The following is a 55,845-nucleotide window of genomic DNA, read 5'->3' as shown; positions in this document are numbered from 1 at the left end:
ATTATGTTAAATTCTTACTTTTGCATTTTATCAGATGGCACATGATTTTGATTTGTCCTGTTACTGGTGACATTCTTTACTCAAGAAAGTTGGTGTCTGCTAGTCTTCTCTACTGTAAGGTTACACTTCCCTCACCTACTCCTCACCCATCATAGTTAATAAGAACTTTTTGGAAAGGTTTCTAAGGAATCTTGTTTCTCAAAAAATTTGCCATATCTGTATTTCTGTCAGTATAGCTTTCTATTTTCTTTTATTTATTACTATCATTTATTACTATCAATTTGAATGCACAAATTGGCCCATATTTGGCCTAGGGGAGCAACCTAAAGCTGACTTTTGTGTACTTTTTACATGTACACATCACTCTTGGAGCATTTCTTTACTTTGTGGCACATGACGACATTCAGGCTCATCTTACACTTTCCTTGTGCCGTCCTGGAATCAGTCATTTCCCCATGGAGCCTTGTTTCATTTTAATGGTGAATGGTGTTTATGATATTACAGTCTTTATTCTAGCGGTATTATTTACGCTACGTGTGCTCCATGCCATTGGTCCTGCTACTCTCACATGCTCTCTCAGTGCACAGATCTAAAGAATGTATAAAAGTTGCATTTGTATCTACTATCTATTATTTATACACGTATTTATGTTATTGAAAATCATGAATTCACCATGGTATCTCCAGTTTCAATCTAACACCATAGGGTTCTATCTCATTCTCTTCTTTTCCATATTTATCATTCCCTTTCACAACACTGAGAATCCTGACTCCTGTTATTCTAAATATGTTTACTTAATTGATCCATATCCCCTATATATAACCAGACTTCCACCACATTCCTCCTGTACACATACCTTCTTTGTCCTTCTTGAGCTCTGACATTCTTCAGGTCACTTCATCAATAATGCATAAATAAATAAAATTTACATAAATAATACAGCCAACTATTCAAGTGTTATATCAGTCAATACAACAAATAAACCTTGAACAGTGAAAAAAAAATTGTGGCAGGATGGGTCATTGTAACCTATAGAATATGTGACAAGTGACAGTATGTCATCTCCAAGGCTAGATCATTAAAAAAAACAAACCAAGTTCCCAGCTTCTGCCTCTTGGATCATTTGCTGGTGGGGAGGCTGGTGCCACACCATGCATGAAAAAAAGTCCATGTAGTGAGGAACCGAGTTCTCCAGCCAGCAGTCATAGTGGTGAGCCATCTTGAGAGTAAATCCTTCATGCCAGTCAAGCTTTCAGAGACTGCAGGGCTGGCCCTCAACTCAACAATTGCATCATGAGAAATCTGGACCCAGACCAACCCAGGAAAGCTGCCCCTGAATTCCTAACCCTTAGAAACAGAGAGATAAATAAATATCCATTTTTGTTTATTTGTTTGTTTGTCTTTTTGGCTACACTCCTGCATGTGGAAGTTCCCAGGCCAGGGGTCAAACCTAAGTCACAGCAGTAACCATACCAAATCCTTAACCACTAGGCCACCAGGGAACTCAATTATCCATTGTTTTAAGTCACTAAGTTTTGGGATAACTTGTTATAGAGCAGTTGGTAATAAATACAACATGTTAGTAGGGTGACTAAATCATCCTGTTTTGCCCTTAATGTTCCTGACTTTAGCACTGCAAGTCCCATGTCTTGAGAAATCCATCAGACCTGAGCAAACCAGGGAAGTCATTCATTCCACATGTTTGCCATAATATAAAGCACAAGCACACCATAATAATTGTCATGACATATAGTCATGAGTTAGTGTGGATAACAGGTAGCAACAGCTTAATCACCAAGGTAGTTAATATCATCTTTAAGATGAAATAATTAAAGCAGATGTATCCTAAATTCTTTCCTAGCCCCAAATGAATCCTATGACTTAAGTTTTTGGGTAGTGGCTGTAAAAATGATTCCAAAAACTGGTAAGCTGAGGCTAGTTATTAAACTTTAATACCAAAGCTGCATCACTGCAATGAGGGGAGTGTCTTACATCAATTCATGGCTCGCAAAAGAGTCTCTGAAGCCATGGTATTTTTAATCTAATTGTTCCCGCTGAAAAAGATTGAGGTCCTCACCTTAGTGTTTGATTCTTTTTTTTCTTTCTAGTCTATATGGGATTTTCCAAAATTATAAATTAACAGTCTCAACCACCTGTCATTTAAACAAAAGAAGATTTATTATTTTAATCCAAAGAACAAATTATTACTCGCCTCAGCAGAAGTTTTGTCTAAAACTACCTTGTGTGTGTGTGTGTGTGTGTGTGTGTGTGTGTGTGTGTGTGACAGAGAGAGAGAGAGAGACTCCCTACACACTTTAATATTGAGAGAATCTTATTTTCCCTTAGAAATCTTAGGAACCTCAAAAATAGAGAGTGGCTGAGGGTTCCATAGGAGAGAAGAGGACACTTGTACAATCTGAAGCATCACAGCCACAGTGGGCCTTCCTGGAAGAGAAATACTTTATGAGGGATAAAGATAATGAGGAAAGTTATGAGAAGCTCCTTGAGTCATAATGAGCCCAAAGAGTGGAGATGTAGTGGTCAGTTTCTCTGAAGGTTGCTACGTGGTGACCTGAGACAATGAGACGGTACCGTGCATGGTCCTGTGCTTCCAGCCTAACGTTTAGCAGAAGTTTTGCCAAGATTTAGGGAGCAGAGAAAACCACCACACTAACCAGGGAGAAGCCAGGGTTCTTTTCAGTTTGTGCTAGACCTTTACTGGCTTTCATGTCTGTATTGTGTCTCTTTGGGATATCATGTGGTACAGAGGACAAGGGCAGGCACAAAAGAATAAAATGGATCTTCTGATGTGTAGTTTTTAAAAGAAGTCAATCAATTCTCTAACACTACTCCATGCAAAAGGTGGAACCTAATTCCTCTCACCTTGGATGTGGGCTGTCCTTAGGATTTGCTTCTCATGAATAGCATATGGTGGAGGTGAAGATGTGTGACTTTTGAGATTATATTATAATAGTCATTGTGTCCTTCTTCTTGCACTCTCTTGGAGTGCTAGTTCTTTGAGTCAGGAGGACCCTCAAGCAACCCTACAGAGAAGTCCACATGGCAAGGAATTGATCCCGCCTGCCAAAAGCAGCAAGAAACTAGACTGAGCATCCTGTCAACAGCCATGCAGATAAGCCACCTTGCAACAGATCCTTCAGATGATTATAGCTCTGATCCCCCTCTTGACTGCAAACTCATGAGATGCCCTGAGGGAGAGTCATGCAGCTGAGCAACTCACAAATTGCTAACCAAGAGAAAATGTGAAATAACACATTTTCATAGTTTTAAAAAAATCATGAAATTTTAGAGGAATTAGTTATGCATTAATAGTTAACTAGTATACCTGCCAACCCAGAGATGGACTCTTAGGCTTGTTTTCATAAAATTTGGTGAAATAATGAAATATGGCTCTACTTGCCCTCTGAGTAGAATATCATGTGGGCACAGTACAACAGGGACACTAAACATAACGGGAGATGATAATAACATACACACCAATTATAGGCCCCCAGGACCTTTCTAAGCATTTCCTCTTCTGCCCTGCTCATGGTTGATGGGAGGCTGGCCTCTGGAGATAGATATTCTAAATGACGGTAAATCCTGGAATTGTCATGTAGTTTTAGGCCCTGTTACATTCAGAAATGTCAAGCCAACAGGAAAAATTATCTACATGAAGAAGTTTTCAAGAAGGCCCACTATATTTTCTCCATTTCAGTTTTATGACATTCTATTGTATCCTTCCAATTTCTCTACTTATATTTGAGCTAACTTGAATAGTTCCATCTTCCTTGTAACCGAATGATCCCTGCAGGAGAGCATCTCAGGGCCTCATTGCTGATCCCTTTTCTACAATGGCTTCTGGAGAACAGAAATTGCCTTTGGGGTTACCCTTTCAGCTAGGCTAGTTCTTACAACACAAACTGGACAACGTACATGGAACTATTCTTTTTTTGTTTGTTTGTTCATTTTTTCCTTTTTTTTTTAGGGCTTCACTCACAGCATATAGAGGTCCCCAGGCTACGGGTGCAATCAGAGCTGTAGCTGCTGGCCTACACCACAGCCACAGCAATGCCAGATCTGAGCCGGGTTTGCAACCTACACCACAGCTCACAGCAACACTGGATCCTTAACCCACTGAGCGAGGCCAGGGATCGAACTTGCAACCTCATGGTTCCTAGCTGGATTAATTTCCTCTGTGCCATGATGGGAAGTCCTGGAACTATTCTTATAGAAAGAAATATTTTAATAGCAATCTAACCCCAAATGAGCCATTCTTGGAGGGCTGCAGTGTCCCATAAGTCCAAGGCAAAGAACAGAATTTTCATAGCTGAGTTTAAAGTAAAATAGAAATATGCTCCTTTCCTGAGTAATGTCTTCTAAACAATCTTAAATTCTGGCAAAAATGAATTATTTCAACCAAAAATCATGGAAGATTTTTTTCTGAATAATCAAAATGTCTCTGGGGTTTCTCATCTAAACTTCAACAAATATTTGAGAAATGATAATATGCAGTACTCATAACAATTTCAAGAACGAATTATAATAAAAAATAAAGTGAAAGAAAATACAATAAAAGAATATCAACTGCTTTAGCTCCAGAATAAAAAGCCTGTGTACAGTTTCCCTAGGAACTGAAAGCCATCTGAATTATGTCACATTGATTCCTCATTGTTAGGTGAGCAAATGTCATTTTGCAGATGCAAAGTGCATTAGACATACATTTACTGGCCATCTTCCAAAAAGAAGTACCCCTTATGTGGTAGAAATTCAACATAGCTAAGCTTACTGTTCAAAAGTGAAGAGTCATTTGCAGGGTGTAAAGACTTGCCTATACCACCCACATTCCAATACATGCTGTTAATTTCTTGAAAGTTTGGTTTTCTGGTTAAATCATGACCTGATTCAGGCCCTTGGGAATTCCCTGTTGGCAGCTATGATTGCAAATTTAATTTTAGTTCAGAGATGATGTAAATAAAAACCATTTAGGTTGTCAGCACTATGAACAAACATATAGAGAACGAAACACATGCACACACACACACACACAATTCTAATAGGAAGATAGGAAGATATTGTTGCACTTCTAGAGAAGTTTAGCTAAAAGTAATTTTTCTGTTCAAAATTTCTTTTGCTAAAGACACAAAATAATTTCACAGTATACTTACTGGAAATTTTTTTTTTTAACCTGAGATAGAGATCCTAGAGATCAGAGCAGGATGAGAAGTGAAAGATCGTTTAATCAAATTATTTCTTTCTAAAAGTGTTAAGAAATCTCATTGGAGGCTCTAAATGAAACAGTTAGCTTTCTTACCAAGACGCCCACACTCATTTAGAATGCTGGGTAGATGTATTAGCTTTGCATTTTTAGAGATCTGGGTGGGATCTAAGAACACAGTGGCATTTGGGGTTTGGCAAAACCTCTCAAATTATTTTTCAAACACTTCAGGTTTGGCAAAGGCAGACTGCATTTTGCCAAATGCCTTTTTCCTTCCTTTGGAACTCAAGTGTACTTCAAGGAAAATTTAATCCATATGATTCTGATTTACTTATTTTTAAGTCATCAAATTATTGTCTTGAAACAATGGATTAATGCTTAAGAAAGTCTTTTGAACAATATCCTGAAATTGTTGTAGATCCTCCCTGCACTTCATTCCAATTCCTTTGCCCTGAATGTCGGCACAAGTAATGCCAACCTTAAATCAGGCCACAATTTTGGAAACTTTACATTTGTTTCCTAGTTAGACTCTGTGAGCATGAGGTGGGTTGACCTAAACTTGAAAGACTGCAAGTTATTTCTCCAGCCAAAAATGGGTTTATTTGGGATCAGCAAAGAATTGCAGTTTGGGGTTTGCAACCATGGCAAGCCATGTCCAAGCCCTTGCAAGGCAAGGGAAAGAGAATGCTTTTATACAGGTGAAAAGGAAGTTGGGGAGGGCTATAGTAAACAGAGTCCATGGCTTTTCATCGGCTGAGTCCTTGTCAGGAAAGAGGACTCATTTTTCTTCCTCTTGGGCTCTGGGAGAACTCCCCCTTCTGATCTCCCAACTTTTTTTTTTTTCCTTTTTATGGTTGCACTTGTAGGATATGGAAGTTTCTGGGTTCTAGGGGTTCAATCGGAACTGCAGCTGAGGCTTACACCAAAGCCACAGCAACACTACATCTGACATCTGAGCTGTGTCTGTGACCTAAGCTGCAGCTTGCAACAACACCATATCTTTAACCCACTGAGTGAGGCCAGGGATTGAACCCACATCCTCACAGATACTATTTTGGGTTCTTAACCCACTGAGCCATAATGGGAACTCCTCTCCCAACTGTTTTTAATTGAGGGTTCTGTTTGTTTATTTATTTTTTTTGTCTTTTTGCCTTTTCTAGGGCTGCTCCTGTGGCATATGAAGATTCCCAGGCTAGAGGTCCAATCGGAGCTGTAGCCACTGGCCTACGCAGAGCCACAGCAACTCGGGATCCGAGCCATGTCTGCAACCTATTCCACAGCTCACGGCAACACCAGATCCTTAACCCACTGAGCAAGGCCAGGGATCGAACCCAACAACCTCATGGTTCCTAGTGGGATTCATTAACCACTGAGCTACAATGGGAACTCCTGTTTATTTATTTTTTAAGGTGGTTTTAAGATTAGCCAAAAAATACAGCCTATTATTCCTGGATAATATGATTACAAGGTTATGCAATTTTTTAGTTCAATCTTTTCTTCAGTGCAAAATTCCTTTTCTATCCTTTGGAGTTGACAATCCCCCCACCCTCCATAGCAACACACAGCAAGAAATGGTCCCTTCCAGAATTGCCTAACTTTAAATGTAGGTTTTTTTCTTACTTTGTGATTAAAGTTCATAGTAGGTGAAGTGGTTATTATCCAAGGAGATTATGCAATGGTGACCTGGGAAATGTCAGCTGTCCTTGGCGTCACTTCTCTAGGCTCAGGCTAGACTGCTTGTGTGGGAGTTCTAAATGCACTGCAACTCCCAAATATTGTGAACTGATCTCATGTCTACATCCCAAACTACTTTTTATTCCTATCTTTTCTAGATCGAAGAATGTTACCAGGCTTTTTCTTCGGAGACTTCTTCAGGCAAAGTCTATCCCCACCTCTTTGTACAGGAACTCTCTCAATCAATAAGAATTTATTGATTGTTCCTCTGGTTAGCAAATGAAAAGGGCTGGAGCCAAAAGAGAAAGGTGCAAATCAAATGCATATTAAAAGCATACACCAAGTTCTGTTGTATCCTGAGTTTAAATGGCGAAGTAAGATTGGTGAAAGCTCTGAGGTACAAGTACTTTCTGGTAATGTCTGACCAAGCAGAGACAGGGGATGGTCATTGTTAGAAGCCATCTGATAAGATCTCTGTCAAGATTATGATGACTGCATGTCCTCAACTGGCCCAGAGGCATCTCAGGACCTTAAACTCTTTGGGTTATCTGACAATGACCTTGCTCATAGGAAAGTGACTTTTGTGTAGGAGAAGAACCAAAAATTGTAGGTGGATTAACTTGGATGAGGAAAATATCCTAATTTAGGGGCTGGCAGAGGTGGGAATGAATTGGCTCTCTGGGTAAAGAGTACCAGCACATGAGGCTGGTTCATCTCCAGGCTATGCAGGGCCTTGCAATGAGCATACAACATGCAGTTCTCAAATATACCTGTTCTCATGTTTGTAGTCAAGAGACTCCTATCATTCTCTATAGTGCTCAGCTGTATAGGTCAACACTATGCTATGGGGTATCTCAGTGGTAGGAACTATGTGCTAAGTATGTATATCTATTTTTTTTTTTTTTTTTGCTTTTTTTTAAGGGCCGCACCTGCGGCACATGGAGTTTCCAAGGCTAGGGGTTGAAATGGAGCTATAGCCACCAGCCTATGCCACAGCCACGGCCATGCCAGATCTGAGCCACATACACTGTAGCTCATGGCAGTGCTGAATGGCTGACCCACTGAGCAAAGCCAGGGATTGAACCCACACCTTCATGGATGCTAGTTGGATTCGTTTCTGCTGCACCTAGACAGGAACTCCTGGGTGTGTATATCTTGATAATTTTCTTTAGAACATTCAAGAAAGAAAATGGTATATTAATCATTCCTATAGTATGGCAGAGCATAATGGGTGCTTCTAACAGGGACAACTGAGTTTAGAATGAAGAGGAAAGGTTTCCCAGAGGAGGCAGGTGATTTGAGTCTGAAAAGACAGCTAGGAGTCATCCTAGTAAAGACATGGAGAGGGAGTTCCCGTCGTGGCGCAGTGGTTAACGAATCCGACTAGGAACCATGAGGTTGCGGGTTCAGTCCCTGCCCTTGCTCAGTGACTCACGGCATTGCCGTGAGCTGTGGTGTAGGTTGCAGACGCGGCTCGTGGTTCTGGCGTAGGCTGGTGGCTGATTCGACCCCTAGCCTGGGAACCTCCATATGCCGCGGGAGCGGCCCAAGAAATGGCAAAAAGACAAAAAAAAAAAAAAAAAAAAGATATGGAGAGGAACAATCAGAATAGTATTCCTGGCGGAGGTGTCACCCTGGACCACGGCATGGAAATAAGATAGTCTGGATTGCTCAAGAAACCAGAAATAGTTCACTGTAGAATATGAAGGCATGGTGAAAGATGAGGGAGGACAGATGATTTCTGGGCCAGCAAAAGTGGTTTTGTATTTCACGCTAAGGGACTTGGGCTTTATCACATAGGCAGTGGAGGATCATTAAAGATGCCAAACTGGGATATGATTAGATTTGTACATTAGATAGATAACTATAGTAGCTGTCTGGAGGGACAGGCTAAAGACAACAGGATCAGTTTGTAGGGTATTTCTGTGAACCAGTACAGACATTTTGAGAAGCTGAAGAGTAAAGAGTATAAATTTGAGAGAAAAATGACAAGACTTGATGACTGACCAGATAGAGATGGTAAGGGACAGGGCAGGTCCAAAAGTGACTTCTGAGTTTCTGTAACAGAGGCATTGATGGTGCCATTTGCTGAAAGGAGGAATTCAGTAAAAATGTAGATTTCTGGATCATTAAGTTCAATTGTAGACATTCTAGGTCTATGGAACATCCAACTGGAAACATCCAGAATTATGTCTATAGTTCAGAAGACAGACATACAGTTCAAAGAACTGTCACCATATGGGTTGCTTTTGCAGAAATGAAAGCAAATGACCTTCTTCTGGATGACTGTATATGGTGGAAAAAGGGCTAAAGACAGAATCCAGTGGTAGTTTTCTGCCTCATGTAATATGGCACTGGTTTTCCATGAGATCCTGATCCTTGCAAATCTAGGGAAGCTGATTAGGATTAGAAGTATTCTGGGCCCCTGGACAGATTGTCTCCAGGTGCACAGCCATTTCCAGAGATCCTCAATGGGCTGCTTGAACACAGGATTCTAATAACATGTTACAGTCCCAAGGTTGTCTAGCATGATGAGTGTCTCCTGTAACTGTCACTGCTGCAAAACTCAGAATATAATCAACGATATAATCTACCACCTCAATATTCAGATTTTTTTTTTTTTTTTTGTCTTTTTGCCATTTCTTGGGCCGCTCTCGCGGCATATGGGAGGTTCCCAGGCTAGGGGTCTAATTGGAGCTGTAGCCACCGGCCTACGCCAGAGCCACAGCAACGTGGGATCCGAGCCGCGTCTGCAACCTACACCACAGCTCACGGCAACGCCGGATCGTTAACCCACTGAGCAAGGGCAGGGACCGAACCTGTAACCTCATGGTTCCTAGTCGGATTCGTTAACCACTGCGCCACGATGGGAACTCCCCTACCACCTCAATATTGATCTTAGAGTGAAAAAGCCAACCATGGCATTTCTGGAGAGACTGATGGTTTAGGTACCCAAGAAACCCTAAGTATGGCCAGTTGAGTGAGACAGAAGGTGGGAGGGTGATAGGAAGGCCAAACAAGGGATAGGTGCAGCTCCAGGAGGTTTTCCTAAATCTCTGACTTCACATACAATGGATAGATCTGTTAGTTTGTGGCCAGGGTGGTACCCAAACTATCTGTAATACCATAAATTACTTCAGATGAGGATGTTACCTTTTTGAAATCCTTGATGTATAAAAGTTCAGTCAATCAGATTAGAAATTCATCATATTTTCAAGAAATTTCAACATTTTTCTATGTAAGAAGAGGCGGAGTTACTAGATTCTGGAAATATGTCAACTGTTGTCAACATTTGAATGATCGTCAAAAGTAAGAATATATATACATACTTTTTTGTCTTTTTAGGACCGTACTCATGGCAAAAGTTCCCTGGCTAGGGGTCAAATTGGACCTATAGCTGCCAGCCTATACCACAGCCACAGCACTGTGGAATCTGAGACGTGTCTGCAACCTACACCATGGCTCACGCCAACGCCGGATCCTTAACCTGCTGAACGAGGCCAGGGATCGAACCCGCATCCTCGTGGACACTAGTTGGGTTCATTACTGCTGAGCCACAACAGGAACTCCAAGAAAATATTTTTATTACCTATTTGCATGAACCAAGTTTCTTGTTGGTGGTGACTATCAAAAGTATGAAGAAATTAACCACCATAAAGTCATGACAAGAAATTGTGAATAGCCATTTCAAGAGCAAAAAATTTAAAAAATATTTTGCGATTTCAAACACATTTAGTATTTGTTATCTTTTCTAGGTTTTAGAAATTTTTTCTTATTACAAAAGAGAAGACAATTACTTTTTTCACCAATATCATTTAGACATTTCCAAATAGTGTCCAGTTTACCCCAGCATGTCTTACAAATAGTTTCAAAACCCATGTGTGTTATGAGGTAACAAAGTTTGGAAGGTACTGACTTGAGAATACCAACATTTAAGGGGTGAATAAAACAGGATAGGCCATGAAGAAAGTTGAAGAAGACTAGCCAGTGAGTGGGTATCAAATGAGAGAGTGACATCAAGAAAGTAAGAGTGTGGTTAATGCTGTCCTAGTGCATGGAGAGGTTGAATGAGATGAGAAAACCCTTCTCTATTTATCAATGAGGAGATAACTGATCATCTCAATGATGACAAGGTCAGTGTGGCTCCAGGGCAGGATGTGGTTTGTAACAGGTTAAGGTGTGAAGGAAAGTTAGGATACGGCGATGATACAATAAATGTAAATTGCTCTTTTGGGAAGATATACTTTGGTTTTTGTTTGTTTTTTGGCATACTGAAGTTCCCCGTGCCAGAGATCAAACTCATGCCGCAGCAGAGACCCAAGCCACAGCAGTGACAACGCTGGATCCTTAGTCTGCTGAACCACCAGGGACCTCCTGAGGAAGCTCTATGAAGAAATTGAAAGGATGGAACTAGAAGGAGAGCCATATAGAACCAATAAGAAGTATGAGGTTTTCCTCACAGAACTGGAAAAGAGAATATATTCATGAGTTGACATAAAAGCCAGTTGAGAGAGTGCTTGTTGTAGTTATAGGAAGGGGTGGAGTCGGGACAAGGAATGGAATAGTCTCTGAGGAAGTAGGAGGAGAGAAGATCAGAGTACAGGGAAGTGGGTTAGCCTTAAACACAAGGGACACTCCTCTCTTGGAGCTTGTAGGGGTGGAGATGAATGTGATGTTCCCTTGCAATGTGGCAGCAAATAGTTGGTGGCACATGAAACACATGGTTTTGATTTTTCTTAGTGTATTAAGGGGTTAAATTAATCCAGGAGAAGGGAGCTTGAGAAGAGTGGTTAAGTTTGAAGTTTGAAGAAACTGTGGATAGATACTTGCTTTTTTTGTTCTGTCTTTTTAGGGCCACACCCATGGCACATGGAGGTTCCCAGGCTAGGGATCAAATCAGAGCTGTAGCTGCTGGCCTATGCCACAGCCACAACAACTCAGGATCCAAGTTGTGTCTTCAGCCTACACCACAGTTCACAGCAGCCCTGTATCCTTAACCCACTGAGCAAGGCCAGGGATCGAAACTGTGTCCTCATGGATATTGGTCAGGTTTGTTACCACTGAGCCACAATAGGAACTCCACTGCTGTGGTGCAGTGGAATGGGTGGTGTATTGGGATTGCTGGGATGCTGGTTCGATCCCCGGCCATGCTCAGTGAGTTAAGTATCCAGCGTTGCACAGCTGTGGCTTAGGTGGCAACTGCAGATTGGATTTGATCCCTGGTCTGGGAACTCCATATGCTGTAGGTAGGCCAAAAAAGGATAAGCGAAAAAACAAACAAACAAAAAAGCAAAGACTTGCTTTTATAATGGTGCTGATCTGAACAGTTGAATGATTTTCTCCAGCCACATTCAGCAGGTGTAAGAGCAGAGAAGACAGATGGGTGGGCTGATCCAAGACCAAGAGGTTACAGAGTTGCCACAGTGCAGAAGCAAGGTGGCTGGAATGATAAAAGTGCTGGAAGAATGGTTGAAGAGACAAACCACAGGGTTTGGACAACAAAGAGAGGAAATGAAGCAACTTTATTATCTCCAAGGCAGTAAGAACTAGGGACTGGGAGGAAACCAGGTTTCAGAATAATCACAGAATGAAGGGGAAAAGATTGCATATTGCGCCGTGTTTGAGGGGGTTTGGAGGATTTTATTTCCAATGCAATGAAGATTCTGCAGACACAGAGAAGGGCTTGGGGTAGGGGATAAAGAGCAATGGAAGGAAAAGTCAAGATTGAGGAAGCACAAGGCAGTCAGAAGAGAGAAGAGAGGATCTCAGAGGTTCATACTTTAGATGGAGTTGTAGGAGTTCTAGGATAGCAGGCACAGGAGGAGTTGGTGTGGTCCACAGGTCTTGATGTCTAGGAGGAGAGATGGTTGCAGATGAAGGGGCCCCAGGAGGCTGGCTGTGGCGTTCCGTCAGGGTCCTAAACAGAATAAGGTGAGGAAATGTTCGGTCCTCCAAGAGATGGAACTGGAGATGGCTAAGGTGATGAGAATTCTGCTTAAGAGGCCACCTGCTCAGAGGGTTACACATCCTTCAAACCTCAGCTCAAAGCTTGATTCCTCCCGGATGCTTGCTCTCCCTCCCCTTCAGGTAGGGAGCCAAAGTGTCTTCAGGAAGGACACCAGGCAATGAAATAGAAGGTAGCAACTGGGTGGAGCAGGAAGTGGTTCTACCTTTGTGTCAGTTTCACCTTTCAGGAAGTGTCCTGGACAGAAGGATCTTGAATCACAGTCAGCAGGTCAGCTAGAGAGCCATGTGACACCAAGAACACTGCTGCAAGCAATCCCAGTGAAACTCCCAGAGTCCAGCCTCCTGCCTCCAGGCGAGTCCAACTAAAACACAATCTTGGCTCGAAAGAAAAAGGCATGTTACCATCCAACTTTGCCACTTGAAATGAAACTAGAAAAACATCCTGAGAACAGAGGTAGGTCTTGATTCATCTTTTTTTCCCAAAAGAATGAGTGTTTTCGTTACTATATTATTTCTGTCCTAAACCTCATCTAATAACAAAGTGATCTGTTTTTTGATTATTTACAAGTTTGATGCTACATGTAGTATTCATTTTGCCACAATAGCGTGAAGTGATTGGATGAAGAGGAAGTGTTCATTTGCTGGGAAATGCTGTTTGGAACATCGTTTTTAGAAATAGGATAACCCATAATGGTATTACGAAACATGTTTAAAAGCTGCCAGACATAAGTACAACACATGTTTTTAATTATATGGCTTTAAAATATTTTTTATATAAAAATGGAATTTTGTTCTCATTAAATGCTTTTCTTAATTTTTTTTAAATTGAGAAAATGATGGAGAGAGGAAGGGGAAAGTAAGCCGATTACCTATTAGTAATTTGAGATTATGGATTTAAGTAAGAACTCTGCTGTACACTTCATTCCATCTCTTGACCCTGCCCAGTCTCCTACTCATCACTATCCTGGTTCCCTTCCTTATACTTCAGAGGGCAGGGAGCATGGTATTTTGTGGTGATCTTTTCCTGTAAAAGAGAGGCCCTCCACTCAGAAGTAGGCACTCCTGGATGCACACAACACACACACACACACACACACACACACACACACACACATACTTTGAGGAAATTCATAGCTTCTATCTCTACTCTACCCCTTCCAATCCCATCCTGAAGCTTCCAAATTAAGTCCCCCTTCTCTATAAAAGGGGCATTCAGTACAGAACATTAGTCGATGCCAGAGGCTGCCTTTATTTTCTCTGTGTCCCTGTAGGCCTGATACCTTGCCTGGTATGGAGAAAGTGCTCCATCATGTTTGATGAGTGACACTACAAAAAAGACATGCAATTTCAACTAAGGGTGTGTAGGGAGCAAAGGTAGGGAGGGTCAATTGAAGTTTAGCACTTGTCTTCTCTTGGGTCTGAGCCAGCCAATTGGATAGACTGAGAAAGACGCATTCATTGTTTCCAGAAAGAAATCCTAAATTTCTGAAGCTGGGTTCTCGTGATGGTAGGAAAATGTTGGCTAATCTCAAAAACCCAAGGATGAAGTGGGTAAAAGAAATATGTAAAGGAGCGTTGAGACCGAGATGCCAGCACAGTGACTCCTACCATCAGCATTTCCTAGGTGAGGCTTGGCCCCCTTGCTTTTTCAGAGCAAGGCAAGGTTCCCGAAGCACTGGACCCAGGACCCAGTTTCTTGCCTGTATTGTTCCCTCCTAGACAGTGGCACAAGGTGGCTCATCCCCTGGTCCTCCGCTGTATCCCCTGGAGGAACAGAAATCACGCTGCATTTGTGTGGCATTTCCACACAGTGTGCTTCAGTTAATCACTGTCACAGTCAGAGAAAGCTCTGGCCTGCCTTCTCTGCAGCCAGTCTCAACTGGAGCTGGTGGGCTCAAGTCTTGCCAGAAATGAATTCCTGACGTAGAGGACTAAAATAAAACTGTCTGTGAAAAGCTAGTTTATACATTGAGACAGAGACATAGCTTTTGCTGCAATTGTATTTACAGGGAAAAAAATAAACAACAGAATAAATCATCAAATAACACTTTTTCCTTCTTTCTTCCTGGCCCAGACTTCCTTCTCTTTGGTGCTCAACCCAGGATCTCTTGTAGGTAGTTTATTTTACCAAAGAAGTTGTTTGATCAACTTGGAATATGTCAGCTGAAAACAAATTTATTTGATCTGCACAGGAGTGTCAAGAACCCTTTGTCTTTAATCTGAAAAAAAAATGGCTGCTGAGGTGATGGTTACTATGGGGACAGAGGAAAGACATCATAATTTTGATGTTTTCCAATCACTTTTCTCTTGGCTTCCATTTAAAACAGGGTCAGCCCCTTATCTGTACACCAGTTGAGGGTCAAAAATCATTCATGTTTGTTTTTGGGCTGCTTCCCAAATACATCTCTGATGTATCAGTTTGGGATAAAAGAAGGTGAGATCTTCTGATAGAGTCTTTCCGTCTAGAAGCCTCTGAGAGAGGAACCCGTTTTGTGACTATGTTGGCGGGCCTGGTACACATGATATTAAAGTGGACAATTTTACAGCTGGGAGAAAAAAAGCCATAAAATCTTTACCTCAGTTTCCGGGATTATTTCATGTTCTGTCATGATACAAATATCTATGATGTTAGAGAGAGACGCCTGGTCTAAGATATTATTCTTTTATCAAAATATGTGCTCCTTATTGCTGAATCACAGATTGATAAAATATGACCTAAATAGTTGTTAATAATCAGGATTTGGTTTTCCTCTGGCTTAGTTTTTCCCATCTGGTTTTGGTTTTGTGGTTGCCTTTCCAGTTCTAAGCAAATGTAATAAAAAAGATTATGAAGGTAAAAACACACTATGATTTGTGAATCTCATCCAGTTCAGCCCTCTAAATGAATGGATTTTTAAGGAAATCGAGACAGAATATATTATGCTAGAGACTCAGGTATTGTACCCAAACCAGTACACAGACAAATGAATATATTTCATGCTTGAATGCCACATTCCACAAAGAAAAATGATTACTCCATGTCACCCCAATACTCTGTAACAATGAAAATAATTCAAAGAAAGAAAGGAAGAAAGAAACAAGAAAAAAAACTATGGAAGGAAGGAAGGAAGGAAAGGAAGGGAAAGGCATAAAAATATATTGGATAGAGTGGCCAAGAGGCTGGAGCCAAGTTCTTGTGGGTAGCCATCAATCCTCCTTTGTCCCAGAGGAGAAATTCTCCACTTGAATTCTCCACCAGATCTCATCTATCATGACACAGAGAGCATTTGTGTCATCTTGGTCACCCTCTGCTCTAAGTCCATTGGTCATAACATAAGATTAGTAATAATAATAGTTCACGAAAATTGTGAGCCAACTGTTGCATCAAGTAGATTATAGGTGTTCTTTGGTCCTCCCAGCAGTCCTCTATGGTAGGCCATGTCATTGTTACTGCTATTACTTTACTGAGGGAAAAATCAGAGATGGAGAGGCTAAAAGACTTGCCTTGAGCCAAAGAGTTAGTGAGAGTGTGGAACAGGATTTGAAACCACATGTGCATGTCAGCTCTTATCCTTTAGATCCCTAGTGTGAGATAGGCACAGCCAGGGAAAGAAAACACCCCGGAAGGGTGAGAGCTCTCCCTCCTTGTTCTGATTCCTGGGTGTTCCCCATGTCCCATCAGCGCACTGATTATTCCCGTCCATCTCCTCACCCGTCTACTGTCTACTTGTCTCTCTTCTGCTAGACTGCAGCTCCTTCACAGTGAATCCAAAACACTGACAATGCCTGACCCACATTAGGTACTTAAAGCATTACTGGTGAAATATGCTAAAAATGATTACATGCCTTGGGAGGGATTTATAATAATAATCGAGACCAGTCTTGCCTAGCTAATTCTGCATTCTTTTCCAGATAGTCAATAGTTTGTTTGTAATTGTATACAAACTTCTAAAATGTAAGCAGGTGCAGTTGAAAATACAATTTGATGCATTATTGCCATTATTCTACTTGGCATTTGCAAATTGAATTCTAATTACAGAATTAACTGTTGCATTGTACTGAAAAGAAAAGGAAGTGTTTTAATTTAACATTTTAATAGGAAGTGTATGCATATTTACTAACTTCATTATAAAAATATCATTGAGAAGTTTTTGAATATCTATCCCACAAAACACAATTAGCTTTTTTGATGGAAAATGTAGTCTTATTTTACCCACAGCACTGCTTTGTACGTAGCTCAGTTCTCAGATGCCCTCTAGTGGTGATAAATTGTAAGTAAATAATAGAGTAGGTGAAAAGAAAATGAATTTACCTGGTAGTGGCCATTTTACAATCAGTAACCATGTCTGTTCTGACTTATTATTTAGATAAAACAGAATTAAAAATACAGAATATTTCTTTGTCATCCCAGGTTAAAGTAATAGCTTTAAAAAATATCTCATAATATTAAAAAGTACTAGTAAAACACACACACATACACAGGGAATAAATGAAGTATAGATAATAGTGAAACAAATGTGTGTGTACCCAGGGCCTGATCTAAGAAATACAAAATATAAAAAATAGAAATATAAAACAAAAACACTCAGTGTTTGTTTGATTTAAGATTTGCTGTCTTTCCTTGATAACATACTGCAGTCAGCCCTTCATATCTGCACAGTCCCCATCCTGTTTTGAACTGCAGCTGGTTGGACCTGCCCCTACAGAGGACTTAATTGTCCCATGTCATTTTATATGAGGGACTTAAGCATCCATGGATTTTGTTATCTGTGGAGGAAGGGGTGTGTGTGTCCTGGAATCAATCCTTCTCAGATGCTGAGTGTCGACTTTATTTCCCAAGAAGCAAAACAAGCAAACTCATCCCCACTTGAATAAAATCCACCCTTAGCCTCATTAACAAATGTGCTCTAGCAGCTGAACAAAGCAGTAGTTTTAGAAAAATGAAAGGAAGCTTTCATTATACCTTGCACATAGTGAGCACTCAATAAATAATTCTTTATTCGTTTTGTACTTAGTAAACAATCTGCTAATAAGTCTTGGTTTTTTGAATCTTTTAAAAGCTATCTTGAGGGAATAAGAATTCTATCACGGAGAACATATAAGATTCTCCATCTTCTTTTAAATTAAAATGCTTAAAATCATTCCTAGAGGAAATTGTTTCATTTATATCCTAAAAACAGAAACACAATCATTTAAAAATGTCTACTGATTTAAACTCAGGCAGGATCACCTCTCCATCAGTTTAGACCACTTATGATTCAGAAATAGTTTATTATTTTTCAACATACTGGAAATGGATAGGAGACTCTGTTATCTTAAATTTGTATAGGACCAAACTATATTTTGACGGTCAACATCTCAAACCGAGTCTGATGACAATTTCCACTTTGTAAAGAGAAAAAGTAGTTTTGAAATATTTGGAAACATACAGATGCAACTCAGCATACTTTTCCCACAAGGTGTCACTATGGTACCTATGAAGTATAATCATAGATGTATTTATCTGTCTGTGACTTTATTTTTAAGCATAAACAATCGGAAAAGATCTATCCATAGGCATATGTTCTTAAAACTGAGGAAATAAATGAATCCATAGATCTCCATTTTCTACTATGCATATGTATATGAAAGCAAACATACTGGCTTGAATACATATTGAAATCTTAAGTATATGCATCCAAGGAGCAGTGTAAAACACATATATAAAAAAATGTAAGCTTGTATTCATTCTTTGACACATAATCTAAAAAGTACCTGGTGTGGCACTCACACTGTGCCTTTTCTCACCAAGTATGTGATACACTTTTGGCTGCTTAGATTGAGTTTACATATTTAATGTGCATGTGTGATGGTTAAAGGATGACTACTGAGTGATTTCTGAGTGACGAACAACTGGCAAATTCATGTTTGTCCTTTGCTTCTGCTTGAAGTGAGACAAAGGTTAAGAGCCAAGAAGTTAAATAAAACAGAGTTCAAAACCTAGCTCAGCCACCCATATCACCTCTGCCCAGTTAATTAACCTCCTGAGTCTGCTTTCTTATTTATAAAACGGGTATAGTAATATCTAGCTCATCGCAGTTGCTATGGCAGTAAATTGAGACAATGCATGGAAAGCACCTAGCACAGAAGAGATTACTTAATAAATAATAGTAGTTATTATTAACTTAAAGAGGGAAATGTTAATTAGAATCACATTTTAGGAGTTCCCATCATAGCTCAGTGGTTAATGAACCCGACTAGTATCCATGAGGATGCAGGTACAATCCCTGGCCTTGCTCGGTGGGTTAAGGATCCTGCATTGCCGTGAGCTGTGGTGTAGGTCACAGATGCAGCTTGGATCTGGTGATGCTGTGGTTGTGGAGTAAGCCGGCAGCTACAGCTCCAATTCGACCCCTAGCCTGGGAACCTATGTATGCTGTTGTGTGGCCCTAAAAAGACCAAAAAAAAAAAAAAAATAGAATCACATTTTAGGCTTTGATCATAGGCCTTTGCATATGAGAGGCCTGAGTTTTACTCATATATGTGGAATGCTTATGCAATAAAATTCAAGCAGATCTATGAAAATTTAAACACTTGCAATAACCGGCATTCCATAATGGCCTCTAATCAAAGTTTTGTTTGCTAAACTCAACTATTTGTTTGAAGAGTAAACAGAGGTCTGGCCCTGCTTTGTTGAATGTCTCTCTTCTGTGGTAACAGTAACTGAAATTTGCCGTAAGTTTGGCAGCTGCACGTAGTTAAACATTGCTTGGCCATTATTCAGCAAACTGGGGGTTTCTTCTTATCCTTTGTGTTAGGCCCGCTACATAGCATTGTACGCTATTTTCTTATTTGTAAGCCTTCAGTGGCTCCCCAAGGATCTAAGGACAAAGTACAAACATGTCATCTGTTGCTTACCCAAGTTTTTGTTTTGAGTCGGCTTCAGATGTCCTATCCCAGAGAGTCTCACCAGCAGCTCCTCAGACACACTTTGCAAATAAGGAATCCAAATGCCAGAAGGTGGAAATGACTTGCCCAAAGGAGTCCCACTCCTAAACGTCTGAGCTAAGACTAGAAACCAACTGTTACAGTGGCACCTTCTCTGGCTGAGGATGGCTCCTAATCCTAGAAAAAGGAGGGTTATCCTCTTTAACTGCTGTTAAAGACCTACACCAGGCTGGGACCAAGGAGAACAGCAAGGCACTTGCTTTTCCAAAGCAGCCAACTTTTACCAAGTGGTGAGAAGATGTTTGAAGGTGCACTAAGAAATCCCTCTCCCTTTTTTCTGATATCTTATTTATTTTTGCTTTTTAATTTTTTTCTCTAAATGTTAAGACTTAAGTAAATAAAATACATAATACAATATTGCTAATCATTTCTACCAGGCTAATTGGCTTGTGGGACACTCTGAGGTTCAGAGTCTTACCCTGCCAGCTGGGGATTCTGAGCTGCATTAGAAGCAGCAGTGCTTATAGCACACCTTTTACTCAAAAGCATGGTCTGCTGGTCAGCAGCATCCATATCACTTGGGAGCTTGTTTGAAATGCAGAATCACAGACCCCACCCAGCACTTTTGAATTTCACTCTGCATTTTAACCAGGTTCCAAAATGACTGGGGTAGACACTTAAGCTTGAGGACCACTGCCTTTAGCACTACATAAAAGAACCTCATGGAGGCAGTATTCCGTGTAGAGTACTGGCTTGGTTGCCCATGGGAGAAATTTATGAAATCTTTGGCATAGTTATTGACACTTTGAAACTCCACAAATAATAGTTTCCTTCTTCCTTCTTTTCTTTTTTCTTTTTATGGCTGCACCTGTGGCATATGGAAGTTCCCAGGATCAGAGGCACATCTGTGAACTTCATCACAGCTCACCCACTGAACGATGCCAGGGATCAAATCCGCATCCTCATGGATATTAATCGGGTTTGTTAACTACTGAGCCATGATAGGAACTTGGAAATCTGCAAATTTGACACATCATAAGTGGGAGTTCACTTACTCCGCAAATGTTTCCAGAGACTGCACTGCTATAGGTCAGTCCAACTAGCATCTAACTCTTTAGATCCCTCACTCATGAGTAAAGATACCAATACCATGTTTACCAAGCTCATAGCACACATATTTACTTCCAGAAGCCATTCTTCACTGGGCTACAGCGGAAGGAGTACCCTGCTCATCCCTCCCTGGGTAAGAAAATTCTCACAAAATCTTTTTTTACCTCCTACTCCAACTCTTGATAGGCTGAAGGTGCGTGGTTGGCTGAGGTCTATAAAACTGATGACTTGTTTTGCAGTTCATAGTTTGGTGGTCTTGCACTAACACTTTTATATGTAGTGTGATTAAAATACAGTTAGCTTTTACTCATTTTAAATAATTGATAGGCACACGCATATGTAATTAGTTCATGTTCAAATTCACATCAGTTTTAGAATTGTTTTGAAATATCTAAGATAATGAGAAACTTGTGTGATATGTCATTCTAGGAACAATACAGCCTAGAAAGGTCTTGAATTTTCTTGAACTTCATTTTTCTGTCTAAGGGGTTGAGTATTCTTGAAGATTTAAACTTTCAGGTTAGAAGTGTATTTTATTTTCCAGAGGAAAAAGTCCATACTCTTCTCTAGAGGAACAAGGAAATGAAATGCCGCAAGTAAGGAAACCATTTAGATTGGGGATCGTGTATGTATTTGCCAGTTGCTGGATGTCTATGAGATAAATCTGAGTGGGAAAATGTCATTTTGGGATTGTAGTTTTCTGTTGTGGGAAGGAGAGAGATGAATAATTGACCCTTGCCACTTTCAGTTTCCACTGATTTCTCCTGTAAGGAGAGAAAATACTTAAGTACTAAATGCACACATAAAACTGCTCCTTGGCAGATGTGGAGTGTATTCTAAAGGGACACATTGAAAGAGCATCACCCAAATCACTTATTTATTCTGAATGCCCTAAGCATGTCTCAGGGCAACTCTACAATAGTGTCATGAACAGGTTTACATAGCTCTCTGGAATTACTCTTTTGCTGTTTTAACCCTGGGTGAACCTCACTTTGAGCAAATCTCAGCTTGAGCAAATTTGTAAATTGGGATTGGTTGGAATATTATCTTTTTAACTTTAAATAACTTTTCAGGTTACAAAAGTGTCACAATAAATTTTCTGTAATATTAAATCTTTTTCAGTGCAATTTTAAAATTTAAATTTAGGAGCTCCCTTGTGACCCAGTGGGTTAAGGATCTGGCATTGTCACTGCTGTGGCTACTGCTGTGGCGTGGGTTCCATTCCCGGCCTGGGGAATTTCTGCATGGTCAAAAATAAATAAATAAATGAATAAAAGTTAAATTGACACAAAATTGGTCCAAGAAACATTTTTTAATTAAAAAATTATTTATTTTTAACTTTTTTCTTTTTAAGATTTTTATTATAGTATAGTGGATTACAATGTTCCTTTAATTTCTGCTGTACAGTAAAGTGATCCAGCCATACATATACACCCGCTTTTCTCATTTTACATCAGGTATTTACCCAAGAGATTGGATATAGTTCCCTGCTCTGTGTAGCAAGACTCCATCACCCATCTGTTCTAAATGTCTGCATCTAACAACCCCAAACTCCCTTTTAGTTCCCCTGTCTCCCCACTCCCCCATGGCAAACACAAATCTGCCTTCCAGGTCCATGATCTGTTTCTGTTTTGTAGATAGATCATATTTTGGACTCCACATGTAAGTGATAGCATGTGGTGTTTGTCTTTCTCTTTCTGACTTACTTCATTTATTATGAGAGTCTCTAGTTCCAGCCATGTTGATGCAAATGGCATTGTTTTGTCCTTTTTAATAGTTGAATAATATCCTATTGTATATATGTACCACATCTTCTTAATCCATTCATCTGTTGATGGACATTTAGGTTGTTTCCATGTCTTGGCTATTGTGAATAGTGCTTTGATGAACATATAGGTACATGTATCTTTTTCAATGAAAGTTTTGACTGGATATATGCCCAGGAGTGGAATTGCTTGATCATATGGTAGTTCTATATTTTGTCTTCTGAGGTATTTCCATACAGTTTTCCATAGTTGGAAATTGGTTGTACCAATTTACATTCCCACCAGCAGTGTAGGAAGGATCCCTTTTCTCCACACCCTCTCTGGCATTTGTTATTTGTTGACTTGTTAATGATGGCCATTCTGACCAGTGTGAGGTGGTATCTCATTGCAGTTTTGACTTCCATTTCTCTAATAGTTAGTCATATTGAGCATTTTTTCATGTACCTGATATTCTCTGTATATCTTTGGAGAAATGTCTATTTAGGTCTTCTGCCCATTTTTTGATTGGGTTGTTTGCTTTTTTGTTCTTGAGTTGTATGACTTGTTTGTATATTTTGGAGATTAAACCTTTGTTTGAAATCTTTGTTTCCCCTTCCATGGGTTGTATCTTGTTTTATTAATTGTTTCCTTTGCTGTGATTTTTTCCTTTCCTTTGAGTTTAATGAGATCCACTTGATTTATTTGTATCTTTATTACATTATCCTAGGAGATTGATCAAACAAGATGTTGCTGTGAGAACGTTCTGTCTATGTTTTCCTCTAGGAGTTTTACAATATCTGGCTTTACATTTAGGTTTTTTTTTTAATCCATTTCAAATTTATTTTTGAGCATGGTGTTAGAAAATGTTGTAATTTTATTCCTTTACATGCAGTTGTCCAGTTTTCCCTGCATTGTTTATTGAAGAGACTATTTTTCCTCCACTGTATGTTCTTGCCTCCTTTGTCATAGATTAGTTGACATTGGTGCTTGGGTTTTTTCCTCAGCTTTCTATCTTGTTCCATTGATCTCTATTTCTGTTTTTGTGCCAGTACCATACTGTTTTGATGTTGTAGCTTTGTAGTAGTCTGAAGTCAGGGAGCCTGATTCCTCCAGAGCTGTTTTTTTTCTTTTCAATATTGATTTGACTATTCAAGTTCTTTGGGTCTCCATACAAATATTAAAATATTTTGTCCTATTTCTGTAAAGAATGTCATTGCTAATTTGATAGGAATTACATTGAATCAGTAGAATGCCTTAGGCAGTATTACCATTTTGACAATATTGATTCTTCCAATCCAAGAACATGATATATTGTTCCATCTATTTGTGTCATCTTTGATTTCTTTCATCAGCGTCTTAAAGTTTTCAGATACAAGTCTTTTGTCTCTTTAGGTAGGTTTAATCCTAAGTATTTTATTTTTATTTTTTGATGCAATTGTAAATGCTATATTTTCTGTATTTTCTATTTCTGATCTTTCATTGTTAGTATATAGAAATGAAATCAATTTCTGTGTATTGACTTTGTATCCTGCAACTTTACCAAATTCATTGATGAGCTCTAACAGTTTTTTGGTAGTGTCTTTATGATTTTCTAGTTTTAGTGTCATGTCATCTGCAAATAGTTAAAGTTTTACTTCTTCTTTTCCAATTTAGATTCCTTTTATTTCTTTTTCTTCTTTGATTGCCATGGCTAGGACTTCCAAAACTACATGAATAACATTGGTGAAAGTGAACTTCCTTGTCTTGTTCCTGATCTTAGTGGAAATGATTTCAGTTTTTCACCACTGAGAATGATGTTAGCAGTAGTCTTGTCATAAGTGACTTTTATTATATTGAAGTAGTTCCCCTCTATGCCCACTCCCTGGGGAGGTTTTTTGTTTGTTTGTTTGTTTGTTTGTTTTTAAAATCAGGAATGTGTGTTGAATTTTTTCAAAAGCTTCTCCTGCATCTATTGAGATGATCATATGGTTTTTATTTTTCAGTTTGTTGATATGGTGTATCACATTAATACATCTGTGGATACTGAAGAATCCTTGTATCCCTGGGATAAATCTTACATGATCACGGTGTTTGATATTTATTATTTGATACATAATAAATTTTGTATAAAGTTTGAGGGCTGTGGACCTAGCCAGAGGAAACATCAGGGAACCCATGTGGGCAGGTAGGGGTTCTTAGTCAAAAATATTTGCTTCTTAATATGAATATCTTCTCACTTGTCCCCATAGGCAGAGGGTGAGTGTGGAGGAGGAACTGAAGATATTTAGGACACATGTCTTAGGAGTTTCTTTTCTTCTGGGTCTTGTTTCTCTATCAAAATCTATTACCTTTAAAAACATCTCCAGATTTAGCAGCTTGGTCAGGATCTAATGGCACCACATAAATGAATAACAAGCTGAGACTGGCATAAGAAGCCCTAGAACAAGCCATGTCTTTTCAAGTCTTTTTTTTTTTTCTTTTCTTTTTAGGCCTGCATCCCTGGCATATGTAAGTTCCCAGGTTAGAGGTTGAATTGGCGCTGCAGCTGTAGGCCTACACCACAGCCACAGCAATGCCAGATATGAGCCACATCTGTGACCTACACTGCAGATTTCAGTAATGCCAGATCCTTAACCCACTGGGTAAGGCCAGGGATAAAACCCACACCCTCATAGACACTATGTCAGATTATTAACCTGATGAGCCACAATGGGAATGCCAAGCCATGTCTTTTATAGCATGAAAAGTGGGAGAAAAAGTAAATGTTCATATGGACTTCTTGAAGGGTGGGGACATGTCCTCTTAAGTGGCCATTCAACAAATGTTGCTTAATAAAAAAATGACTGAATCAAAGGGCAGGTAGCAGACAATCTGATGAGAAGTCAGCACTGTCTTTGATGTAGAGCATCAATTTCTCAGAACATGAGCTCTTAAGAGGGCAGAGCCCATCCCTGTGCCTTTGAGGCTCTCTCTCCCTTCCCTGCCTCTGCTTCCTTCCTCTTACCTGCAAGTACTGATGAAGGTTTGCATGTCCATGCATAATAAATGATTGGGATGGTTAGATTAGCATTATTACAAATGTCTGAGAAATAGAGTTGGTACCATTTTACTCTTGAATTTTAGGAATTACAAGACATTTACATAAAATTTATAAAGAGTGGAAAATAAGTTAAAAAGAAGAAAAACATTCACCATGGCACTAATTAGACTTTGGATGGGATTAGAGGCAGCTGTGTGCCTGAGGGGTCTTTAAGTAGCCTGTTTACTGAGGGGTGGGGCTGTGGTCCCACCTGTGTTGTTGTTTGCCCTGGGACTTCTCAGACTGACTGAAGGGTGGGGCCAGGTTTTCCCAAAATGGCCACCTCAAGAGAAAGGTACAGCTGCTGAATATTATTCCCCAGAGCTTTGCTTTCAATGTCCTTCCCTCACAACAAGCCACATTCAACCCCAGTTTTCCCAGGAGGTCCTGCAAGAACTGTAGTTGGGTTTGACCCAGATTCCTATGAAGACTTTGCTTTGCCCTGGGACCCAGTGCATGTGAAAGTCTGTGGGTGCCTTTTAAGAATGGGGTCTCCGTTTCCCCCAGTCCCGTGGAGCTCCTGCGCACAAGCCCCACTGGCCTTCAATGCCAGATGCTCCAGGAGCTCTCTCTCCCCATGCCAGATCCCCGCATGTGAGAGTTTGATGTGGGGCTCAGAGCTCTCACTCCTGTAGGTGAGTCTCTGTGAACCAGTTAGTTTCCAGTCTGTGAGGCTTCCCACCCGGGAGGTATGGGGTTGTTTATATCGCGAAATCGCCCCTCCTACCTTTTGATGTGGCCTCCTCCTTTTCTTCTGGAGTGGGATATCTTTTTAAGGTTTCTGGTCCATTTAGGTGAAGAATACTCAGCTTTTAGTTGTGAATTTTGTTGTTTTTAGGAGAGATGTTAAGCTCCAGTCCTTCTATTCCGCCATCTTAACCCCATCACCGGGTTCTGGCTCCTGTTAACCTTCTCCTCTCCTCATTTCCACGTGAAGCAGCTTCAGGAGCACACAGGCATCCAGCCGTTGCTCCATCCCCCGGCAGCTGATGCCCAGATATGTGGCCACTGTGGCCGAGCCCAGGGGCCCCAGGGCTTCGGCCAGAAGATCAAACACGCCCAGCTCACGAGAGGCAGTGAAGAGAACCAGTTACGGTGAGTTGGGGGTTAGTGGTGGATGGGCTGTTCCTTCCTGCAGGTTCTCACTGCAGGGCGTGGGGGTGGGGATTCTAAGGGTCGGGAGACCCTGAGCTGGGCGGGAGCAGGCCATGGCACTAATTAGAAATAGCAAGATAGATAACACTTTGTACAAAAATGGGATCACACTGTCCATATTGTTTTTGTCTTGTTTATTTCCCTTCATGATAAACTATGAACATCTTTTTTTTTTTGTAGTGTGGTTTTAGAAGTGCATTATTAATGTAATGCCTATCTCTGATGTTCTACACTAACCAAGATCAATCAGCTACAGTTTTTTTTTAAACTAAAATTCGTAGTTTCCTTCATGCTTCTAATGAATCACTACCATTTATTATGCCTCTGAGTTCCAGCAAGGCAGTGTCAGTTCTGCATGTGATATAGTAAAGAAATGGGTTCCCCTAAAGAGGGAAGTTAAGGTTAAAAATCCAGCTAATAGTACACAAAAGAGTAGCAAAACGTCAAGGAGAAGCTGAGCTTCAGCAGCAAGAGAGTGAGGCCTGACGGAGAGCAGTGCATGGGCTCCTCCCTTCTCTCCCCCAAGCACTGGTTCAGGTGCAAAGTGAAAGATCCTGTGAGTGGGAAAGAAGCAGCGCCTGGGAACAGAAACAATCAAAGATTTTATCTGGGTTTCAGTAAAGTTGCAACAGTGGTTCTGATACTAAGCTCAATTAAGAACTGCCCTGGTACTGGTGTAAATCTATGATGTCAGAGCTGGGCTGCCAGGTGAGGATGGGGAGTGAACCACCCTGCACATGGCAGGGCCGGGTGGAGCAATGCTCTGGGCGGAGGGCTACTTCTCAGACGATCTAGCTCATGGACTTTATCTCCCTTCAACTTTCATGAGGATGTGCTTCATGGATCAGACTTTGGTTCAATAGAGAATCTGATGTATTTATTTATTTTACTTTTTTCCCTTTTTAGGCAACTTTAGATCCTTAACTTACTGAGCTAGACCAGGAATCCAACAACACATACCCTCATGGATACTATATTGGGTTCTAAACATGCTGAGCCACAAGGGAGTTTTTAAAGTGTACATTTCAGTGGGTTTTAGTGTGTTTACAAGGGTCTGCAACCATGTCCACTATCTAATTTCAGAACATTTTCATCACTCCAGAAAGAAACCCTGTACCAATAATAGTCACTGTTTGTTCCCCTATCCAACCCCCTCCTCACCTAATCTCCTTTTTATCTCTATGGATTTGCCTTTCCTGGATATTTCATATAAATGGAATCGGGTAATACATGACTTTCGGTGTCTGGTTTCATTCATTGAACATGTTTTCAAGACTCATCCATATGGTGGCATGTATCAGAACTTTATCTTTTTTATGGATGAATAATATTCCACTATATGGATATACTCCATTTTGTTTTACCACTCATTAGTTGATAGATATTAGGGTAGTTTCCACGTTTTGGCTTTTAATGAACCATGCTGCTAGGCACCTTTTTATGTGAATGTATATTTTCAGTTCTTTTGGAGAACCTGATATGTTTAAATATTTCTTTACACAAAAATGCAAGGCCTGGGGAACTCTTTGTTTTCAATTTTTTTTTTTTTTTGTCTTTTGTCTTTTTTGTCTTTTTTGTTGTTGTTGCTATTTCTTGGGCCGCTCCCGCGGCATATGGAGGTTCCCAGGTTAGGGGTTGAATCGGAGCTGTAGCCACCGGCCTGCGCCAGAGCCACAGCAACGCGGGATCCGAGCCGTGTCTGCAGCCTACACCACAGCTCACGGCAACGCCGGATCGTTAACCCACTGAGCAAGGCCAGGGATCGAACCCGCAACCTCATGGTTCCTAGTCGGATTCGTTAACCACTGCGCCACGACGGGAACTCCTTTGTTTTCAATTTTTCTGTAAACCTAAGGCTTTTATAAATAAGGTCTAATAATTTTAAATAGGCATTGCTTATTAGTTTTTAGTGTGAATTGTGATTTATGCCTGGATATGAAAGGCAGTGGCACACCAAGAACTTGACTGTTTTCTTCCCCCTTCTCCTAGCTTTATTGAGGTATAGTCAACAAATAAAAGTGTATATGATTGACCTTTGAACAACACAGGTTTGAACTGAGCAAATCTACTTATATATGAATTTTTTTTAATAATTACATAGTCCAGCAGCCGTATCAACAATTCTGCATTTGTGAATAGGGAGGCCCACTGTGGGACTTGAACATATTCAGATTTTTGTATCACTGGCTGTTCTGAAACCAGTTATCCTGGGGATACTGGGGGATGACTATATATTTAAAGTGTGCAAAATGATGATTTGATATATGTGTACATTGCAAAATGATCATGTCAATCAAATGAATTAAATGTCCATCACTTCACAGTTACTCTCTCCCTCTCTTTTTTTGGTGAGAATGCTTAATTTCCGGTCTCTTAGTAAATTTCAGGTATACAATACAATATTATTATTATTATTATTATTATTATTATTTGCTTTTTAGGGCCACGCCCATGGCATGTAGAGGTTCCCAGGCTAGGGGTTGAATCAGAGCTGCAGCCGCTGGCTTATGCCACAGCCACAGCAACGCCGGATCCAAGCCATATCTGTGACCTACACCATAGCTCACAGCAGCACCAGATCCCCAACCCACTGAGTGAAGCCAGGGACTAATCCTGCATCCTCATGGATCCTATTCAGGTTTGTTAACCACTGAGCTGTGAAGGGAACTCCCAATGTAATTAACTGTGATCACCATGTGATATATTAAACCCTCAGAAATCATTCTTACATCTGAAAATTTTTATACCCTTTGATCAACATTTCCCAATTCCATCCACCCCCACCCTACCCAGACCTTGACAGTCACCATTCTACTTCTGTTTTTTGGGTTCTACTATTTCAGATTCCACTTATAAATGGTACTATATAGTATTTATTTTTTTGCCTCACTTATTTCACTTAGCAGAATGCCCTCCAATTCTATCCATGTCGTCACAAATGGCAGAATTTCTTTCTTTTTTAATGGCTGAAGTCTTTATCCATTTATATATTTTTATCCATTCAGGCATCCATAGACACTTGGGTTTTTTCACATCTCAGCTATTGTTAATAATGCTGCAATGAACATGGAAGTGCAGATGTACTGATTTTATTTTCTTTAAGATACTTATTTTGTTTCCTTTGAATATGTACCCAGACATGGGATTTCTGGACCATATGGTAGTTCTATTTTTAGTTTTTTGTGGAACTTCTGTATTGTTTTCCTTAGTGGCTGCACCAATTTACATTCCCACTAATAATGTACAAGGGTTTTCTTTACTTCACATCCTCACAAACATTTATTATCTCTTCTCTCTCTCTCTCTTTTTCGGCTATGCCCTTGTTGTGTGGGAGTTCCCTGGGCCAGGAATGGAACCCATACGGAAGCTGAAACCTGAGCCACAGAAGTGACAATAGCAGATCTTTAAACCATTGAGCCAATAGGAGTTCCCTCTTTTCTCTTCTTGATAATAAAAATTTGGCTGTTTTCTTTATGATTAATCAGAGTGACCAACAGTCCTATAGCGAAGCCAGGCCTGAGGAAAAAGCCAGGGCAGGAATTATTGCATTTTCTACCTATTTTCTGTTAAGTTCATATGGTTGCTTAAAGAAAATGTAACACATGGTAAGCACAGGAGAATGTGGTTGTCTCCCCATATGGTAACCTGGAAAGCTGCAGGTAATATTCCTTCCTTTAGAATATTAAAAATTATAAAATAATTCAAGTTAGTTGAGGAAGACAGGAAAAAAGATGAGCATAAAGAAAAAATTAATTCATTTCCACATAGGTTAGATGGCATTGTTAATATTTCTTTTTACAAAATATGAAATCACTTTTTTTGATGAGTACAGTTTGCATCCTGCTTTTTTCTCTAATCAGTGAACTTTGAATGTATTTCAGAGACATCCAATTAGAATTATCTACTAATGTGGTACTGTTTTTTCTTTATGTCCTGCAGTAAACAAATTTAATCATCTTGAGGCTTTTTTCTTGGAAGACAAAATGGGGGAACAATTCTGTTTCTAGTGCAAAGCAGGCACTTCCACTTATTTTTTTCCTAGGATCCAATAGTGCTAACCTTACATCAGGCAGACAGCACTGGGCCTCATCTAAAGGAACAGACAGATATTTACAAATAACAGTGGATCTGCCCGGAAATGCTAAGGGAAATTCATGAGGAAACAGGAAACCAGGAAGAGAGAATTTGGGTTTGTTATAGGTTGAAAAGAGATAGAAAAAAGAAGTCTGGGGTTTCACTGTGGTGGTAGTTTACCTGACCTAGAAAATTTGAAAGCTGAGAAAAGGGAAGTTTAGAGGAGCATAGGACATGGAATTCCCAGACCCCTCCACCATAACACATAGGCACGCAGGTAATGCCAGAACCTCGAGGTTCATAAATACTTGCTGGTAATGATTCTTATCATAACCAGATGTAATTGCTCTCTTTCAGAGGTAGTGTTTCACCATTAAAATTTTAAAACCATCCATAACACATGTTTATTTGAGAAAAATTAGAAAATGCAGATAATAAAAATGAAATCAATGTATTCATTATGTCTCTTCACTTAGAGAAGTGTGAAAGTATCTCTTTTTATAAAAGCGGTAGGATCAATACTTGCTCTTGGTGTCTTGGCTTTTCCCATATAAATACATTTTCAGTAGCATTGTTTTGGGGAAGTGCATTATTGAGGTGGTGATTCTCTGCTTACCTTCAATTCTAACCTCAGCTGATGAAATTAAGCTATTTTCTGGATAGAGGAAGCAAGCATGCTTCACGCCTCTAGTCGGTCACTACCCTTTTGATGTGCCTTTAGAATCCAGTAAAGAACACTGGTTCTGCCCAGAGAAAGAATGGGACCACCTACGGAGGAAGCTAGACAAAAGAAAAGAAAAGGAAAACAGCTGTAAGTGCAGGGAACTCTAGAAGAATATCAGGAAGACTTGAAGACGTGAAAGAGGGGTGGGGAGGAGATCTTGCTGCATTAGGAAAGAGAAAGAAAAAGAGCAGCGACTTTCTGTTTAGTAGTAAAATTTACTGAAGCCACAGGAATTTTTTTTTTTTCATTTTTTAAAGTTTTATTCAAGTATGGTGGTTTACAAGATAGCGATGATTTCTACTGAACAACGAAGTGATTCAGGTATACATGCGCGCACACATCCATTCTCTTTCGGATTCCATTCCTACATAGATTGTCATAGAATATTGGGTAGAGTTCTCTGTGCTATGTAGTAAGTCCCCGTTGGCCAGTCATTCCGTGTACCCCAACATGCATAAGGAAGTTTTAAAAATGAGGAAAAGCAAACTCTTTTATGTGAACGTATGGCAGAGTCATGGCTTCATTTCTTGCCCTGTCCCCATGCATCTTGTATGGATGGTGCTGTGCCTTTCCCAATATAGGGTGCACCCTCCGAGCACCGTGAAGATAGCGGTTTATCTAACAAGGTTATTCATAAATAGATGTTGTTAGTTAATGGTCGGTTTATCAAGTTCACTTTCCCAGGTATGATTTTACTTTTTAGATTTCCAAAATGTTGGAAGGAATTATAGGTCTATATTGACTAGAATACACACGGACAGATGGTAATACTTGGTCATTATTTTGCTTAAGAGGGAATCACAGTGTCCACTGCACAAATTTTTCCAGAACAAGAAGTTGGAGCACACTTTTGGCAACATTGCTTTTGAGGTATATGATTGCTTTCCTGGTGTTTCTTGAACCACGATGAATCAGTTCAAGATTCCTTTCCTGTATGTTCACCTCCCTCTCCAGCCAATCACTACCATCCTCTTATCCTCAGGTGAAAGCAAACCGTGATCAGCTGTGTGTGGGGTCAGACAAGGACTGCTGTCTTCCAGGGGCAGGCTGAAGTTTGAAAATCCAGCTGGAGTCTCGCGAAAGGGTAGAACACAAAGGGAATGAAACCCTGGAAAGAAGACTCGGGTCTGGAAACACGCTAGAAAAGGGAATCCTGGGCTTTCACCGGGGGTGGTGAAAATTACCCAGAGTCTAAAACCATTAAGGAGTTCCCTAGTGGTTTAGCAAGTTAAGGGTCCATCATTGTCACTGTTGTGGCTCTGGTGGCATGGGTTTGATCCCTGGCCCGGGAACATCCGCATGCCTCAGGTGTGACCAACCAACCAACAAACACACACGCTAAAAACTGAGGCAAGAGCAGGTTTTACAGAGGAGCACATGGCAAAGTCATTGGCCTCCCGCTCCATTTTATCTAGGACAGTGCTGTGCAGGCACTCTGAGGTTAATGGGACACTTAGATTGACTAGGGTAATGGCATGTTTAAAGATAGTCTTTGTATTTATAAATGACCACAATGAACTTAAGGGAATTGTTGGTTTCAGTGTTACTGGGGGAAATGGATTTCTGAACCGTGTCCTAGGACCAAACTAATGATCAGAGTCACATCCAATGTGGCAGTGGCAGAGCGAGAACTTAATTCTTTTAATTTCCCCCAGCTCTGTTCGAATTCTATCTGGCCAGCAAATGCTGCAGGCCAGCTGCCTACCCTGTAGCGAACTTGGGGATGAGGAAAGAGCCAGGCCAAGGTCAGCTGCATCTGTTTCTGCTCTATGTTGCTGTTTCACCTGCATGATTTCTGAAATCTTGGCCGGATAATCGGGAAAGTCCAGCAGGGTGTTTGTGTGCATGTGACCTCTGCCTGCCAATATGTAACCCACCTGCAGTTATCTTTTTACCTTTTTAATGTTTAAAATAACATGTTTATTTAAGGAAAATTAAAAAAAAAACCATCAGAGAACACTGATGAGAAAAATGAAAAAAAATATTTAGAGCGGCCTAATCAAAGATAGCAATAGGAATATATTTTTGCAAATGGAATCATCTTGTATATACTGTCTACATCCTGATTTCTCTCTTAGCATGAACTGAGAATCCCTGGCATCATGTTTGAATTGTATTCAAAACTGAGTGCTGTTTCTTCTTTATGCTGTTCTCTAACCAGTACTACCCACTGTAAAATTTTATTTTCCGTGGAGACAGTCATAATTCCCTTTCCTGTCCCACAAAAGGTAATAACACCCCCTGTCTTCATGATCCAACAAAACTGTCAGAGGAAGAATGGGGTCTTCTAGAATGGAGTTCCTAGGGGAACTGCATGGAAAGGGTAGTGGAATAATAGAGCGAAAAGGAGCACTACAGGAGTCAGTTCTTTCGGCAGAGGAGAGCAGGGCAGAGAAAAGAGATTGGGCTTTTCCAGGGCCAGTGAAGTTCATTCCAATTTCAGGCAATGCAAACAAAAGCTGCAAAGAGTCAACCCCTTGCTGAGGAGTGTGCAAAAGAAGTTTTTCTCTCTGTCTAGGAGAACACTGGGTCATCTCCAGCCAGTGTTAATGAACGCTGTGGATTGTTATGATGAACGAGGTGTTCCAAGAAGTCATCTCTTCATAATCCCATGATAGAGACATGTTTTACTTTCCAATTTCTAAAATTATATAAATAATACATACACACTTAAGAGTACACAGATATAATTAAGGAAATCATCTTTTGTATATTTTCTACCTAAGATAACACAGTATCTTATTTTTTTTTCAAAACTGGGATCATGTAAATTCCATTTTTAGCCTGTTTTCTCCCAGTATACTTTTTTTCAGTTGCATAGTGACTTATTTCTCGATTTGACCTGAAGCATAATAAATGAGAGAAGGTCCCTAAACTCAATCTGCTGTGATACCTTCAGTTGCCCTGGTTCCTTAACTGACTTGAGTCTTGAGTATTCAGTTCTTCCTTTAATTCTGTGAGATACATCAGGACACTTTCAATAAAACATTCCTTTTACTTAACTAGGGAATCACTTGTTGGTGTTTGATTCCAAGAAAATACATCATAAGCAATAAACACAGGGATTGTGGGGAAGAAAAAGAAAAATGGAAGTGGATTCTCAGAGCTAGAAAAGGCATTGCTCTCAGTGGGGCAAGTTGAAGTTAAAGATAAAACAAAACGAAAACAAATCCTCCTCTGAAATTTCATGAAAGAGAGAGAGAAACTTACAAAGAAATGAGACATTATTAAAACAGAATTAGAGCTTGCTGGAGCAGGAAAAGTTATTAGAAAACTGAGGAGCCTGTAATTTCATAAAACGAATAAATGATAGTGAGAGTTTTAAAAAACTCAGAACAAAAGGAGCAAGATTTAGAGAAGAGTATGTGGTCTAGAACTCTCTAAGGATGTTGTGTGGGAGGAAAAAAAAAAGAAACAATAGTAATCCTGGATTAGAAACTCTCTCAGGACTCCAGCTGGTAAAACCTCCACTGTGAGTCAATAGTGACTAGACGAAAGGCCAGGGACGAGGCAAGGCATCAGTCAGTACAGCAAGAAAGAAGATGAGAAACAGATTTAATTGTTCCCTCAATTTTTTTTTTAACTTTTCTATATCTTGCAAATGTTCTAAATGAAGCATGAACAGAGCAGGAGCCTCTGCTTCCTTTCTGATAAAGTGCACATTTTAATTAAAAATTTAAATTAGTCTGTGATTGCCCCTTCAAGAAGATCTTGTAAACATATCAGCTTTTCTTAGATGATTTGTCATATTTTTTCTTAATTTTTTCTCACTTAATTTTGTTAAGGAAACAAGGAGATCATTTTGAATTAAACTGATATTTATATGCAGAAGAAAATTGGATACATTAAATCTCTAGGGTAAGTCCATCTTCTGACACACACACACACCCAAATGCCAGAGGGAAGAGAGACTGTGGATTTTTTTTTTTTTTTTAACATTGAGTGTGCAAGCTGGGAGCCTAAATTTGTCACTCAAATTATACTGCATTGTATTGCCCTCAAATTCAGTTCCTGTATTAATGCCTATGGTTGGTCTGTGTCCTAGTCTATCAAGTTTTGAGCTTGCTACTGTATTTACTGCCAATCAATGTTCAGAGTTTACTAGGGCACTAATGGAACTTGATCAGTGATCTCAGTTCTTCAAATTCCTTAGCCATTATTTTGTGTAGTTTTAGAAATAGGTATTCATTGTTCCTGGTTGAGAGAAGAGCACCTTCATAGACAATAAAGAGTCATTGAGAAGCTAAAAGAGACTTCTGACTGCCAGACCGCTTTTCAGAAACAATTACTATTATTGGGCTCAATTCCCCTGGTAGTATAGAGAGTCATGTTAGTTTTGGAAGAGCAGTTGAATAGGCAGTTACATGTCTATGGAGGTGAATTTATTTCTGTTTTTCCTTTAAGATGCAGTTTGGACAACAATGGGAATAATCAATCTAATGACTTCCTTTGAACAATTAACTCCGAAATGGAGGGAAGAAAGATAATTGGTTACTGGGACCTCTGTGACACCCCATGCTAAGGAAAAGGAATATGAAGTAAAAAAGGTAAGTGTGGAAGGGAGAAATACTGTAAGAATGGAGAAAAAGTGATTTGTTTTATTTTTCTAGACAGGGTTCCCCAGATAAACATAAAAAAAGGATAAGGAATTTTAATTTCTATGAACAATATTATTTGTAGCTGATTTAAAGCTATGTCAGAAATTGACTACCTTTATACATATTCTTTGGTATGGTTTTGTGAATTTTCTTTTACTTCATAGTTTATGCTGCATTTGAAACCTTGTCTCAGCTGAAGTAAAGGAAATCTCATCTCAGTCGAAGTAAAGGAAAAAGATTGCTTTTCATTCCATCAAGCTTTATGATTTTAAATCATGCAAGTCACATCTGACAGTAGATCCAAGGGTCTCACTTAGGAATCAAGGTCAAAGTCAAAAGCTCAGAGACTGTTAAGTAGAAGAACAGACTTTGAAGCAAGATAGAAACCAAGCCATTTGCCCTCAGAACAGGACTGAGATGCCCAGAATTCCTTTTTACCAGGTGTTGGTGTCCAATTGACTGCATTCCATTTTACACAAAATTACTTTTAGAGGGGATTTACAGCCCTGCCTAAGGTTGCTTCTGTGGATCATCTCCAGGAAGAGGTAGCATGATCTTCTCCTAATTGATGTCCATATTCTTGTTTAGCTGCACAGGTTTTATGAGGAGTCAACTCCATCCTCAGTATGGTTCATTATTAGTATATTTTGTTCTCTATATAACCGGCATCAAAAAGTCACTCTCCTTCAACTGCTAGTCAAGCAGTAGAACCTTAAAAATTATGGTTGCCAGTTAGCTATACTTTGAGGAAGAGTATGCTGTATATCCGTTTATGTAGAAACAGCATTTTTCCATGGATTACCATTCCATCAAAAAATAGGTTCCTGGACTTTATTCTTGATTTCCTATAGAACCGCTTTTTACTGAATTATGCCTTCCTGAGGGGGCTGGCTGTGTAGTGTGTATGTTGACATAATTGGATCAGTTATGTTATTTTTGAATAAAAGCTAGTAACTGGTTGGCTTGATTGGTTCAGGCTTTTTTCGGCTTCAATTTTTATTTATTTATTTATTTATTTTTGCCCTGTGTGGAAAGAAAAACTGAACCAAGATATTTCTGACCTAAGAACAAGGAGTTGGCATTCTTTTAAACTCTGATTAACTGCTGGGCTTTCTCCATATACTTATACTTTTCTCTGCCTTTGGCGTCCAAACTGTTCTTTCTGGTCCATAGATAGTCTGCCCAATCTTTCATCCCTGGGCAAAGAAGGCCACTAAGAAAAAGTATCAAAACTTGGAGACGGAGTTCCCGTCGTGGCGCAGTGGTTAACGAATCCAACTAGGAACCATGAGGTTGCGGGTTCGGTCCCTGCCCTTGCTCAGTGGGTTAATGATCCGGCGTTGCCGTGAGCTGTGGTGTAGGTTGCAGACGCAGCTCGGATTCTGCGTTGCTGTGGCTCTGGCGTAGGCCGGTGGCTACAGCTCCGATTCAACCCCTAGCCTGGGAACCTCCATATGCCGCGGGAGCGGCCCAAGAAATAGCAACAACAACAACAACAACAACAACAAAAGACAAAAAGACAAAAGACAAAAAAAAAAAAAAAAAAAACTTGGAGACAAGGCAAAAGGATGCCTACATGTCATTTCAATATCACTTGGGAGTGTTCTCCATTAGGCTTACAAAAGAATTACCTAATTCTTTAGAGAAAAAATCTAATTCTTTAGAGAAAAAAAGTAACCAGAAGTAATACTGGTTATCACTAATACTGTAAATTATCAATTTTATGTGTTCATACAATAATTCATAATTTTTCAGCCAATATCCAAGATGGTTCATTTCATAAAAACTCTATTTTCAAGAAGAGGAAATATAAAAAAATTCAGAGAAATATTTCCATATCTCATCATAATCTTCCAGATTTTCTATGTGGTCAATATTTGATCATTTTTCAAAGGACATCAAGGCACTTCTATTTGTCTGGGATGTAGAACAGCTCAAAAACAACCATTGATTAGGGCCTGAATTCCATGTAGTTAGATGACTGATAAGTTACAAATGATGTTTACTAGTAGAAACTAATTGCATTCTTTAGTAGGAAAAAAAATAAACCATGACATAGTTTTATTGTGTTATAGATACCAACCAGTTTTTAAAAATCGAATTTTATCTAATGTGCTTCATCATTACTTTCCTGACTGGCTATAAAAACCCCTGTTCTGCTAATGTTCTTGGAACCAGTTTTACCATCCTGCTGGTTCCATCACTAATGAGTTAAATCTTCAACACATGGTAGCCATATCTTTGAACAAAGCTGTATTTTTAACATTTTGAAAATTACACTTTGACAAAGCCTTTCTCTACCTGCTTTGTGAAAGTCCATCTTATTCTATTTCAGGGTTTGTTTTGTCTCTTTTCAAAAGAGCTCTCTGTTTTTCCATTCCTATAGGTCAGATTCTTGCTTCTGATGATTCTGATGAAAGACAGAATAGCATCATGAGCAGAGAATGTTTTAGAGTCAGACAGATTCGAGCTGAAGTTGTAGCTTCCTGATGCACAAGCTTTGCAACCTTGAAGAGAGCACTTAACTTCTCTGATCCTATTTTTCACTAAAGTAGAAATAATCACATGTTGCAATCATTAAATTTCTAAGTTGATTCATTTGTAAAGTGAAGAAGTCAAATTCATTAATTTCCAAAGTCCTCTTCAGTTCCATTATTCCATGATCCCAGTATTTAAGAGCTTCTTATTACTGTTTAACTTTTAAGAGTCAGCGATTTAAATGTGCAAAATTCGTATCTCCCTGTATGATACTGGCTTATAGAAACACAACAGTAGGTTGAGCAAGGAAAACTCAAATATCCTCCACAAAGGAGGCTCATAAATTCCTAGTATGCCAGGTCACCAGACAATCTCCATGTCACTTTCAGTCCCACTCATAAAACTACCAGTTGCTTCATTACAGTTTAAAATCTAATTATCTAACAATTCAAGCATCTGACATCTATTTTAAAATAAATATAGCTTACAGGTGAAAATATTATTACGACTTTTGCTAAAGTCCACTGGAAAAAAAAATACCAGATGAAGCTAGTTTATTCCTTGGGCTATGATACCATCTTCAAGGACAGACCTTGGCAGATGGTGTTGTTTCAGGGAATTATACAAAAATGAGACTCTAACAAGACATAATATTTCTCTATTCCTTTGGACCCATAAAACTAATTTTAATATTTCCTCATATAAAATCTTAAAAATGGGGGACATTTCACCATGTTTGTGAGCTTAAAGGTCTACCTCTATTTTGATTTTTTACATTAACACCAAAATGTATTTTAATAATACTCTTTTATAGATATTGCCACGGTGTTATCCTGACAACAGTTCTGACCTCAACCCATTTTTTTTAAAAACATGTAAAAAATTATAGTTAATTTACAGTGTTGTGCCAATTTCTCCTATACAGAAAGATGACCCAGTCATATATATATGACACACACACACAGACACACATTCCTTTTCTTATGCTATTTCTATCATGGTCTATCCCAGGAGATTGGATCTATTTCCCTGTGCTGTACAGTAGGACCTCATTGCTTATGTCTTCTAAATGTGGTAGTTTGCATCTACCAACCCCAAACTCCTCATCCATATACCACTCCCTCTCCCACCAGTTAACCTGCTTTAACTCTCTAAAGTAATAAAAAATTATTGTGCAAAGTAGAATACTAATTATAATAATAACCTAAATATTTCTAAAGGCATTTATTTTACCACAAGAGCTGATGATTTCCTGCATGTGAGGCATATGTGAATGACACATACATTTTCATATTTTCTAGTTTGCTTTAACTGGACTGAAATTTGAATCTCACATAACAGAATCATGAAGGGATGCTTCTGAAACAAGTCCCAGGCCCCACTCACAGTTGAGGGGAAAGGATTATACAAAGGCAAAGTCCCAGAGGAAGGGATTACTGGGGGCCATTTTAAAGGTGGCTCATCACAGTTCACACACAAAAGAGTCACCAAGCTACACTTATGATTTACTTGCATATAAGTCATACTTTCCAATGAAATCATTCTGTGTCTAAAATTTAAGAGTATCTTTTCTGGCATTTCAACCTAACTGAACATACAAATCAGAAATGGTATTAACTTAGATCTGTTCTCTTTGCCACATTTAATTATTTGTTTAGCTATAAATATCTTGTTGAAATAATGATTTTTTCATTCCAAAATTCTAGCTGGAGACTGGACAGAATCATGAAGGGATGATGATAGCTCTTTAAAGCTACTGTAGTAGTAGCTTTAAAGAGCTACTTCAACTCATTTATTAGATTCAATTCATATGTACCCAGTTTGTGCTAATGAAATACTACTCTCAGATTTGTTCTGCCATGCCTTTCTACTCTTCCAAAGATAAGTGAAAAATCTATTTTACTGTTTTTACTTTTAAAAGCTGTCTTGGGGATTTTACATTTCATATTTATATTTACATATCGTTGAGTTGGCTCATTTATGGTGATATTTGAATTGATTGTGGCATAAAACATGTTGTTTTATGCTACTGCTATCAAGAAAATGATTTCCATAGAAAGAAGTCTAGAGTTTTCTGATAATATGATAATCCCCACACTTCATTCCTCTATGTAATCACATAACACAGATAAGTGTATAGGATGTTAGTAGGGAGTACTATGGACTGGGGCATATTAGCTATGGTAACTTGGAGGCTGGGAGTTGTGTATGCCAAAAGTACAGGATTACCTATGGGGAATCATGATCTACATCATGAAGTCATCACCACAAAGGCATAATTGTGGAATTACGAAAGTACAGAATGTCACAGCTGGAAATTTTAGATCTTCTAGCCCAACTCTGGGTTTATTATTCAAAGCGTCATGTGAACAATTTGATGTCTTATAGCTCACTATGGAAAATCCACTGAAATGCATTTGATGTTATAGTGGTGAAGTCAAAATTGTTAATATTCAATCAAGAGAAATGTGTGTATGTGTTTTTTAGAAATGGTAAGATTTCAGCCATTTCACAGTCAGATCTTGCTTTGTTCCTAGCTAACTTCCACTGGGTAAAGCCAACAGCATGCAACTTTTAAACAAGAGCTGTATGTGCTATACTTAACCAGGAGGCATAGAATCACACCATATTTAAAACAGCTATTATAAACCATTTATTTCAACTATTTCTCAATTTTCAAACATTTTCTAAAAAAATGTATACAGTTAAATATGGCACACAAATGTAAAAACAAACAGAAAAAACTCTTGTAATATTTTTCATGTTTACATCTCCTACCCTGCAATATATTATACTTCCTTCTCACTTCTTTCTAAGAGTTCATTACATGCAAAGTAGGTGAAAAACTGCTATTATTCCAGATTATACCATTTGAAAGGGACTGAAAGGAAACAACTGAGAAGAGGACTAAGCATTGTGTTTTTAAAATTTAATTTTTACTGATTTTTTAAAAATTGCATCAGCAAGGTAGCAGGATACAAGATTAACATACAGAAATCTGTTGTATTACTTTACAATAGCAATGAAATATCAAAAAGTGAAAAAAAAAAACAAAAAAAAAAACCTTTTAAAAATCTCAAAATAAACATCTAGGAATTAACCTGACCAAAGATGTGAAAGACTTAAGTTGAGAACTATAAAACATTGGTAAAGGAAATTGAAGATGATTCAAGGAAATGGAAAGGTATCCCATGCATTTGGATTGGAAGAATTAATATAGTTAAAATAGCCCAACTACCTAAAGCAATCTACAGATTTAATGTGATCCCTATCAAATTATCCATGACATTTTTCAAAGAACTAGAACAAATAATTCTAAAATTTATATGGAACCATAAAAGATCCAGAATTTCTAAAGCAATCCTGAAGAAAAAGAACAAAGCTGGTGGCATAACCCTCCCAGACTTCAGATAATACTACAAAGCTACAGTAATCAAAACAGTGTGGTATTGGCATAAAACCAGGTACATGGATCAATGGAACAGAATAGAGAGCCCAGGAGTTCCCATCGTGGCACAGTGGTTAACGAATCTGACTAGGAACCATGAGGTTGCGGGTTCGGTCCCTGCCCTTGCTCAGTGGGTTAACGGTCCGGCGTTGCCGTGAGCTGTGGTGTAGGTTGCAGATGCGGCTCGAATCCTGCGTTGCTGTGGCTCTGGCGTAGGCTGGTGGCTACATCTCCGATTCGACCCCTAGCCTGGGAACCTCCATATGCCGCAGGAGCAGCCCAAGAAATAGCAACAACAACAACAACAAAAAAAAAAAAAAAAAAAAGAGAGCCCAGAAATAAATCCACACACCTACAATTAATCTTTGACAAAGAAGGCATAAATTTACAATGGAGAAAAGATAGTCTCTTCAGCAGGTGGTGCTGGGAAAACTGGACAGCTAAATGTAAAAGAATGAAATTAGAATATTATCTAACACTATATAAAAAAACTCAAAATGGATTAAAGATTTAAATATAAGATGATATTATAAACCTCCTAGAGAAAAACAGGCAGAACAATCTTTGACATAAATTGTAGCAAAATTTTTAAGTCTATCCTTAGAATAATGGAAATGAAAGCAGTAAACGAATAGGACCTAATTAAACTTAGAAGCTTTTGTCCAGCAAAGGAAACCATAAATAAATGAAAAAACAACTTACTGTCTTGGAAAAAAAATATTTGCAAATGATACGATGAACAAAGGATTGATTTAGAAAATGTACAAACAGCTCACATAGCTCAATATCAAAACAACAAACAACCCAATCAAATAATGGGCAGACCATATTTTGAAAAGGACATATACATGGCCAATAGGCAAATTGAAAAGATGCTCAACATCACTAATTATTAGAATTATTAGAGAAACATAAATCAAAACTGCTATGAGGTATCACCTCACACTAGTCAGAATGACCATCATCAAAAACTCTGCAAATAATAGATACTGGAGTGGATGTGGAGAAAATAAGACCTTCCTATACTGTTGGTGGTAATGTAAGTTTATGCAGCCACTATGGAGAACAGTGTATAGGTTCCTTAAAAAGCTAAAAATACAATTACATATGATCCAGCAATCCCACTCCTGGGCATATAGCTCTAAAACACAAAAACTCTAGTTCAAAAAGATACATGCATCCCAATGTTCATTGCAGCTCTATTTACAATAACCAAGACATGAAAGCAACCTAAATGTCCACAGACAGATGAATGGATGAAGAAGATGTGGCATACATACACAATGGAATATTACTCAGCCATAGAAAAGAATGAAATAATGCCATTTGCAGCAATATGGATGGACCTAGAGATTACTATACTAAGTGAAATAATTTAGAGATAGACAAATGTTTGCTATTACTTATAATCTGACCAATATACATGAAGATGCTAGTTTGATACCTTAACCCACTGAGTGAGGCCAGGGATCAAACCCACATCCTCACGGATACTAGTCGGGTTCTTAACTGCTAAGTCACAATAGGAAATCCATAGGGTTTTCCGTATATAATATTATATCATCTGAAATTAGTGAAATTTTACTTCTTTCACTTTGGTTGTTTTTATTTCTTTCTTGTCTGATTGCTGTGGCTAGAAATTCCAATGTTATGTTAAAAAGAAATGGTGAGAATGTGAGTCCTTGTCTTGTTCCTAATCTCAGGGGAAAAGTTTTCAGCTTTTCATCATTGAGTATGATATTTGCTGTGGGTTTGTTATAAATAGCCTTTATTATATAGAGATATATTCCCTATAGACCCACTTCGCTGAGAGTTTTTATCATAAATGAATGTTCAATTTTGTCAAATGATTTTTCTGTAGCTATTGAGATGATCATATGATTTTTATCTTTCATTTAGTTAATGTGGTGTATCATATTGATTGTTTGGAAGATATTGAACAATTCTTGCATCACTGGAAAAAAATCCACTCAATTATGGTATATGATTCTATTTACATACTGTTGAATTCTATTTGTTAACATTTTATTGAGGATTTTTGCATTCATGTTTATCAGGTATATTGTACTGTAATTTTCTTTTTTGTCACGTCTTTATCTGGTTTTGATATTAGGGTAATAGTAGTAGCTCTTAGAAAGAGTTTGGGAGAATTCTCTCTCCTCTTCAGTATTTTGGAGTAGTTTAAAAAGGATAGGTATTAACTCTTCTTTAAAAGTTTGGTAGAATTACCCTGTGAAGTAGTTTGGTCTTGGACTTCTTTGGGGGGTAGATTTTTAAATATCAATTCAATTTCAATGCCTATAATCAGTCTGTTCAGATTATCTTTTTGATTCAACCATGGAAAACTGTATGTTTCTAAGACTTTATCCATTTCTTCTAGGTTCTCCAGTTTGTTGGCTTGGATCTGTTAGTAGTATTCTCTTATGATTATATTTTTATTATATCCATTGTGACTTCTATCTCATTTCTAATTTTTTTCCCCTTTGGCTACTCTCTTTCTTTTAAAAATTATTTATTTATTTATTTATTTATTTATTTATTTATTTAAAGAACTAGATCTTATTTTCAATTATCTTTTTGATTTTTTCTCTTTAAATAGTTTACATACTACCTTTTTCTATATATTTACCTTTAACAGTGAGCATTTTCCCTTCCTACTGTTTCTCCTTTCTTTTAAAAAAAATTTTTTTTTTCTCTTTTGTCTTTTTAGGGCTGCAGCCATGGCATATGGAGGTTCCCAGACTAGGGGTCTAATCAGAGCTGTAGCCACCGGCCTACACCAGAGCCACAGCAATGCCAGATCTGAGCTGCATCTGTGACCTACACCACAGCTCATGGCAATGCCAGTTCCTTAACCCACTGAGCGGGGCCAGGGATCAAACCCACAACCTCATGGTTAGTAGTTGGGTTCGTTAACCACTGAGCCATGATGGGAAATCCTATTTCTTATTTCTTCATTTAGACTTTTCTTTTTCACTTAAAGAGAATCCTTGAACATTTGTTGAAATTTCAGTTTAGTGATGATGAACACTTTTAGTTTTTGCTTGTCTGGGAAACTTTTTATTTCTTCTTCAATTCTGAATGATAAACTTGCTTGGTAGAGTATTCTAGGTTGTAGTTTTTTTCTTTCATTGCTTTAAATATATTGTGGCATTATATTCTGGCCTGCAATATTTCTGCTGAAAACTCAGCAGTTAGATGTATGGGGGATGCCTTGTATATGATTTTTTTTTTCTCTCCCTGCCTTTACAATTCTCTCTTTATTTCTAAACTTGCCATTTTAATTATAATATGTATTGGTATGAGTCTTTGTGGGTTCATCCTGTTTGGGACTCTATAATTCCTGGACTAAGTATCCGTTTCCTCCCTACGGTTAAGGCAGTTTTCAGACACAATTGTATCAAATATATTTTATGCCTTTTTTATTTCTCTTCTCCTTTAGAGGCTCCTATAATGTGAATGTTGGTATGCTTGATCTTGACCCAGATTTGCCTTAAACTATGAGCATTTAAATTTTTTTTTTTTTCCCCAGATCACTTATGTATTCTCTGTATCACCCAATCTGATATTAATTCCTTTTAGTGTGTTTTTCTTTTTGGTATTGTGTTCTTCAGCTCTGATTGGATTCTTTACAAATATTTTCCAGTGTTTTGTTGAAGTTCTCACTGCGTTCCTTTATTCTTTTCCTAAGTTTAATTAGAATTTTTGTTACTGTGATTTCTTTGAACTCTTTATCAGGTAAATTACTTATCTCTGTTTCAATATTTCTTTTAATCTTGCTCTTTTGTTTGAAATGTATTCCTCTGTCTTCTCTCTCTCTTTTTTAACTTTCTCTGTTTGCTCTATGAATTTTATCAAAACAATTTATCTGTTGTGATCTTGAAGGCATGTGCTTGTGTGGGTGCATCCCTATACAAACTATGTGCGCCTGGTGGCTTTGGTAGGAAAACTGGATCGAGAATTGAGCATGAGCTGCATCTTTTCCTGGGGTGTGTTGGTGGCCACTGCCTTGGTTGGGGGTAGGGCTGGAGACTGAGGGGCTAGACACACACCCAGGTGTGAGCCAGGGCTTCTCCTAGGCTCAATGGAAGTCAATGCCTTATTGAGGAGGAGGGCAGGAGCTGAGGGGCTAAAGCAGGAGCTTCTTCCAGCCATGATGGAAGTTTTTACCTTGGTTGGCAGTATAGCCATGGCCCTTGGGATTGGAGGTACACTTCTGGGCTGCTCTGTGGCTCAACTTTAGCTTATAAGTAGCGGCAGGCCCTGACTTGGTTCAGTTATTTCCCTGGTGCTTGAGTGCTCAAAATGACAATGTTGTCTCTGCACTGGTTAGAGGCAGAGCCAAGTCTGATGTGGTCCTGGTCCTTCCTCAATGTATGCATACACATTGGCAATGGTGGTTTCTACCTTAGTAGGAGCAGTGCTAGAGTAGGAGGTTCTAGGGTAGGCACCTGATGCAGGCTGGGGTGGTCCTAAAAGGCCAGTCAGAACTCCAGGCAGTTCCCAATATGCTTCCCCTGCACTGGGTCTAGGGGCAACAAGTCTGTGCTCATGCTATTTAAGAGTGGAGTCTTGGTTTCTTGTAGCCCTCTGGTAACCCCCATTGGCTTTTCAAGCCTGCTAAGGGGGCTTGTTTTCTTAGTTTCAGGCACTAGGGCTTGGGTGACTAATTTGGGGCTCAAACCCCTAGTTCCTTAGGGAGGATCCCTGAGCCTGTGATATACCTTTCCTCTCCTGGGTCACATACTAGGGGTGCAGGGTCTTGATTTGTTTGCTTCTCCTCACTTCCTCCCAGACTCTGTGTCATTGCTTTTTATAGCCTGGGTTTTAGAAGAGCCATTTTACTAGTCTTCAGGTAGTTCTCAGTGAGAGTTTCTCTCTATGTAGCTGTAGTTTTGATGTGTTCTTTGAAAGAGGTGAACTCAGGGTTTTCCTGTTGTGCCATTTTGATCCCTCCTCTGGATGTGCAATAATTTAAATAACTCCTCTTTTAATTTATTGAGAGATATTCATTTTCTCTACTATATTAAATGTGAGTTCCTTTTAATTTAATGTAATCTGTAAAGCAATCCAAGGGTATTCATTCACATTACTCTGGTTGAAAAGAAAATTAATTTGTTAAAAATTTCTTTAGTAGTTGCTGTGTGCTGAGAAAGCACATTGCTAAGTACTCGGGAATCAAAGAAGTATAATATAGAGGTTTACCCTTAAGGAGCTTATAATGTAATAGAGTGCTTTAAAGAGTGATGCGTCTAAGGTCTTGAATCTAATTATTCTAATCTCATGTTTAGATTTAGAATTATACTATGCAGTACTGTCTTTCTGAACAAATTATTTTAGTGGATAAAAATTAATAATAATAAACCAGTTATCTATCATATTACCACAGATTCAGCATCTTAACACAGAAACACATTTATTATTCACAGCCTGTGGCTCAGGAATCTGCCCATGGCTTACCTTTCTCCTCAGCTTGGAGGTCTGTCATGAAGTCACAGTCAAGATCTCAACCAGAGGTCTCATCTGAGGCTCAAATGAGGAAGAATCTGGTACTAAGTTCATGTGTTTGTGAGCAGGATCCAGTTCCTTGTGAACTGTTAGACTGAGGGACTCATCTTTATGGCTGTTGTTAAGATGTTTCTCTCTGGTCCTTGCCGTGTGGACCTCTCCATATGGTGGCTGATGAAGAGGAGCAGAATTGTCCCCCTAAAAATATCTCTTTGGCACAAGGATTCTTTTGAACTGAAGGCAATTGAGAAAAATCATAAAAAAGAAAACATCACTGGCCTCCCTCTCTTTACCTGAAATCAGGGCATCAATTTGAAAAGGCGTCTCTCCTCCTTTTTCTATCAGAAAAAAACAGGAGTTAATCATGAAGACAACACAGACCATTATCAGTCTAGAGACTGCACCAAAGGAATCTACATGATGGACCACACTAACCAGCCCTTACCTTCTACTACTGCATCCACATATTTGCTTTTCCACAGTTTTCTGCCCTAGAAACCAAAATTCCTTTCCCTTTGTCTTGTCACTTCTCTAAAAATTCATTATTCCTTTGTGAAGGTGCTATATAAGCCTCAATTCTAACCACCCCCTCAAATTACTCATCACTGAGCACTCCCCTGTGCATGCTTGATGCATGCATGTGTTAATAAACTTCTGTTTGCTTTTTCTGTTGTTAATCTGTCTTTTATCAGTCTACTTTACAGAGCCCAAGCTGGAAAACCTAGGAGGATAGAGTGAAAAAACTTTTTTTCCTCCTCAACGCTTATTTTATCAAAGCTAGCATGAAAGAATCAGTAAAGAATGTCTGCCAGCAAGACAGTAATTATGACCTTATGTAACAAAATCACAAAATGATTTTCCTTTATTTTTGCTGTATTCTGTTGGCTAGAAACAAGTCACAGGTCCCATTCTCACTCAATAGGAGGGGATTACACAGGGGTGTGAATGCCAAAAAGTGGGGGTCACAAGCTGGGGGCATTTTAGAGTCTGCTCACCACAATTCACAAACAAAAGTGTCACAAAACTTTACCTTGTGATTAAATTCTAGAGGTCCAGATAACATGAATAAGAGCTGTTCAGAAACCAGAGAAGGCACTCTACTAAAACAGATGAAAAACTATTTGCATGACGTGGCCCAAATTAGCTTTACCTCTCTGGATTTATTTTCATATGTGTAAAAATAGATAATTGGACTAGAGGACAGATAAGGTCCTAAACCTCTATGGTTAACAAAATTACTTAATTACTGAGCCTTAATTTTCATGTCTATAACATTTCATTTATTATTATTGTTTTTGAGGGTGAATTCAAAGTCAGAGAATCTGCAAATAGAAGGAACTCATCAGCTTTGAGATATTCTCATTCCAAAAATCCATTAAAATATTCACAATGTGGAGTTCCCACCATGGCTCATTGGAAACAAATCTGACTAGTATCCATGAGGATGTAGGTTCGATCCCTGGCTTTCCTCAGTGGGTTAAGGATCTGGCATTGCCATGAGCTGTGGTGTAGGAGGCAGACATGGCTCGGATCTGGTGTTGCTGTGACTATGGAGTAGGAGGGCAGCTATAGATCCAATTTGACCCCTAGCCCGGGAACCTCCACATACTGAGAGCAGCCTTAAAAAGACAAAAAATATTCACAATGTGACTAACAATAATTTTTTGGTTTGTGATATGTTAGATTATCGATTTAAGATCCTGTTTCAGAAAGTACTTCCTGATCTTTGCAAAACACAAATACAGATTTCTGGGCAATGGAAAGCCATTTCAGTGCAGGCTTTTGGCATGAACCTATGAACACAGTTTAAGAGTTCTGTGCCGTCTGAGAATGGAGAGAAAGAATTAGGTAATTATTTTTTATCTGTTTTTCACACAGTGAAGAACTACTCTCTGGTTACAGATATCTACATACTTCCAAACTGAGGGTACACAAAATGAGTCCCAGTGAAATGTAAGGGGTTATACATTACTGGAATCATAATCAAGAGCTTCACTAGAAATCAGAATAAAGCCACAATATTCAAATTAGAAAGACAGCAAAGACAAAAAGCGTGCTTTGCACTGGCAAGTTCTGAAGAGAGAGGAACATTGAATTATATCAAAACAACGGAAGAAACTGCTCACACAATATCCGAATAAGCAAGTGGAACAAAGTCTACCTAAAAAGGGAGCAAAAACAAGTTGAAATTATCCTACTAGGCATTTCAACACATTCTTTTTGGATGAATTCTTAAACTTGGAGTTAGAAAGAATGTATAAAAATAATTTCTAAGAAAAAAAAATCCACTTCTAAATCATCATACTTTTAAAAATTGCCTGTTTTCCTACATGTCACTCTCTGGAAAGTCATGTTGACCTTCCCATCACATCGATCTAAGTAATTCCATCTTGAACTTGAGATTTGATTTCATTGTCCCTGTTATGTTTCCTTAATAATACTTCTGGGTAGTAAATCTGCAATCTTTTTCTGTGTGTGAGTTTCTGAACTTCCTTTCTCTTTTTTTCCCTTGAGTTTTGCCACCCTGGTTTATCGAAAGGTATTTGAAATGACATCTTGAACTAGTGTAGTTGAGGAATGATTCTTCCTTAGTCTTCTCTGGGTATCAGGAGAATACCGTTCTCTTTGTGGACCACACAAGGCGCAAGGAGAACAGAGAGAGTTTTCGTTGTCTGGTCTCAGAGCCCTGCATGGGCTGCACCCACACAGGGCATGTCTTCCCTTATGTTAGCAGCTGGCACAGAAAGTAGCACTATGCTGTCTTCATGTCTCCAAGTCTAAAGCCGCTCTGTTGGATGGGAAGCTGTAAGGAAGCAGTATTCCACCAGAAGCTGCATGAATCTGAACAGCCCCAAACAAGCACCTCTTAAAGAGCAGGTGGCTTTTAATCTGCCTATGTCCACACAGGTTCTTTAGAGTCAGATTTCAGCATTTCAAGGGTATTCTCTCAAAGGGACAAGAAATTAGTTTTGGAAAGGTCAGTGAAGAGGGTTAAGATCTTGATTTAAAATGAGAAAAAACAGCAGAATTTTAGACTTAGAACAGAGCTTTGAAGCTCAGTAACTTCTAGCCATGTAAATCACCCATAGATCTTGTTAACATGCAGATTCTGGCGCAGCGATTCTGGGTGAGGCCCGAGGTTTGAAGTTTGGCATTTCTAGTAGGATCCAGGCTGACCTCACTAGGAGTAGCAGGGGTCTGGTTTAACCCCTCATTTTCAAGTTGTTGAGTCAGGTTATTAACAACTGAGCCAGGGCTGTAAACTAGATTTCAGTTAAACATACTTTGCCAAATATTTTATAACACTCTCTTCTCTGATAACATCCTCAATATTAGCATCATTAAATTTTAATATATGTAGATTTTAAAGGTATCCAATTTACTACTAATGCTAGAGGGTGTGAATTTTAATCTTTGGATCATTTTATTTCAATAATATCTTTTTTCTTTTTTTTGGAATAGAACTGAGTTTTTGTATTTTCATTAACCAAAAGTTTCTTGATTCTTTTGGAATTCTTAAGTTAATATGAAGCATAGGAAAAAAGTTTAAAAAAATAAACTATCTATCACTTCTACAGAACAGAGCTTCAGTTAACCACAAAACTGAAAACCTTATATTTTATATCTGGGCTTCTTCTATATGTTAGTACATAAGCAAGAGGAAGGGCAAGGAAATGAGAACAATGAGAAAGAAGAGTGGAAAGAAATGGGCCAGGTCGTGAACTAGGACAGTCCTCTTCCATCTCAGCAGCAAATGAACACAGGTGAAAATCTTTGAAATGTATATATTCAAATATCAGATCTAAAGCAAGAGGAGTTAACATGGAGCTTCATATCCTGATGTGAAATCACCTAGCAACTCTCGGAAACAGCAAAGTTGATTTACGCTCTTTGGCTTGAGGGCACTGGTTGTCTACAAACCCAAAAATTTCAACATTTGTATATGAAGCAACATCTGAAGCAGGACTGATGTTCTTTTCAGCAAGGAAAGTCTCCCCTTTCCCCAAAGAGCCCAGTGTAACTCCTACCAAGGAGTGAGCACACACGGATCAGATGTTGGAAGTGATTTTCTGGGTCAAGCTCTGCATTACGACAAGTATGGATTCAACCAGCAAAGTAAGCCTTACATTGCTTACTCTTTTTTGTAACTGTAGTTCCTTTTGCTGCTGCCTGGATTGTTACACTAGCAAATAAATCCTTTTAATTGGCCTACCCCTGGGGCAAACAGCTCACCCCAGTAAGTAATCATGTGGAAGAGTAGAGGCTGCGGAGGTGGGGTGCCTCCTGCTGAACAATTTTTGCTTTTATTTTACCAAGTGATTTTAAAAGGCGGCATTGTAACTCAACATTAAATATTTAAGAATGATATTAAGGTAAGATTGATTCATTTAACAGGCATAATAGAGTAGGGAAGCTGCGTGGAGTGACTAAAGGGCTTCACAGTGGGAAATCTCTGCTAGCAGGCATCAATCCGCACCTGGTAATGGCCATGAAAAGACTCCACGGCCTTGCTATTTAAATAAATTGATGTGCAATTCATCTGCTGTTTAGAGCTATTGGAAATGCATGGCACTAACTCTATTTCTTGGCAAGCATCCCAATTAAGTCCTGGGTCATTTATCAGAGTGCCAAGTGTAGTTCAAGTTGCTACCAAGCTTTTACCATTTACCCAAAATGGAATTTGTTCTAAAAGGGGCTACAGGGGATGGGGCTGCAGGGTGTGGTAGAAAAAGATACTGGACTTGGATGAATGCAGTTGAGTCCTGATTTCTCTCTTAATCAGCATGTCATTGAATCTCTCCAAAGTTGTCTCTTTATAATGGGAAGAATAATAAGCCTGCTTTACTCACTTGTGAGATACAAAATAAGATAATAAAAGTGAAAGCACGTTTCATTTTAAGAAGTGTTATTCAAATTATGAGTTATCACTAATAGCATAATTCTTTCACGGCTCCGTAAGTGGCTGCCATTTATTCCCCTGTTCCTTCTCCTCCCTTTTCTTGTTTTGATCAGAACAATCCCAGAGCTGGGAGGAATAAAAGCATCAATCTTTTAAAAGGCTCACACCTTATGAGATACATAGGTTTGTATTTCTCGGTGCTAAAATGTTCAGAGTAGTCTTGTAGTTTTATTAGTCACATTTTGGTGAAATATAAATCAATAGGCATGCACATTAAAAGCACTCAAAATAGGGATGGTCATAAAGAGAAACTAGCTAATTTGAGAGTACGATTTATGATAACTTTTCCTAAATTTCTGTTAATTCCAGGGATTTTGAAACACACCATTCTTTCTTCCATCTTACCCAGTTGGATGTGTTTGGTAGATTCATTGTGGAATATAAAAAAATGATTCATGCCTTTTAATTTTAAAGAAACACAGCTCAGAACAAATTAAGCCCATGCTTTACATTGAAATGGGAGCTCTGAAAAACAACGCTTACTTTTCAGTAATGAATTGTCTCCCATTAAAAAGTTTGAAACAAGCAATAAGTTAGGTTATAATCATTTGTGGTCCATGTTTCTCCATTGATTCAATTAAGTAAAGTGTTCAGAAGCCCACTAATTGTCCACTGATAAGAGTATGGAATTAGAAATTGTTTACCATTCTGATTCCTTTCTTTGTTTTTTTAAATTATTTTGTATACATTATTAAATGCAATAATTAATAAAGCAATTGACTACAGTTTGCTGAATATTATTTAATCATTAATGTCTAAAATACTTTTGCCTTAGTCAAATGAAGATATTTCCATTAAGAGCAAGCAGTGCAACAGTCATTCAGCTATACCCAGTGAGAACTCATGCAGTTCCTCCTTTTAGCAAGGTGATGTTTTCCCACCCTTCTCACTATGCTCTGGCAACTGCCATTATATGGGCTATAACTCATTTGTCTATTCAACCTTCCTTTATTGATTTTTATTTGTCCTAGCTAACTGTCACCAGAATAATGGTTTCAACAAGAATCTATCTGGTGTTCTTTTTGCTTAAGAATCGGTATGTGCAAAGAAGTGTTGGTTTTACTGATAAACTTCAGTGGAAAAACAGCTGGCCACTCTCTTCCAAGATTAGCTTGGAAGATGATTTCTAATATTTGTCAATTGAATTTTTTTTTTTTTTTTTTGTCTTTTTGCCATTTCTTGGGCCACTCCCATAGCATATGGAGATTCCTAGGCTAGGGGTCGAATCTGAGCTGTAGCCGCTGGACTACACCAGAGCCACAGCAATGCAGGATTTGAGCCACGTCTGCAACCTACACCACAGCTCACAGCAATGCCGGATCCCTAACCCACTGAGCGAGGCCAGGGATTGAACCCTCAACCTCATGGTTCCTAGTCAGATTCGTTAACCACTGAGCCACGACGGGAACTCTGTGTCAATTGAAATTTCTTCATAAGATGTAAGAAAGAAAGAGTGGTAGTAGCTGATTTGGGAGATAATGGGGCACTGCTACTATGGACTGTTGCCTACTTGGATTTTTTATTTGAATAGATGCTCATTCTCTGATCTTATATGTGATAAAAATCCAATATAATTCAACTCTTCTTTTTCTTACAGTTTTATTGACAAATAATTGGCTTACCACACAGTATAAGTTTAGGGTTTACAGTATAATGATTTGATTTGCACACATCATGAAGTGATTACCACAGTAAGTTTAGTGAACATTCATCATCTCATACAGATATAACACTGAAGTGGAGGTTGTGCTTTTTGAATGCCTTCATCCAATTCTCCCTTCCCCTACCTCCTAACCTCTGGTAACCACAAATCTGATCTCTTTTCTCTGAGTTTGTTTGTTTGTTTGTTTTCAAAGTATAATTGACCTATAATACCCTGTTAGTTCCTGGTACATAATATAGTGATTCAATATTTCTATACATTTCAGACTGATCACCATAATGAGCCTAGTTATATGTCACAAATGGCAACATTCTATTCTTTTTATGGCTGAGTAGTATTCCATTATATATGTATTGTATAATACATTTCTTTATCTATTTATCTATTGAGAGGCACCTAAGTTCCTTCTGCATTTTGGCTATTGTAAATAATGCTGCAGTGAACATAGGGGTGCATGTATCTTTTCTGATTATTGTTGTTTTTTTCTTTAAGTAAATGCCTAGGTGTGAAATTGTTAGCTCAGAGAAAGGTATTAAGATGTGGAGGAATAAGACATGGTTCTCACCTTCTCCCACAAACTTATAAAAAAAATCTGCATATAGAAGGATTCACATAGGACATCTACTGAACATTGACAGAAGACAGCAAACCTCCAAAAAGGGCAAGAAAACCTTCCACATAACTGGATAGAACAATAAGAAAAGGGGGTAGGAGGAAGAGAAGAGAAAAAAAGGAATGGGATGGGACCAACACTCCTGAGAGGGAGCAGCAAAAGAGGAAAGGAATCCACACCCTGAAAGACAACTTAACTGATGGGAAGATCATCCAGGAAGGGCCAGAGGGGGAACCTCAAAACCTCAGAGAGAAGCGTAGCATCTGCACCGAGGAGGGCAAAGCAGAGGGAGAGCTACACAGAGGATTGGTGCCACTGCCCCAGACACCAAACCCTGAGACACTTGGGTAGGGGCTGGGCACCGAGACTCGGGCTTCCAAGGTCAGTTCCAGGAAGAGGACTAGGATTGGCTCTATGGAACCAGCCTGAGGGAGCCAGAGAGTAGTGTGCCGTAGATTGGGAAGCGGTGTCCCACAGCTGAGCAAGTGCGGGAGGAGGCCTGGGCACACAGGAGAAGCAAAGTGCCATTGTTGGGGAGGGCAAGAGGAGGAGGGGCAGGACCTCCATAGAAACATCTTTCTCTGCTGATATGCGGGCTCTTGGGCAGTGGGGAGCCTCTTGCACAGGCTCCTGGGGTGGGCGCAAACTGCTGCAGCCACCTTGGACTCCTGAGGTAGGTGTAGAACTGCCACCACAAAAGGTCCTGTGAATGGCCACCACATTCTGGTTCTGTGGTCTGTACTTTGCACTGCTCTAGGGTCTCCCTTTACATGGTGGTCATCATATTTGGAGAATAATTATGACAATATTATAGCAAATATCAGAAAGTATCTTGAGGAACAGAGTTTATGTTAATTTGCACAAAGTCAACATTTGGGCTAGTGGAGGTGTGATTTATTATTCACCATTGATCTTTTTTTTTTTAATTTCTAAGTATAGGGCAGCA

General features: G+C 39.0%; 1 protein-coding gene across 1 annotated transcript; it reads left to right on the top strand.

Annotated features, from left to right (window-relative positions):
- Positions 1-9,007: 9,007 nt before the first annotated feature.
- LOC106507825 (uncharacterized) lies at positions 9,008-38,827 on the top strand. Its single transcript, XM_084975802.1, has 5 exons — positions 9,008-13,313; positions 20,954-21,008; positions 26,619-26,773; positions 36,036-36,178; positions 38,616-38,827. The coding sequence occupies exons 1-4, from the start codon at positions 13,283-13,285 to the stop codon at positions 36,116-36,118; spliced, it is 324 nt and encodes a 107-aa protein (XP_084831928.1). The 5' UTR covers positions 9,008-13,282; the 3' UTR covers positions 36,119-36,178; positions 38,616-38,827.
- The last annotated feature ends 17,018 nt before the right edge of the window (positions 38,828-55,845 follow it).

This window comes from Sus scrofa, chromosome 9, assembly GCF_054392235.1.
Source record: "Sus scrofa isolate SSC_HxYL_T2T_F1_AM1 chromosome 9, Sscrofa_HxYL_maternal_Yorkshire_Landrace_v2.0, whole genome shotgun sequence".
Lineage (NCBI taxonomy): Eukaryota > Metazoa > Chordata > Mammalia > Artiodactyla > Suidae > Sus > Sus scrofa.
This window is presented reverse-complemented; position numbering and strand designations above follow the sequence as displayed.

Coding starts and splice junctions, on each gene's coding strand:
- LOC106507825 (XM_084975802.1), top strand. CDS start 13,283: ATGAAACTAGAAAAACATCCTGAGAACAGAG. Junction 13,314..20,953: donor AAAACATCCTGAGAACAGAG/GTAGGTCTTGAT, acceptor ATTTACTTCCAG/AAGCCATTCTTCACTGGGCT. Junction 26,774..36,035: donor AGTGAAGAGAACCAGTTACG/GTGAGTTGGGGG, acceptor TTTTCCTTTAAG/ATGCAGTTTGGACAACAATG.